Source organism: Salvia hispanica, chromosome 3, assembly GCF_023119035.1.
Source record: "Salvia hispanica cultivar TCC Black 2014 chromosome 3, UniMelb_Shisp_WGS_1.0, whole genome shotgun sequence".
Classification (NCBI taxonomy): domain Eukaryota; kingdom Viridiplantae; phylum Streptophyta; class Magnoliopsida; order Lamiales; family Lamiaceae; genus Salvia; species Salvia hispanica.
Window position 1 is genome coordinate 22,876,426 of NC_062967.1, and position 71,193 is coordinate 22,947,618.

The 71,193-nt window shown below is 34.8% G+C and overlaps 9 protein-coding genes across 10 annotated transcripts; 6 read left to right on the top strand and 3 right to left on the bottom strand.

Annotated features, from left to right (window-relative positions):
* Nucleotides 1-3,183: 3,183 nt before the first annotated feature.
* Nucleotides 3,184-4,859, bottom strand: LOC125215037 (ribosomal L1 domain-containing protein 1-like). The gene has a single exon (XM_048116328.1). The coding sequence runs from the start codon at nt 4,804-4,806 to the stop codon at nt 3,421-3,423; it is 1,386 nt and encodes a 461-aa protein (XP_047972285.1). The 5' UTR covers nt 4,807-4,859; the 3' UTR covers nt 3,184-3,420.
* Nucleotides 4,860-9,973: 5,114 nt separating this feature from the next.
* On the top strand, nt 9,974-11,281 carry LOC125211884 (geranylgeranyl pyrophosphate synthase, chloroplastic-like). Its single transcript, XM_048111844.1, has one exon. It carries the CDS (start codon nt 10,084-10,086, stop codon nt 11,134-11,136), a length of 1,053 nt encoding a protein of 350 aa, XP_047967801.1. The 5' UTR covers nt 9,974-10,083; the 3' UTR covers nt 11,137-11,281.
* A 540-nt stretch (nt 11,282-11,821) lies between these two features.
* Nucleotides 11,822-15,769, bottom strand: LOC125209964 (probable glutathione S-transferase DHAR2, chloroplastic). The gene is made up of 6 exons (XM_048109542.1): nt 15,473-15,769; nt 15,108-15,198; nt 14,861-15,004; nt 13,543-13,660; nt 12,788-12,928; nt 11,822-12,152 (listed from the first exon to the last, which is right to left on the bottom strand). The coding sequence occupies exons 1-6, from the start codon at nt 15,696-15,698 to the stop codon at nt 12,066-12,068; spliced, it is 807 nt and encodes a 268-aa protein (XP_047965499.1). The 5' UTR covers nt 15,699-15,769; the 3' UTR covers nt 11,822-12,065.
* Nucleotides 15,770-19,043: 3,274 nt separating this feature from the next.
* LOC125212457 (probable transcription factor At5g28040) lies at nt 19,044-20,236 on the top strand. The gene has a single exon (XM_048112640.1). The coding sequence runs from the start codon at nt 19,131-19,133 to the stop codon at nt 20,052-20,054; it is 924 nt and encodes a 307-aa protein (XP_047968597.1). The 5' UTR covers nt 19,044-19,130; the 3' UTR covers nt 20,055-20,236.
* A 2,760-nt stretch (nt 20,237-22,996) lies between these two features.
* On the top strand, nt 22,997-25,452 carry LOC125209112 (mitochondrial carnitine/acylcarnitine carrier-like protein). Of its 2 annotated transcripts, XM_048108720.1 has the most exons (5): nt 23,028-23,079; nt 23,168-23,233; nt 23,998-24,119; nt 24,229-24,620; nt 24,838-25,452. In XM_048108720.1, exons 4-5 carry the CDS (start codon nt 24,229-24,231, stop codon nt 25,370-25,372), a joined length of 927 nt encoding a protein of 308 aa, XP_047964677.1. In that variant the 5' UTR covers nt 23,028-23,079; nt 23,168-23,233; nt 23,998-24,119; the 3' UTR covers nt 25,373-25,452. The 2 variants fall into 2 exon arrangements, with proteins under 2 accessions (XP_047964676.1, XP_047964677.1); XM_048108719.1 differs by lacking the exon at nt 23,998-24,119 and having other exon boundaries at nt 22,997-23,079.
* Nucleotides 25,453-27,891: 2,439 nt separating this feature from the next.
* On the top strand, nt 27,892-29,791 carry LOC125212692 (myosin-binding protein 3). The gene is made up of 2 exons (XM_048112922.1): nt 27,892-28,888; nt 28,970-29,791. Exons 1-2 carry the CDS (start codon nt 28,006-28,008, stop codon nt 29,635-29,637), a joined length of 1,551 nt encoding a protein of 516 aa, XP_047968879.1. The 5' UTR covers nt 27,892-28,005; the 3' UTR covers nt 29,638-29,791.
* Nucleotides 29,792-32,485: 2,694 nt separating this feature from the next.
* Nucleotides 32,486-33,635, top strand: LOC125211703 (HMG-Y-related protein A-like). The gene is made up of 2 exons (XM_048111609.1): nt 32,486-32,699; nt 33,049-33,635. The coding sequence occupies exons 1-2, from the start codon at nt 32,649-32,651 to the stop codon at nt 33,469-33,471; spliced, it is 474 nt and encodes a 157-aa protein (XP_047967566.1). The 5' UTR covers nt 32,486-32,648; the 3' UTR covers nt 33,472-33,635.
* A 2,239-nt stretch (nt 33,636-35,874) lies between these two features.
* On the bottom strand, nt 35,875-39,174 carry LOC125210740 (glucan endo-1,3-beta-glucosidase 2-like). The gene is made up of 4 exons (XM_048110320.1): nt 38,795-39,174; nt 36,444-37,697; nt 36,313-36,340; nt 35,875-36,220 (listed from the first exon to the last, which is right to left on the bottom strand). The coding sequence occupies exons 1-4, from the start codon at nt 38,862-38,864 to the stop codon at nt 36,076-36,078; spliced, it is 1,497 nt and encodes a 498-aa protein (XP_047966277.1). The 5' UTR covers nt 38,865-39,174; the 3' UTR covers nt 35,875-36,075.
* A 20,852-nt stretch (nt 39,175-60,026) lies between these two features.
* LOC125211041 (transcription factor MYB20-like) lies at nt 60,027-61,763 on the top strand. Its single transcript, XM_048110720.1, has 3 exons — nt 60,027-60,289; nt 60,426-60,555; nt 60,847-61,763. Exons 1-3 carry the CDS (start codon nt 60,157-60,159, stop codon nt 61,433-61,435), a joined length of 852 nt encoding a protein of 283 aa, XP_047966677.1. The 5' UTR covers nt 60,027-60,156; the 3' UTR covers nt 61,436-61,763.
* Nucleotides 61,764-71,193: the final 9,430 nt, after the last annotated feature.

Genomic DNA, 71,193 nt, shown 5'->3' on the forward strand with positions numbered 1-71,193 from the left:
CCTTAGACCAATGGCTCTATCGCTGCCACATACATGAAATTGTCGACCACCATCTGCATCAATGTGACCTCTGCGTCGATATGGTTCGGGAGGCTCATGTCGATATTCTTTCTGCAATTCCTCGGACCTCAACAATATCCAAAAAAAATGTATATATAAATAACAATGAAAGAACATATATTTATAGAGAACAACTAAAAGTTAACCTTTCAAGTTCCACAATTCATAAAAGACCTTTTAGTTTTCATCATCTTCAACATAATTTTAATATTAAGTATGACACGTTTACTACAATTCACGTAAATTTTTAAAAATCTACACCGTTAAATATGAGACATTTAATGGGGACAAGAGGGAATACTATCTTGATTGATGATTATATTGATGTATCTTTCTTCCCCAATACATTACTACTACTTTTAACTAGAAATATTAATTGCATCAACACGCTTGGGTCATCGAGCGATTCAAAAACAGACCATTCTTGTTCTCTCTTCCGTCCGTTATTATTTATCACTAGTTTCTTTTTGTATTCGTTCGTCAATAATTGTCACACTTTACTTTTTTAATACTATTACTTTTGATAATAGACCTCACACTCCACTAACTTATCTTAGTACAATATACTATAAAACCGATATAAAAAATTAAGACTCGCGTTCAACCAACTTTTACCATCACCCACTTTTATTTACATTTCTTAAAACCTGTGTCGGCTCAACTTGTGACACTTATAGGCGAACGGAGAGAGTCTATAATCTTTTTAGGTTATGTATACTACATTCATCCACAAAAAATAGACAAAATTATAAATGACACGGGTTTTAATGTGCAATTAAAATGAGAGAGAGAGAGAGAGAGAGAGAGAGATTATGGGATCCACATTTAGAATGATGTATAGGGTTAGTATTTGTTTAAAAGTTTCCAAATTTAAAATTGGTCTAATTTGGTGGAAACCCAAAAATGGTAAAATTAGTACTCCCTATGTCCCATTAAAAATGAAACGTTTTCCTTTTTTTATTGTCCCATGAAAAATGAAATATTTCCTAAAATGGAAACAACTTTATTTCTACTCTTTCATCTCTCTTACTTTACTCTCTCTTCATTAACTCATAAAACAACACTACATAAAATCTCGTGCCGATTTCCAAATGTTTCATTTTAAGTGGGACGGAGGGAGTATGTTATTTCAACCATAAGTCTACATTTTTCATAGTTCAGGCTAATCCGTTTGGCAAATGAGCACGGAAAAATACATCTCCGTTCCAAAAAAGTTCGAATATTTGGTTCGGTGCGGATAATAATGTATAATTGGTAAAGTAAGACAAATAGAGAGAAAGGGAGAGATAAAGAGTAGTATAAGCAGTGGCGGATCCAAACCCCGAAAATGGTGGGGGCGAAAATTTAATATTTAAATATTTAATATTTAATTTATTAATATTTTTAATAATTAAATAAATATTATTGTATTAATATTTAAGTAGCACTAGCTTCGTTAATAAAATATAAACATGAATTAGCATGCAAATATAGGCAAATTAGTAAAAGTTTAGATTTCATAAAGTATTTAAAGGTATTATTTTGATGATAAGAAATAAATATGAATAGATTTTATAAAGTATTTATATAAATATGAATAGATTTTATAAAGTATTTAAAGGTATTATTTTGATGATAAGAAAGAAATATGAATTGATAAACTAAAAGAGTAAAAAATGAAAAAAATATGCTCTTGTTGAGGATTGATCCTTAGACCTCTTAGAAAAAAATCAACACACAAACCATTAGACTACTCCATTTTATATGCTATTTATTGAAAACAAAGTATATTTCTACACTCCACGGAGGGGGCGGATATGCTATTTTCGGCTCGATTCAAGGGAAGAAAGTTTAGGCTCTCCGAACGGCCGGGAAGGGGCGACCGCCCCCTCCTAAATCCGCCACTGAGTATAAGTATTGTTAATGCACATACATCACATATGAGTGTTATTTAATTATTTTTACTCGAGTTAAATATGTACTCCATCAATTTACGAAATAATGTCCACAATTTTCATTTTGGTTCGTCCAAAAAATAATGTCCACATTTACTTTTTTCATTTTAGATAAATGGACCACACTTTCGACTAACTCATTACACTTACCTTATACTCTCTTCGTCCCCAAAGAATATGCATTTTTTAATACAAAATTGGTAAAGTAAGAGAGAGGTAGAGAGAAAAAATAATTAAAATATTGTTAGTGGGGAATGAGTCCTACCTCATTAGATAGAAGAGAATTTTCAAAATTGGAAAGTGCAAATTCTTGTGGGACGGACTAAAAAAAATAGTGCATATTTCCACAAACTTTTTCAATCCACTTTCTTTCACATATTTTAACACTCATACCCAGACAAAGTGGGACTTTAAATTGTGGACAGGGGGAGTAACTCATCGGAAGATAAGAAGATGATAGTTTATTTTTTCAAAATAATTAGTAGTACTACCATTTTTAAATTTATATATAAATATTATTTTTATGATAAATGTTAAATATACAATAAATAAAATAATGAGTAAAACTATATTTTTTATTTACATTTAAAAAATTACTACTCCATTATTTAACTAGTTTTGAAGTGTTTTGAAAACAGTAATGAAAATTAAATAGTCCATTAGATAAATATTATCAACTCTAGTCCTAAAAATTATCATGCCATTTGAGCTAATTAGCATGTTTCGGATTTAATTCAGATCCTAATCTTGATAATAAAGGAGACTTGTCGAATTTTGAAATATTAGGTACAAAACGATATCCAAATAATAAAGATAAAAAAATTAGCCTAATTACAGAGTAACTTCCCAATTCATTATTACGCTTATCCTTTTTGAATAATTCACATTTATTAAAGTGCAGCCTTGCATGCAAGCAAGTTGTTTTAGAGGCAGTGTAGTTGGGTTTCACCAAAACGAGGGATGTTTTTTTCAAAAGTTATAATCTAATTCAAAAGTTATAACCTCAATCCTGCGTCAAAAAGATTTGCATTTCTCGAATTTGCTACAAGTCACGAAACAATATCTTATTTGCATATTCACCTAGCAATTAACCTTTAAATTTATCAAATAAAATCATAATTACTTACCACTAATCATTCTACACCAATTTGCACAAAACTCTCATATTACCGTCTAAAAACACATAAAATTCGGAATCAAGAAAACGGTGCAAGCATGTTCATAAGCATCTGCTGATGCACAAATGCAAGCAAAATTCCAAGAAAAGACAACAACAATTCTAAATTTAAAAAAACGATTAACATCTTCAAACGATCAAAGATTATAGTACCACTATTTTAACCAAAACTTTTTGGAAATTCAATCAACACAATCCTCATTCCTCATACCTTAACTTAATAAGGTAGAAACCTCTAGCTGAATTTGATCATTTCCCTGACACCCTTTTCTTCTTCTTCACATCCTTCACCTTGCTATTCGACTTTCTCCCAACCTCGCTCTTCTTCTTCCCCTCCGATTCAGCAGCTGCACCCGACTTCTTTGGTTTCACCCCCTCACTTTTCTTCACCCGCTTCTTCCCACTCGAATCCCCCGCGACACCTTCCTTCTTGCGCCTCCTCTTCCCCACACCCTCATCAGTCCTCATCTCCACATCCTTCACCTTCTTATCCTCATCATCGCTGCTCGCTTCTTCAACTTCAACCCCCTTCTTTCCCACCTTGGTCTCATTCAAATCCTTTAAGACGCCTTGCTTCTTGCGCCTTCTCATCCCCACACCTTCATCAGCCCTCAACTCCGCATCCTTCACCTTCTCATCCTCATCATCACTACCCGATTCTCCAGTCCCCTTCTCCCCTGCCTCGCTCTCATTCATATCAACATCACTATCACTCTTCACATCCTCTCCAACATCCATATATCTAACCTCATGAATCCTCCCCTTCCGCTTCTGCTTCTGCTTCTTCTTCCCACCCTCACCATCACTAACCACCTCACTCACCTCACCTCCCTCTTCCACATCCTTCAACCCCTCAATCTTCAGCCTCACATCCGGCAACGCCTGATAAACCGGCAACGCCACCGAATCAGACAACTTCAAGTGCAAGCTCCTCACACCATCCCACTTCTTCGGCACCCTCTCAATCACTCCCTTGATTGCCTCCACCACATTCTCCACAATCCCACCCTTCTCCATCTCCATCTTCCCAACCTTAAGCACCGAACACGTCCCCTTCCCAATAAACAACAACGCACTCCCTAAAACCCTCTCCACCTGAACCTTCAAATTCTTCTTCCCCAAATCCACCCCCAAAGGCAGCTTCTTTTTCCTGAAAAACTCCTTCCCAATCAACTTAGGCAACAAATGAACAACCCTCTTATCAACCAAGAACATATCATAACTATTGCAAAGCTTCCTCCTCGCCTCGAAGGGCTTGTAGTTCGCCTTCAGCTTCGACAGCTTTATCACTTTCGAAATCGGAATGCTCTGCGATTTGATCAATTTCTTGATCTGATCCGACGGCGGCGTGGTCGTCCCGGGACGGTCGTCGACGATTAAGCATACCTCCGAGGCGGCGGCGTCGAGAATCGGGTGGGGAAGCGGGATTCGGTAGGGATTAGTGCGAGGGTTTGATGGGATTTTTCTGAGGGTGAGATTTAGGTAGAAATAATCATCTTGTGGTAGTAACTGGAGCTTCTCGTTTGCGGATTGAGCGGATTTGTGTTTCAATAGGGCGGTTACGGCCGCCTCTATGGTGGACTGACTCACCCTCGAGGGTGTGGCGGCGGCCCGGGCTTCTGTCGTTGAAGACATTTGCGGTAAGAAAGTAGAAGAAGAATAGGGTTTTAGCAGTAGCCGAAACCCTCCAATTGAAGATTTGAAGAGTGTTCAAATGGCTATTACTTAATTGGGCTTCAGAAAAATGGGTTATAATTTTATAAAGCATAATTATTGATTGGGCTGTTCGTAAATTTGGGCCGAACTACAATACAGCTAATGAAATTCACCATTAAGAAAATGGAGTATAAATTGTTTTATTTCATAACAATTGAACTCAACGACTTTTTCTTTTTTCCGCTCTTTAGTTTTTACTTTTTAGTATTTCCTGCATCTAACCATCCAACCAAACCAATTTCTTACGTTCTACCTAGACTCGAGTCATTTTCTTTAACAACCTTGATACAATTATCTTTTCTTATTTATTCTCTTTTTCAGTTTTTACTTTACTCTCTCTTATAAATTATTTTCTCTCCTCCTAACATTCAAAGATAGATCTTTGATTTTTTAAATAAAATAATACCAAGATATAATCTAGAATTGAGTCGTGAGATTATTTTAGTCATAGGGGTAGCTATGACTAATTATTCCATGATTATCCATCTAGGATTGAGTTGGGAGACTAAATCTCATTAACCAAACACATTACTAATTTAATCTCGGATACAACATTGGAAACCGAACACCCCATTTAATCTCGGGTGCGTCTGGTAGCCCCTAAAATAATTATCATAGGTACTTGGCAAATGGGCTTTCATGAGTTGGTGGAGAGAATTGTAGGTCGTTTGGTTCAGCCCAAACAAAAATTATACTCCCTCCGTCCCGCTTTAGCAGTCACATTGACTTTTCTGCACTCGTTTTATAAAAATGATATAGTAAATAGTTAAAGTGGAGAAATAATAAAGTAAAAAAGAGAATAACTCTTATCTACATTATTCTCTTTTTTACTTTATTATTTCTCCACTTTAACTATTTACTATCATTTTTATAAAACGAGTGCAGAAAAGTCAATGTGACTGCTAAAGCGGGACGGGAGGAGTAGCTCATTTTCTAGAGTTTGGTTGAATTGGAGTATGGCTGAAAACAAATTTTGCAGCCCTAAACTACCCCTCTTCCGCTTCTGATCCACAAATCACTCCTCACTTCCAGATCCTCCGCTATCCGCCGCCGCAGAACGCCAAGAAGTGGAGAGCATAAAGTAATAGAGATAGAATAAGATAGAGATAAAACGATTTCTATTTTTATTAACAAGTCATCTTAGATTGAACAAACTTAAAAAAGAAAATTAATCATTTTCAATGTAACGAAAGGAGTAATAGTGAGGCCTGGCATAAAGCCTGGCAAAAACGGATCATGCAAACTGAACACGTGATTTTTGCAAAATGGCCCTAAAACATGGCAATATCTAAGGGAGAGATAATAGTTCTATTTTTAATCGTTTTGTGTCAATTTAACCAAAAACCTTCAATTAAATTGCTACTCAATTTTCTGGTCTTAATTACTGTGATATTATGTGGAACAATACTCAAGGCCATTGCCCATTTACTTAATCAGGCCCATTAGTGGAGGTTCTCTCATTATGTCATTCACTCATAAATTTGGAATTTATGGAATTTTCCCTTTTAGTCATCCTTTCACGCTCTCTCTTCGCATCTCCTTCTCTGAACACTTTGGGGCCAAAATTATGTAATTTTTTAATTTTGTGCGAGGTATGGTTTTTCGATTGTAAAGTTCAATATAATTTGAGCAATATATTTTATTGTGTTGTCCATTCGAGGGGAGACGCATATTTTTAATTTAAAAAAATCAATAATTCTCATCTATTTATGCGATGACTCAAACTTTATTGGATGTAGGAAAAACATACCAAGTAAGTTGTGTTTTATGGTCCTTAGAGCATATAATTTGAGGAGCAATACTTTACACGTGTTAAGATAGGTGAGAACAAAATTTTTAAAAAATAATGATGCTTTTTTATATAAATAATTAAGTTCTAAAGGAGGTAAATCAATTCCCAAAAAGTCACAAGAGTTTTTTGCAAATGAACTAAAAAAAATTGGACTTCTGAAATTGGCTAAACTTGTATCTAAAAGCTAACTTACATTAGCACTATAATACAACTATGTAACTTCAATTTTGTTACTATATCTTTAGGCGCAGTACAATTTAGTTACATTTATTTTTAACTTTTATCTTTTTTTAAATAATATTAATAATGGCTCTCCATCTATCCTGTGATGACCCGAACCAACAACTTATTAGTTGGAGAGTAAGGGCTAGTTTTGTAGGTGGGTTTGGATATATCCCAACATTATTTACATTAGGATATAGCGAAGCGGATTACATCATCTAGCCACATGTTTTGTAGGCTTTTTGTTGGGCCCACTGTTTTTAGGCATAAAATATTGACCGGCGGTAATTTTTTCACCTTTTTTTATTTCTCCCAGAAAAGCAAAAATATCACAATTGTAGGCGCCATCTTTGGACGCCCCTTTTTTTTGCGAAAAATGTTAAATTTCCTGCTTACAGCTGGGTCATGTGGCTGCGACGCGGATCACAAATTAAAACAAAACTCTGTATAAAAGGTTGATCCCTTTTATGCACTCAACATTAAATTCACTACTGTTTTGTGGAGACACAAGTTGAAGCTCTGTACTCATGGCTGAACCAAGATGCAACAACGCTGCTACACGCTTGAATGGTGGTAGTTGAGGTAAGGCTATTCTTATTCCATAGTTTGATTTTGATATAACATTTGCATTCACTTATTTTTTGGCCGTATTAGTTGGGTGGGGCGGTGTGCCGCGTACTTACCTCAAGCCGGAGTATGAGCAAAATTACCAGATATCGACTCCAGCCGGTGTTTGTATTTTGATGGGTAGGATCCTCAACGTCCGCCGTGGGTGTCTTCTACACCAAGATGAAATATAAATGCCCTAATATTTGGAAAATTGATAGTTGGACTCTCGAGGCACTAGTTAAATATATTTTCTTTTGATCCCACAGTAAATTAAACTATATAAAATTGTATTTCTCCCGGGTCAGCGTAATTAGTTATCAAAGCTACAAAACGATGAGAAAATTGGGATTCACTATCAAAATCACACTTATTCCCATCTACAAAACGTGCCCTAAGCGTCTTACTAACTGAGTTATGTTTCATAGTAAATAAAATTAGGTATATCTACATATGCATGATATGAGTATATGTGTTTTGGTTACATTTAAAAACTGCAAACAAATTATAAATTTATACACCACCAAGTACTAAATTTTGTGATGTGCTTTTATATATTTTTGCGCCAAAGAAGCTGCCTAATCTATCGGTTGTTGAAATGTGATGGGTGCAAGTGCAAACTTATAAAATTTATTTATGCGTTGACCAGCCACCAAATTATGATTACTTAATAGGAAAATATATTACCATGATTTAAGAATATTTAAAAATATAATACGCATAAAAGCATTAGATCCATACATATATAGAGACAAAAGTTGAATGGGTGTGACCTGTAGTTTGTTCATAATAATAAATAAATACTAGAAATATTTTGGATTATTCAAGTGGAATCTATGTGTGTATGATTCTATGCACAGAGTTACTTTGTTTTGCTACTTCTTTTTGATAACCAGCACCTGAGATACCAACCACCATCTCGTGAGTTCTACATTTCAAATTTTATCGAGTTATTTAATTTTAAATTAATAGTATCATAGTACTATGTGCTTTGATATATTTTCAGCCAATTATTATGAAAGTGATATCAGATATGACATTATTAAATTTATTATAGTATACCATGATGCATATTCCTAAAATAAATCCCGGAATTCTCGAGCTTTCTCAATTTAATATTTCTTACCAACATAAATAAAATAGAGGGAACATCTTTTTAGGTCCCTACGAACTTTGACAAAGTATCATTTTAGGTCCGTGAATTTTGAAAATATCATTTTAGGTCCGTCAACTATAAGTTAATATCATTTGAGATATTTTGAATTTTTTTTCTGGACGAAAATGCTCTTAAGGCCTTCAAAGGTAATTTGGACAATTCTTTCGCCACTCATCTTGCGTCAAAGACCTAGAGTCCAACAATTTTTTTTACTACTACTATTTATTCAATTACCATCCAAATTGAATTTAAATATAATTAAAAAATTTCGTAAAAAATATGTGTTAATTTTTCAATTATTAGATGACCAATTATTTAGGAATAATGAATTGGGACTTGATACTTTATTTTATTTTTTCAATCTAAACTGCATTTTAAGAACTTACTATTGGTGATTTGTGAATTATATTTAGTTTACTTGTTTTGAAATTAGATAGCTATTAACTTGGATTGTCATTCGAAATGTTATTTATATGAATTTTAGAATGGAGATCAATTAACATCCAAATTGAATTACTAAAATATAAAAATTTGCCGTTACAAATTGTTAGACTCTAGGTCTCTGACGCAAGATGAGTGGCGAAAGAATTGTCAAATTGACCTTTGAAGGTTTTAACGGTATTTTCGTTCCGAAAAGGTTCAAAATACCTCAAATGATATTAATTTGTAGTTGACGGACCTAAAATGATATTTTCAAAGTTCATGGACCTAAAATGATACTTTGACAAAGTTCGTGGACCTAAAAAAAATGTTTCCTCGATAAAATAAGGAATTGAGTAAATGACTTCGCTAATTATTTTATGCAAATATCTTGTAATGAAAATTTATATACACTAGAAAAATGCCCAAGTCGAATTTATAAATTTATTCTTTAGTTAGAAACCGATTATATTATTCCCTATTTCCTAGGTTGTTATTAATAATGAAATTTGAGTACAAAACGATAATGTCATTCAGTGTAAATGACTATACAAAATTACAAACAATGAATCTAGTTCAAATATCAATCGATTGTTAATTTAATGTGATAACCTTGTAACGGACACTTCTTTCAAAAAACTACTTCTTGAATCAGTATTTGGATTTTCCCTTGTATTCATTGTATAATAATGAGTAGTGCGTTTTACCTATATTGTGATTGAGTATAATAACATTCACTTACATAATATGTAAACTGGAAACTGAAATTAAATACTTTTTTCATTACTATCACTATTAAATTAGGAAGGCATTTCGGCCTAATTAGTTTTTGCCTTTACAGATAGTGAGACATACATACTTATTAAGACTGAACATAAAACAAAACAGCATCTCACCCTCCACCCATGAATTGGCGCACACACACACACACACACAAAATCAATTGAAGGAGTATAAGTTTGACACACTACACCATTTCCACAACACAAAGTTACAAACCATGGCATTGCTAGCAGCCATCCCTATCAATCAACCCTTCTTCCCCAAAAACCACTCCTTCAAACACAAAACCCTCCCTAGAATTATTTCTTGCAAGAAAATCACTCCCACAAATGCTACTAAAACAACATCCTCACCATCACTACAAGAAACCCTAGTTAATTCCCCAAATTTCAAATTCGAAGAATACATGAAAACCAAGGCCAAGAAGGTAAACAAGGCCCTAGACGACGCCGTTCCACTCCAAAACCCGGTAAAGATCCACGAGGCGATGCGCTACTCCCTCCTAGCCGGGGGAAAGCGCGTCCGCCCCGTCCTCTGCCTGGCCTCGTGCGAGCTCGTGGGAGGCGATGAGGCCGCGGCCGTCCCCATGGCCTGCGCCTTAGAGATGATCCACACGATGTCCCTCATCCACGACGACCTCCCCTGCATGGACGACGACGACCTCCGCCGCGGCCGCCCCACCAGCCACAAGGCCTTCGGGGAGGACACCGCCGTCCTAGCCGGGGACGCCCTCCTCTCCCTGGCCTTCGAGCACGTGGCCGCCAACACAACGAACGTGGGCCACGAGAGGGTGCTCCGGGCCATCGCGGAGCTGGGGTCGGCGGTGGGGTCGGAGGGGCTCGTGGCGGGGCAGATCGTGGATTTGACGAGCGAAGGGAAGGAGGTGAGCTTGGATGAGCTGGAGTACATCCACGTGCACAAGACGTCGAAGCTGCTGGAGGCGGCGGTGGTGTGCGGGGCGATTGTGGGGGGCGGAGATGGGGAGGAGGTGGAGGCGCTGAGGAGGTATGCGAGGTGTGTGGGGCTGCTGTTTCAGGTGGTGGATGATATATTGGATGTGACCAAGTCGTCGGCCGAGCTGGGGAAGACGGCGGGGAAGGATTTGGCGACGGATAAGGCTACCTATCCGAGGCTCATGGGGCTCGCTAAGGCTAAGGAATTTGCTGGAGAGCTGGCGGAGAAGGCTGTGCGAGAGCTTGCCTTTTTTGATCCTTTGCGGGCGGCGCCGCTTCATCATTTGGCTCAATATATTGCTTCCCGACAGAATTAATTGGATTCTCAAATTATTGCTACACTGTAACATTTTGATAATCGATGAATCATGTTTAGATTTACAACCATGCTTATTGGTATTATCTTGCTAAATAATTAGGGATATTATATGTGAAGGAAAAATTTTAATACATTTTCATTCATGCTGAATGACCCTGTATATGATCTAATGGTTCAAACCCCACACTCCACTTCTCCTAAATTGAGAAAGGAAATACTCTCTCCGCCTACCACATTTCTTAAAACCCGTGTTAGACATATTAGAAGGTGGAAGAAGTATATTTTAGAAGAAATGAAAACAGTATATTATCCGATTTACTAAGGAAATATTTCACCAATATACAAAAATACTTCTTTAAGTCCTTGGAATAATGATGGAATGGAATAGAGGAATTGAAATGTGATTCATAGTTGTATTTTTTTTTTATTTGCTTGATATGAAGGAGGGGATCGAATGGAAATGCAAAGAAAAATAAAAAACATTGTCATTTCATTCCATTTCTCTCTCATTTTGTTCCATCATACGAAGGCGGCATTGAAAAAATTAGTTGCTCTATATGATAGAATTAAGAGTCCACATTTTCTCCTAATTAGGTGAATCTCGTAATTTCTCTTTTTTCTCAATTCTTCTCCATTAGGAGTAATATGTAGTCAATTATTATCAGTCAGTTGATGCAGACATATACAAGAAAACCCACAACGTTGTACAAACAAGATATGCGCCATCGCAATCATGCTACTCAAACATTCCCTCAAATCCAATTCAATTCACTATCATCATATCAGCAATACACTGTTGGCGATATGTGAATTGTTCCATGAACTGCATTCCTAGATGCCCTTTAACGAAATTATTTTATTTTTTTACATAATATAAACTACTACATCAAAATAATTTCAACATCAACATGACCGGAAGAAGATAAATCAGCCTTCAACTTTTGGTCGCCAACCCTCAATGACATCTTCGACTATAGCTCTGGTTTTAATGAACGACTCCCTCGAGAATATAGTCTGAGTGTCGAAGCCAAACAATTTGAAATCAGCACATACAACATCCACATGTAAGATCAGACTAAATATCATATGATGAAAGCATATATACTACATATGTGTGTATGAAAAAACAGGATAAATTATTGTAAGATTCTAATGTCCATTAAAATCTTGTCCTACAGTACAAGTAGGGCGGAGAAAATACATAAGTTCTCATATCATAATTAACTATTAGTAGTATTGATTTAATATTGTGGTCATCAGTCTAGAGTCAGAGCTACTGATTTTTCCACATATTTTACAGTAAAAAACCAAAGTACCTTTGGATAATTTAAATAAAGATGTACAGAGAGTTCAAAAGGCATTGCTATGCCATATTCAGTTGGAGAGCGTAAGACGTTAAAGTAATCGGATATATGTCAACAAAATAAAATGGAAGAAGAACAGAGAACATGCATCAAAGATTGGTTTTCACCAAGATAACAAGTGTATGCACAGGATCATAAATGCATAGCATGGTTTACCTAGTTCCAGAAAAAATTGGCATCTAGATGACCCATGTTAAAGCAATATTGGCACTATATAAACCTATGACATCACAAATGCAACCCGATGCTGGAAATAAAGAACTATTGATGCATATTTACACATACCTTCATGTATGACTTAACGTACGTGAGTGAGTCTGGAATGGACCACTTCTTATAGTGTCCCAAAGCAATTTCTAGATGATAGAGCTTAGGAGCAAGAGACAAATCCGCAGCAGATATCACTTCCCCATTAATAAATGGGCCCTGAGTGTGGAAGGTTCAAACAAATCAATATTACAAAAATAAGATTTGACAAACATGTCACCGTGAATTAAGATTCCTAGTATGACATTTTTCGCCAATAACATCACTGTGATTGGGTCTTAGCATATGAAAGAGAGTGGTTTATATAGAACTGTTCAGACAGCCAATATCACGAGGCTTATAATTTTAGCACAATCAGCATAACACTTTCATCAATTGCTAGACCAAGCAAGCAAATTGGAATCTGATAATTGTAAAGTCATTCTTTATCTGCCTGAATCATGTATTTGGGACAAGCCAAAAAATTTCTGGAAAGACGGTTAATGATTCAAAATCTACTGCAAATGTTTGGATGCTGTAATTAAAAAGAAAAAGAAAAAAGAAATGTATTCGAAACAAAGGAAGGCTTCTGGCATTCCTAAGAAAGAGACCGAAGCAAGAAATTGGTAAAATTTCCCTGTTCAGTGTTACTCTCAAAGGCCCCTCTTATACTCGAGAATTCGTAACTAGATACATTACCATCAAGACTGTTATCGGTATACACTTAATTTTAAAACCATGTCGTCATGATTCAGTGACAATGTGACATTGAAAAATAAGATCAGAATCCTCACATTTTTTCCAAGGTAACTATTGAAATCAGTCAGCTGATCGAGTAATGCCTGCTCTGTTCCATCACTGGTGTCTTTGCTTTTAAGAAATCCAATAAACGTGGAGAAGATCTTTGAACCACTGCAAAAAAAAAATATTAGCAGGCAGTTTAATACTACAAACAGAACCCATAATATGTTAAACTATAGGGTGGCTCATGGCTGTAAAGCAATCAGCTTATAATATTGGCATGCATGAGAAATATAAGCAAGGAAAAAAAAAGTTTGTTAGCCTGATATACCAAAATATTTTTAACAGTGTCTGTCTTAGAGAAGACGCATATCAAGGAGCATGTCCTTCAGATAGCCATATTCATATACTTCAATACTTTGAAATAGAAAGAGTAAGAAGTAATGTCTTTACACCTCAGGCTCCAGCATCCTTTTAGCATTAGGATACATGAACTTAGTCTGTTTACTCATTTCTTGTAAAGATAAAAAAAAAAACAAGGACAGTTGTGGTGTTCCTTACTAATTTCTAAGCGAGCATGCAATCTTTGGTGCAAAAGGTACAAAATTCAGCCCAAGTAAAAGTGAGAGTAGGTAATTAGCTATACAGAAGGGCTACCAATGTCATAGTAATATCTAAAACAAACAAAAAAATATTTCTAGGTGCCAAAGAACATATCAATCTAACCTTAAGATATGAGAAAGAAAGACAGACTGCTAACTTCCTAAAGTATAATGCGAAGAATGGCAACAAAAGAAACCATTAGATTGTAGAAATGCATCACTATTCAAGCATGTGATAAGTCATCCTGACAGCCACCAATGAACCTGGTAGAACACTCAGAAGAAAAACAAAAAAATTCACTTATTAATAGTCTACAAAGACCAATTTTATTAGGGATAACAGTATTCACACTACAAAAAACTGACTTCCACTCTCCACTATTAATTTCCTCTAAACAGTTGTCCAAAATATCCAATAAATTTGACAAATCAATATGTTACATCTACGACGAGTAAATACAATGAGAAACTACTTCATAATCTCCAGCAAAATAGAAACAAAGATACATTACCTAACAAGTTCGATTTTAATGTAGTTTGAGAAACATGTTTAGATTATACTCAATACAGCCACAGATTTTCCAATGATACTCTGAAACCTCTCCCCAAAGGGCCCTAGGAACGGCTTAGGTTTTAACATCTTTGCTAAAACTAATGAGAACATGAGTCCAGGTAGCAACGTTTGAGCAGATATTCGAATTCACACACTTATCTTTAAAGACGAATATAACAAGGTGCAGTCATAAAGATAGTGCAAATGTGCGCGTACACTGCAGCTTTCTCAGGAGGTGTAGCAAGAGAAGGTTCAGGGAACTTTTCTTCCAATGCCTGCGTTATAACATCCGAATCTGGAATCCATTTCTCTTCAAGCTTTATCAGTGGAACTTTACCTTCTGGACTAACATTTAAGAACCTAAGCAATACCCGAAAAAAGAGTACATATTCAGAAAAAACAGCCCAAATAATCAATATGAGCAGAATAGCAACAAATACAAACAAATCAGTAGGGCCATTACCACTCAGGCTTGTTCCTCAAATCAACCAACTTCAAGTCATAGGGAAGGTTCTTTTCCTCCAATGTAAGCAAAACCCTTTGCGTAAATGGACCTGTGAATAAGTTTAGCATCATTTCATAACTCATACTGCATACCTTAAATGGGCGGAAAGGCACATTTGAAAAGATGGTTTTTGTTGAAAAATTTTTACTACTGAAGCTCAAAACAAATTCAAAAAACTCAATTAGTCATATTAACATACATAATCTCTTATTGACATGACATAGAACACCAAATACGGATTCCGGCTCATCAATTTTCCCTCCGCGGCACAATCAGATAGTAAAAAGAATAGATTTTTTGAGTAGGAGAATCGATTGACTCACAGTCTCCGAGCTTGTTGGGGGTAGTGAGAGATTCCTTGGCGCAGACCTCGAGCGGCTCCGACGCTTTGGAGTAGATTTTTGGAGCGTAATTTCTCGCTCGTCGACCAATTACCAGCGGGGGTAACAGAGTGATAAGAAATGCGCGGCGGGAAGGAGGGGTTAAGGAAATGTGTCTGAAGGTGGCGGAAATTGCCGTAGCCGAGGGTGAGATTCTCGCCGTCGACATGTATCCTCTTTTGTAGGAAACTGATATATCTGGGAAGTGAGAGAGGCGATGAGCCGTGTGTGATGGTCATGGATGTGATGTGTATGTATGTAGCACATTCATAAATTTGCTTCGGGGATTTTGTTTAATTTTTTTTTTTTACAAAAACCCAAGTTTCAAAGACTTAAAAAAATTCGTTAAAATCTAGACTCATTTAGTGAACTACCCTTATAGTCTATGATCTTAGAGCATCCGCAATGGTCGGCTAGCGACCCCACTCGAGTACACACTCTCCATTCGCGTAACCAAACGCGGGCTCAGATGTTACTGGTCTTGAGAGAGTGGAAGAACACCACTTACCCCACGGAGAATAGGTTTCTTTACGAGATGCTCGAGAGCATGCGTGCTGATTTAGAGATCGCGAGGTCACGGCTGGGGGTTCCGACGTGGGCTCGAGATACCACGGGTGGCGGCAGCGGCGGCGGCGCGGCGGCGGCGAGGAGGGCGACGGCGACGGCGATGAGGAGTAGAGAGTGGCGGGGCTCGGGTGTTGAAGCCCTTTTTTTTATAAAAAAAATCATGTACTTTTTTTTTAAATCTTTGTACTTTTTTTTTAATGGAATGGATTATTTTTCCCGTATATGTGTCGTAAATTTAATTCCGTATATCGCAATTGTAATTCCGTAAATGTAGTATATTTTGAATTATTTTTATTGCGGGCTGGCCTATGGCTGGCCTAAATCTGACGTGGCAGGTGGTTTTTTTAGTGTTGCTGACATGGCAGAGGAGAGAATGGCTGGCCTATGGCTGGCCTAAACACCATTGCGGATGCTCTTATCAAAAAATGCATCAATGGTCTTTGAAATAATTTTATAGCATTTTTTGTATGGTAAGTCTAAAGTAACTAGGCACTAAAAATGTGAATTTTTTATGTTTAAGGGCATTTTGGATCTTAAATACTACTACTATTTTTGAATTTTTGGTTAATTAAAATAGTTTATTATCATTATCTGTTTAAAAACAAATACAGCCATAAAATAGCTTAATTATACTTTATTTATTTTTAAAATTAAATATTATTCATTATAAAACTCAGTTTATACAAAAAGTAATAGTAACTTTTTTTAATAAAATTATTAAAGTAAATTATGAGAATTTTTTTTTTTGCACGTGGGATTTATTTTTACTTAAAAAATTTAATTAAATTTTTTAAATTTGAAAAGGAAAAATATCGAACTATAGTAATGTTTAACTTCAAAAATATTCTTTAAATATTTAAATGTTACTATGGTTAAGTGAAAAATAAATATTTCAATTACAATTAAAATATAGTAAAGAGAAAAAATATTTTTAAGTGAATTAGATCTAACGTAAATTAAAGAAAGCTCAATCTATATGTTATTCAAGTAATTATTGAAAAGAAAGTATTTTATGTTATAAAAATATAAAATCAACTAGTGCCAAAAATATAAATTTTTTCTGCCCGAAAAGGTGTTTTTATACATGTCAAAAAAATTGCAACATTGAAAAGGTACCAAAACTGTAATTTCCAAATATCCATGGCATTTAGGGGATTTTTCTAATGCAGAGGGGTATAAAAGACCGAAATGTACCAAAAATGTGATTTTTAGGGACCAAAAAAGCTATAAATTTTTTTTAGGGATCATTAATGCATTTTTTGACAAGATCAAAGACTATTAGGATAGTTCACTCTAAGTATTAACTAATGAGGAGTTTGAGCCTGAAATTAAGTTTGAAAATAATTTTTGAGCCAGAGTTTGCGCTACGTAGTGCTTAGCTCGTCAAGCTCGCGAAAATATTCACAAGTAGTCCAATCGAGAGCTATTCAGAACTAGGCTCAAAACTTTCTCGAGCCATGTGGTGATTGACCCATGAGGCTCGCGAACATGTTCACAAGCAATTCAATTGAGCTTTATCGAACAACAAAAAATTGAAATACATGGTGCAACTAAATGAATCTAGTTGTAACTCTCGAAAGATTCATTCTTTATAAAGTATTGAGTGTTGTAACCGGCTGATTTGAAATTCTAGAAGATGCAATATGACAACATATTCATGAATGAACTACCTGTGTAAGTGAGAAGTGAGGTCGTTTTATGTGTGTGTCACTTATGAAATCCAAAGAGGTGCTTCATGGCAAAAAAATAGACACAAACCTGAGAAATGGAGTTAAGACAATATTGTGTTAATTCTATTGATTAGGCATACTACAAGGAGGAGTACATTTCTACTAGCTCGTCAGTATGTTCAATAATATTGACTATAAAATGTTCAAAATCACAAGTTACCTCTCAAAATATAGTAAAATTTCTTAAGAACTAAGCTAAGAGTATACATTATTCATATGCATTTTCTATGGCCGAGATGTTTGTTTGAACTTGTAGGACTCTAAACCAATGTCGGGATTGTTCTTTAGCTTTTCATATCTTTTAACCTTTATTGGCTTAATGATTTACTTAAATGGTAACGTAATTACATGATGTTTCATATCCCACTTTTATATTGTAAAAGTTAAAGACATAGGAACTCTAGATGAATTTTTTATACCAACAACAAAACATTCTACATTCTCTATCGAGTTGTTTACATTCTGGTATGTATTTTAGGAGCATCTTATTGTTCGACTATCAATTCTACGTTAAGTTTCCTGATGCCTATAATTTTGAGATACTTTTACTGATTAAGAGAAAAGTCGTTTCATTTTTATGAGTGATTAAGAGAAAAGTCGTTTCATTTTTATGAGACGTTATGTCAACTCATAAATACTAAATTGGGGCATGTCTCATCTTACACGGAGAAGAATACATCGACTTAATTTAAAGAAACACTAATTTGGTTTTTTATAATCTTTATTAGTTTATTGTTATTTTACTCACTATATCTCAAGAAAGATAATCCTTTCTTGGATGACATGAGATTTTGTGTAGTAATTTATTTTATGTGTTAGGTGAAAAGAATAGCATAAGAGAGAGAATAAATAAGTTCAAATTTTAGTAATCAGTTCATCTTAATTGAAATAAACTAAAAAAATTTAATATTTCAGTAGGATGGAAGAAGGAAGTACCTTTTTTATTTTATTCTATTATTATACCAATAGCAAGAATTTGTTTGTATACTGCTTTATCATATTTCTAATATCATAAAGAGTTTTCTACAAATTGTTTTACTATTTGTTATTACTACTTTCATACTCGTTGTACTATACAAATTCAACAAGACAAAATCAGTCCATGCAAAATTGATAAATAAAAAAAAGTCCTTTAATAATATATTGGCAGAAGTAACAAACAGCTTATGAAAATAAAAATCAAAATCAATGCGAAAATTTAATCGGCAACAGAAAAGCTAAAAATGAAAGAGAAAGAAATGAGAATAAAATTGCAATTAATCAAGAGAGGAAGAGGTTGAGCCCCAATTCTGCAGTTAATCACGATGGACTCCACCCTAATTCAATCCCCCAACAACAAGACATTCGCTTCCAAGCTCCCCATCAAACGCAAAACCCCCGACCCAATTCCTCCCAACACGCCGCCGTTCAAGTTCCACCGGATATGGACCGAATCCGACGAGATCCGATTTCTCCAGGGCCTCTTGGACTGCTCCTCCCACAATTTAGCCTTCCCGCGCGACTTGGGAATCTTCTACACCCGCTTCTCCCACACCATGTCGCAGCCCTACACCAAATCGCAGCTCTCCGAGAAGCTCCGCCGCCTCCGCAAGAAGTTTCGGGTCATCTCCACCCGCCTCTCCAAGGGCATGGACCCATCGCAGCTGTCCTTGCATGATCGCGCGCTCCACGACCTCTCCAAGCGCCTCTGGCACCCGGAATTCGCCGCGATCTCGCCCTTCAGCGGCGCCAGGAATGTGGGATTGAATCACGGCAGCAATGCCGGTGACGACGGCGACGGGAATTTGAAAAAATCGAGTCTTGTTGGAATCAAGGTCGATTTCTCGCCTACGTTGCCGGTGATGGAGAATTTTGGGAATTCGGAATCAAATTGTGGCAATGAGGGAAGTGATGATCACGATGATGAGGTTAAATTGAGTGAGGTGAATGTGGAGTTTGAAGGGAAAGAGGCAATTGCGGAGGATGAGGAATTAGAGGATGCAGAGGTGGAGGTGGAGGCTAGGCAGAATGTGGATTTCAGAGGTGAGAATGAAATTGGGGAGGTGGCGGCTAAGGTGGTGATGAACGTGTTTGATGAGTGTTTCAAGGAGGTGAGGAGGGTGATCGGTGGTGGAATGGGCTCACAGAGCTTCCATGCTCGGTGGCGGGATCAGCGGATTGCTGAACTCGATGTGTTACGGAGCAGATTGAGGTTGGTCCTCGAGGACTCTCTTTCAAAAAAAAATTGAGGGAACTAGGAAAGTATGGCTACTAATTTCAAGGGGTAGGAAAAGTTGATTATATAAAAGAAAGCCCTCCTTTTTGTGCTTCATTAGTAGGTTCATCTCTCTCAATATTAGTTAACTTGAGATACCTGTAAATTTATCTGGTAGTATAAACAAGTCTTTGCTTATATTCTTGGTCTTTTTTGTGTTTTATAGTACAATTTTGTTATCTGTATATTTTTCATAAAATGATTTGAGAGCAGTTCAAGAAACCATATGGGAAGGATTAGGGATAATAACAATTAAGTGAGTAGGGCCTTGCTTTTCCGGACTTATGTCTGCTATTTTGGTTGGTGTTAAATGCATGTTGCTAATTTGGTAGCTTATCATAATCCAAGCATGCTTGAGTTAATGGGATCAACAGCCTATTAGAGGTGAATCTAGCTTGTGTTGGAGCAGAAAAGTCATTTTTTCTTTGTGCACACGAGTGAACAAACTGTGTCCCAAGCTATTTGTAAGTTTGGGTGCTAGACCTAACTTGAAGTTGGTTGAAAGGTATCTGTGATAACATCACCTCTATCATTTTCTGATTGCCATGTTAAGTTATTAGATGAAATTAGTTTCTCCAATAAAACTATAGTACTATACTAGGGGGTGTTCAAAAGAATCAAAACAATGTAAATTTCATTCTTGTTTCGACCATGAATTTGTTTGATTGATGGAGTGACTGTAGGATAGTTGGAGGTGTAAAGTGAATGAAGCTTTATGTTGGGATTTCCCTCCTCTTTGTGGTCCATTAGTTTTCTGAGCTTTATGAGACGTTAACGATGGAGATGATGAGGTCGAGTTGTGTGTTAGTACGGTGTTGGAGAGGTTGATGGTGAGGTGTGTATGTATATATAACTTCATGGCATACAACATCGTAGATGCTTCTCTGATGTTGAATGCTGATCTTGATTTTCTTAATATGCATTCGGGTTGTCTGGTGGCCAGAATTTGATTGATTACGGTGAAGATGAAGCTTTATTTTGGACTTTTCCCCCTTACTTTTGTTTGTGAGCTCTATGAAAGGACGAAAGTTGATGATGGAGACGATGAGGTCCCATATAACATGCTACTTTTCATATGCATTCGTCTTCTCAGGCAGACTATTACCTGATAAATTATTGATATCTAGGAACTCTAAATTGGTAATCTGATGGTTGGGGCATGATATTGGGAAGGTGGATTCCAACAACACCAACATGATTTCAGCTTATAAAATTTTGCAAAGCTGAAAATTTACTCAATAAAGTTGGTGTAGCATATAGATGTGGGGCGCATTATGCAAGAATGCAAATCCTAGTCAATCTCAACTTTCGTTGGTCGATATTCTGAGTCATTTTATGGTGATATTGCCCAATTAACACGTAGGGGGGAATGCTAAATGCTGTGAATATATTTTCCTTATCACATTTTTACTATTTTAAACTTAATGTGAGAGATTTATGAACACATAATAAGATATAGTACTACTAACTTAAATCATTGAGAGACAATAAAACAATGTACATTCTTAAATTATTGCTCTTTCAAAGTTTTTTCTCAAATATTAATAGTATTATCATTATTATTTGTGGTTGAGGTTTATTACCTTAAAAAAGATTCAATCTACATTGAATATTACTCCTTCCCGTCCGTAAAAAGTACATAGAAAGATAGAAAAAATAATTAAAATATTGTTTATGGAGAATAAATTCCATCTTATCAGAGAGAAAAGAGTTTTTAAAATTAAAATTCATAGGCATAGACTACAAAGAAAATAGTTCATATTTTTCAGGAATGAAGGGAGTATATGAGGGTGTACGAAATTATATTAGGAATTCTAAATATACTATTCAATTTTCAAATTCTCATATAAAAGGGAAAAATAGAATTTTAAATTCTATTCAATTGTTTTTTATTACATAAACATCTGAAACTTCAATTTGTAATTTTTGAACACACTCTAACTTTTTACAAGTTACAAGAAAACTAAAATCTTTTTTTAAGTTCATACTACTAGACTAAATTTGGAAAATAAACTGAGTCTTTTATACTCCATAGTTTATAAGAATGTAGAAAGTTCACATGATAACGTTCAATACTCTAAAGTTGGATTCTGTGGAAATGTTGAATGAAATCTAATTATAGCAAAAAAATTAGTGTTGAGAGTACTAATCAAAGATAGTTGTATTCAAGTTGGGGGTACTATGTGTTACTCCATCCGTCTCTTGCTAAGAGAGATATTTTTTTTCATCACTAAATGTAAGAAAATGGACTTTTGTTTGTTAAATATAAAGATAATAAAGTTACTTTATAAAATAGAATAAAATAGAAAAGAAAAGTAAGAGATAAAATGCCAATAAAAATGACTCACTTAATTTAGAAACGTCCAAAATAGGAATACGAGTATAACTTTCTAAATAATTAATTAATACAAATAAATCCAATTATTTACTTTGGTATGCAATTATGTAGTACTGTATTTCATTTATGAATTTTTAAAAAAATAATAGGAGTACTAGTAAAAAGTAAGTATAAAACATTCAATAAGGAACGTCTCAAACTGAAAAATCATGGGAAACATTTTGTCAGTGTGCTATAAACTTGCTTAGGCATTGCCAGCTTGGATCACCTACAAATAATCCTACAACATCTCCTACTCCACACTCACAAATATAAGTAGTGGACTCCACCGTCATATTTTATGTCCATAACTAAAATTATGATAAATCCCTAACAAAAAACTAGTAGTGAGATTTATAAATTCGATTATTAAGAAATATTGTTGGCAAGTGGCAACAATCTTGTCTTGTCTTGGTTAAAAATCCTTGTGATAGTGGTGTAAGGTTGATATTTGCCCAAAAACGCCGGCCGCATCTGTCTCACCCACTTTTCCCTGGTTTGCATCGTCTCTTAGATTACACTCATGTGGCCTCTCCACCAACCACCACTTGTTTCACTTTATATGCTCACATCGTCAATTTCCTACCCCATGATTCTTGCACCCAACCCCTCTCTATCATTGGTAATAATACTTTCTTTTCCACTCTGAATAAGACTCTTATATTCTCTGTAAAAAAAACTCTTAAATTGCATTTCTTATTTAACTGCAGAAGGGGCGCCGTTTCTTTGGTTCCACAACACTCGTCGGGGATTGAAGGAAGGGAACATATTTAAAGGTGAGATTTTTAGCCTAATCACTTGTATTTCATTCTTTATGTAATTTATGTATTCGAATAGTACTATTTGTCAAGTTGTGTACTGAATTTCATGGGCTGTTCTTAGTTAAAATCAGTTTATCATACTGTTTCCTGTGTGTGCTTGCAGATACTTACTATTTGAATTGATTATGGGTTTAGGTAATGAAATGTGTGTCAGCATTTGTATATTGGTTTTCACTTCTTGATGGCCTTGTGATAAATCTCAACAACTCTAGGAGAGAAACCAAGACTGAAACTTTCAATTCTATATGAGTGTAATGGATAAGTAAGTTGAAATGCAGATTGAAGAAGCAAATATTTATCATATCAGAGTCAGAGTGGGTCTATATTCCATGGACTTTCTGTGTATGGTATCTGTGTGGTAGCACGATCCTTTGTTACGCATGAGAAAATGCAGCCCTTCAGGTCCTTGTAGACATAACAGTGGCAAAAACATCAAATTATCCATAGCTTATATCACTCAAAATTCCTGTATATATTTGAAATCAAAGAATGGAAATATTCTACCTACAGATTCTGTTTAATTCTGTGTTTGTGTAGTTATCATGTACTTTATGATAGAGGAAGTCAATCTTTCCTTTCAAGTATACATCTATTGAAGGAAAGACACTTCCACTCATGTCGATTAGTCAGATTAGTCTGGTAGGGGATTCATACAGTGTGCTAATTTTCATCAGTGATCTTCATTTCAAGAGATTTTGAAGTGTTTTCTGTTTTCAAAGGCAATTAGAGAGTGGAGAAAATTTCTTGGTCGTGATAAACATGTGGGTGTCTAAAACATCTTCACGGAGTATATTATGTTTGAGCATATGTGATCATCTTCATACTCCTTGTCATAGAAAAGGTAACTAAAATCAATAGTTACCTTTGAAGATTATATTTTTCTCACTATCGCGATCCTCTTATGGTTGATATCTACTGGCCAATCATGTATTGAACTACAAACTGTGTAGATGGGTGATGTAGCCAAAGATCTAGGCGCTGGGACTGTGGGAGGGGCAGCACAGTTGATAGTCGGGCATCCCTTTGACACCATTAAGGTCAAGCTCCAAAGTCAACCTGTTCCTCTTCCTGGACAGGCTCCAAAATATTCCGGTGCCATAGATGCTGTGAAGCAAACATTGGCTGCTGAAGGTCCAAGGGGTTTATACAAAGGCATGGGAGCCCCACTTGCTACTGTGGCAGCCTTCAATGCAGTTCTCTTCACTGTCCGTGGCCAAATGGAGGCGCTCTTGCGGTCTTCTCCTGGCACTCCTCTTACTGTCGGCCAGCAGGTTGTGTGCGGAGCTGGAGCTGGCGTGGCTGTTTCCTTCCTGGCTTGCCCCACTGAATTGATCAAGTGCAGGTTAATATCCGAGTCCAAAACTGTATACGCCCATTTGAAATGCTTAATCCGGTGCTCTTATAGATACTAATATTCATACATTTGTACATTCATTCACTCACACACACACGCACGCGCCTCATTATGCGTTTCTGCATCTAAAACTTCATAGGCTTATTACAGTATTGATCGTCTGGCTAATCATTTAATCACTATGATAACAATCGCATGAGTGCAGACTACAAGCGCAGAGTTCACTAGCAACTACTGCACCAGCAGTTCCTGCTGCACCGGGTGGTACTGCTGCTGTTGCTGTTGCTGTCAAATATGGAGGGCCCATGGATGTGGCAAGGCACGTTCTTCGGTCAGAAGGAGGCGCGAGGGGTCTGTTCAAGGGGTTGCTCCCAACCTTTGCCCGTGAAGTTCCTGGAAACGCAGCTATGTTTGGTGCGTATGAAGGACTGAAGCAGTATCTTGCAGGAGGGCAGGACACTTCTAGTTTGGGCAGAGGTTCGCTGATACTAGCCGGAGGGTTAGCTGGAGCTACGTTCTGGGGTTCTGTTTATCCGACCGATGTTGTCAAGAGTGTGCTGCAAGTCGACGACTACAAGAACCCCAAGTATTCGGGCTCTGTCGATGCGTTCAGGAAGATATTGAAGTCGGAAGGAGTGAAGGGTCTGTACAAAGGATTCGGGCCCGCGATGGCCCGTAGTATTCCTGCAAATGCAGCTTGTTTCTTGGCATATGAAGTTACTAGGTCTAGTTTAGGATGATGGTTAGATAATCTTAATTTAAGTTTCTAAATGGAAAAATGTGAATATTTTCAATGCAGAGAAGAACTATTATCTATTTCTATCTTGGCCTTTCTACAATCATGCACAATATCAAATTCTTTCATCCAAGTCGTGTGATAGTATTATACTATGATAGAGAATTAAATTCATTGAATGTTAGCTAGATTTTAAATGAGAAAAATGTCGTTAAAAGAAGCCAAATTTTACTAAATGGATAAAATGTTGGTTACATAAAAACATTATCGTCTAGATAGACTTGGAACAACGTCGCTTCCATCATTATTAATTTTTTCAATTTATTTCATTAACACCTAAATTTTAGTGTTCGCTATTTGGGTTGCATCTTCAATTCACGATTGGGTTGACAACTCATCGCGATGTGGAAGCTGAAATGGGGTCGGCATTTCCCAAATTGCAATTCAGACATTTTCAAATTTGGACACCCGCAATTTTTAAATTATGGTTTAATCGAAGGATTCAGAGTTATGAAATTTAATTAGTAGAATTTGCTCTGACTTGAGTGTCAATATTTTTAATTTAAAATAAAATAATTTGATTGGGAATTGGCCCTCAAACTCCCTATAATAGCATGTTGGGTGGGAAAGGGTGAACACAATCATAGATGGTGATCATTTTCATGCCCCCGTGACCAAATAAGATTTAAATCAACAATAAAAAAATCATTTTGACAAACAATATCAAGAAAAATCTCTTACGAATTTGGAGATAATAATTCAGGAAAGCTTAGGTTAGGACCACCATATACATACTTGAGAGAAAAAGAACTGCAAAAGTGAAAAGAAGCTTTGGTTTGAATATTTAATCCACACCAATGTGTAAAGCCTTGGTTGTACATTATGGAGTATAAAAATAGTGAGTCATCTTTATCACTGCCCTTAATTTGATGTTCACTTTTTTCCATCTCAACTTTTCTCACCAAACATGTTGTCCATTCTTGATAACTACATTTCATTAATTTATCTCAATTTATTGAAAAAAATTATGTATAACTCTTACTCTGCATTTTATTTGATATTGATGTCCTATTCTTGCTCCCCACTCGAAAAAAGAAAAGAAACGGTCGCATGCAAATTCATGTGGTATCTATTTGTGTTGAATTACTTCTTTAATTTTGTAGAATAAATTGAATAACGAAGGTTGACATGGTTAGGGATTTTCTACATTTTTTGTTTCACTAAATATATGCTGTTACTTGTCAAAAAGTTAACTCCAAGATCACTCATTGATCCATTAATCACAACAAATTACCGGATCTAATTGATTGTTATAATTTGCATGTTGCAAAATTGTACTATTAATAGTTCCACAATAATCATGAAATGCCATCGAATAAAAGCTTTAGGTTGTGATAATAATGACAAATTCAGTGATTTTTTTCGTAAAGTGACATATCCTCAATTTCATGATATGTCCTCTAATGCACATGTCACGGGCGGAAATAAAAGACCTAAATTGAAACAATTTCTTATAAAAGAAAAATTTAAGTGCATTAGAGTTCAATGATATTTTATGAAAATAGGATATTGCAAATACAAATCATAACAGCTGGAAAATACATTTTGATTTATTTTTCTCGCTCTCAAAACATTAATCCAAAAATTCAAAATTGAAATATGCACAAATACAAGGATGATTCGGAGCGGATTCTGCTGAAATCTCGACTCCTTTGTTGATAACTGAGTTTGTATTAGTATATAATTAAATACTCAAAAGAAGACATTAATAATACGCTTTACCAGCCTTGCAACTCAATATGCTGATGATGTGGTGGGCTAAATAATATTCCACTTTTCATATCAATACTAAAATATAATTATAAAATACTCAAACTTTATCAACATTATAAAATCTGCATATATTATGGAATAATTGTAGATCTAAAACTAAAATACTCCATAATTTAGGAAATAGTGTAGTACAACTAATGTGAAATGTCCAAGTAAATTTTTGTTTAATCCTTATTTCCGGCACTTTGTTTAATAAACTCAAAACGGATTCTCACTTATGAATTATGATCACGTTGCAATAATTGTATTTTTTTTTTCATTTTTATTATAGTGAGCACTTCTCATGTATTTGTCAAAAGGAAAACCACAAAAAATATCATGTAATCATATCGATCGAAAAAGCAGATTTTGAATTTAAAATCATCGCTACCATCATAGGATTTTGAAATTATGCGTTTTTGATTGAGATTAAGTACATTTCTTACTCAATCCACGCACAAATGAAACCTTTTTTTTCAATTAATATGGCCCTAATCAAATGGAAAAGCACCTTTCCAAATTTTCTAAAAGGTATAATGAATTGGCCCGCTCCTAAAACTTCTATCACGTCCAAAAAAACTTTTTTCACATGGATGACCCAAAATTAAAAAAAAAAAAAAAAACAGTTTAAAATTATTTGCATCTAGAATTTAATATAATTGCTATTTTAATGAAAACCACCCCATATTTCTTTAATGAGATTAACTCAGAAAAAAAGCATCACCACAACTAAATCTCCTCCATTCCGCAAAGTGAACCAAGCCAGCTTCAATTCATACACAAGAGCACCATTCGTGTTTTCCTCTGCATAGCAAAGAAGCATCCATGGCTGCCAACAAGTTTGCAACCATGCTACACAAAAACTGCCCCAAAATCATAGTGATTCTAGTGTATGCATTTCTTGAATGGATCCTAATACTCCTCCTCCTCCTCAACTCCCTCTTCTCACATCTCATTGCAAAGTTTGTCGAATTCGCTGGCCTTAAACCATCCTGCCCATGGTGCTCCACACTAGATCACCATTTTGATCATGTGTGTGAGGCACATGGCACAGAGATAGGCAAGATGACCTTCTGCGCCGCTCACAACAAGTTGGCCACCGACTCCCACAGTTTGTGCATCCGTTGCTCTTCTTCTACTGGAGCCACGAACGATGTTTCATCCACGGTTGCCTTCTTCACATGGAGGAGCGAGAACGCAGGAGGCGAGGAGGCGAGATGTTCGTGCTGTGATGATCAAATCTTGACCACACATCAATCTATTCCCTTCAAGCCTACTTGGGATCTTCTCCTTGAATATGTGCATAAGCATAAGCTAGGGTATGAAGTGAAAAAGGAGACTGAATTTCGAGAAAATGGTGGAGATGATGGTGAGGGATTTGATCAGAAGAAGATTGAAGATGGCAAAAAGGCTGAGGATTTAAATGTTGAGGTTGAAGAATGGGACTCTAGCCACACAGTTGATGAGCCCTTCAGCCAAGGGCGAAACGAGGACGAGGAATCCGAGTACATAGAAGACATGCTTTTGCAGAATGCAGAGTTAATGGATTCAGATAGATTCATCTGCATAGAGCTCATTGATACAGATACTGATGCAGCTGCAGCTCCCACACCCACAAATAGCTCTGAAGATGTTGAAGACAATGACACAAAGATTGATGGAGAAGCACTTGCACATGAAATTGGCCTAATTGAATCGAACAATATAGGTAAAGTCTTGCAATGATTTTCTACTCCATGTCAATTCAATGTGATAAATCTATCTAATACACTACACATATGATCTGCAGAGGAATTGAACAGAAACGAGAGCCACACGATCGAGGCACTATACGCAGAGCTAGAGGAAGAAAGAGAAGCTGCAGCAGAGGCAGCCAGGGAAAGCATGGCTATGATAACGAAGCTCCAAGAAGAGAAGGCGGCAATGCAGATGGAAGCAGTGCAGTACCAGAGGATGATGGAGGAGCAAGCCGAATACGACCAAGAAGCGCTCCAGCTCCTCAACGACCTCATCACTAAACGAGACAAGGAGAATAGGCAGCTCCACGAGGAGCTCCAGATGTACAAGCTCACGCCCACGACATCTCCATACAAAACTAGGATGACTCATTCAGTTGATTCGGAACACGAAATTGGAGATGTATCACTAGCTGAATTCGACGAGGAAAGGGCGTCCATCCTCGAACAAGTCAAGGTTTTGTGTGATGATGGTGATCAACCTATGGCGAAGAAACTACTCCCACTTTTCGATGGAGCAGAAGATGATCAAGAGGAGATGGTTTTGATGGAGGAAGAAGTAGAGCATGTATATGAGAGGCTGCAAGCTCTTGAAGCAGATAGTGATTTTCTGAAACACTGCATCCGGTCGATGAGCAAAGGTAATGAAGGGATGGCTCTGCTCCAAGAGATTATGCAGCATCTTCGTGATCTCAAATCCGTACAGACAAACCTTCTCTAGGATAGAATGTGATGTGTATGTATATATAGTATTACATGATGAATTGAGAGGGAAGTGGTCATCCTGGTAATTTTTGAATTTGTGTTTATTACTCAAGATTTTTGAAGTTTTTATTCATGATATGAAACAAAATCATTATCATAGGTTGCAATTAGACAACTTCTTGCGTGAGGGAAATTGGTTACTTTTAAATTGCAATATTAGTTTATTTTTCCTCCTTCCGCTATTAGGAGTCTCATTTCTAGGCGGCATGAGTTTTAAGAAATGTTAAAAAAAATGTGTAGAAAAAATTTATTAGAATATGAATCTCACTTGTATATAGTATTTGTTTTAAATGAAATGTGAGTTAGATGAGTTAATAGAATGTAGGATCTATTACCATTTATAGTAAAAATAAATCGAGACTCCTATTCATGAACAGATTAAAACGAAAAAAATGGACTCATATTCACAGACGAAGGGAGTAATTTTTCTTATCAAATTTATCACGGAGTCCATGGTGTATATTCAATAAGAAATCAAAAATCTAAAATGTGAGTTTGGAAACTCTTTATAATGTTTAAGAATAATGGGGATTGCTTTGGCAATGTTTAAGAATCTAAAGGGGATTTGCCAAAATTCCACCCCCTTTACATATCATAAAGAGCTTTACGCCATTGTTGAGGGTGGGAAATGGGGGTATCTTAGGAAGGGAGTTTGGGATCGAGCGAGAAAAGCAAAGGGTTTTTTCACAAATTACCCAAAACCGGGCGGCTTTATTCCGCAAATTAATGGGATATAAGTTCTCCATTGAGTATAAGACCGGGGCATCAAATAAGGCAGCGAATGCATTATCGCGTTGAGAATACCCGATACCCCCCGGGGTCCCCCGGGCGGGCGCCCCTTTGCGGGGGTTTGGGGGCCCCCTTCTTTCCCCCGGCCACGGCGGATGTCAAAGATATGGGGTGCTTGTGTGGAATGTCACGACAAAATATTGCCAAAAGGGGGGTTGTTACAACCTTCATTCAATTTTCAGTGTGGGAAGATGTTTCAATGGACTTCGTTACAAGTTTGCCATTGTCTAAGGTATTTACTACGATTATGGTGGTGGTGGACCGCCTATCGAAATATGCTCACTTCGTGGCTTTTTGGCCCTTTTTTGCCCCAAGGGTGGCAAGAGCATTTATTGACAACGTGGTAAAACATCATGGTTTCCCAAAGACTCTAGTTTCGGATCGGGATCCGTTGTTCTTGAGTGATGTGTGACCATGGGGAGAACTTCATTAATTTCTTTTTAAAAACCCGGGTACTCGCCATTCGGGTTTTATGGGCACCCCACAGTCGCCCGGGTCGGCCAGGGATCACTCCATGTCGGTTGGGAGTTAATTGTGCGGCGGGGGGCTCGTGTTGATCTCCTAAGCATTTGGAGAAAACACAACCCCGGGTGCTGGTGCGAATCGCGCGGAGACGTGTCGTTTTAGGTAGGAGACAAAGGGGTTCGCTGCTCGCCCCTCGGTTGCCAAAGCCTCGGTAAGGCCGGGGTTTTTATGGGGTTTGAGATAACGGAGAAGATCGGGCCCGGGGTTCGTACGGGTTGAAACTGGGGGTCACGGACACACGGGGTGCCCCTCGCCTCCTCAAACCTTTAGAAAAGTCCTACAACAATTCATCAACAACCTTACTAGACAATTGAGATTCAATTTTCATTTATTTTGTCTACTAGTTTTTTTATTTCGTATGCTTTTTTTTAGCAACTTTTTTTAAAAAAAAGTTAAGTATGTTTAGGTATTGTTTTTAATTAATGTTATATTTTACAATTTTGTTTTATTTGTTAACATTTCAAAAATTAAAAATAAAATAAAAATAGTGGTGAAAATGAGAATAGGCAGATTTTAAGGGTAAGATTTAGGATATTATTGCACTATTGAGTTTGAAAGATAAAATATTGACGTGATAGTGGGAAAATAAGGATGAGTGAATTTACACGATGAGTTTCTAGGGCATTAGTGTGGATTGCTTGAATGATTTACATCTCTCTTTTGGATGTCCCACCTAAATTGAGTTATTGTTTATTTTTTTTAAAATATAATACATTTATTTTCTTTTATTTTATTATTTTATTTATATATTTTATTTTGTACCCTTACATCATTTTATTAAATCTTCTTTTTAACTTAAACTACGCTTATAGCGAGTGGATTATTGCGATGCCAAAAATATTCATTTTCATAATAAATTTGAAATATAAAATAAATTATAAGACGTAAAAGTAAGTAAAGTACTCCACTATCTCATTAGAAATATAACATTTTTTTTATGTCTCATTAAAAATGAAATGTTTTATAAAATGAAAACAATATTATCTTAATTTTTTTTTAATTTACACTTTACTCTCTCATTATTAATTCATAAAATAATGCTGCATAAATCACGTGCGTCGAAAATCACATGTTTCATCAATATTTATAAGGCAAGAGGAAGTACAAGAGAGAGGAAGTACAGGAGAGAAATAAAATTATTTTAGAAATGAAATTATATTTTAATAAAATAAAACTATTTTTATAGATGAATGGGAATATATTTTATCACCTGAAATATCAAAAGAATACACAACCAAAAATAGGTGGTAAATTTGAAATTATGTCTGGTACCCCTAGTAAAGTTTGCAGTTTGGTGAAATCAATTTAGTTTATTTGTTCTCTCAAGTCCGATCCAAAATAAACAGCAACCGAAGTCCAAGCCACGTCATTAATCCGCACAAGTTAGCATCTCCTCCTGTTTCCACCCGTTAGATCATACGCACCTCAACCGTCCGATTTCATTATTTTTCGAATTTAATACAACTGCCATTGTTTCATGATTCCCATCTATTCCTGTAGTCTATCTACCTTTCTCTCTCTAAAATTAAATCCTTTTTTATTTCTTTTCACTAAGCTGACCTCCTCAGCTCAAGTTTCTGAATTCTCGGGTTTCTCTCTGCCTTTTTTTCTTATTGTCGTTTTCTTTCACAGTGTTTCTCTCTCCCAGCTTCAATGGCTACTGAAGTGCTCAGCAAACCCTCCTTTCTTCCCCCATACCCGCAGGTAGATTTTTTTTTTTTGCATGTTATGTTTTAAATCAACGTTTGCTGCTGTATGTTCATGAATTTTGCTCAAAAGATCCATTTTTGTGTGTAAGTAAACCCTTATTTTTAACATTGTTTGTGAAATTATGCGAATAATCCAGACAATTTATATTATGAATACTTTTTTTTTTTTTCTGGAAATTTTGCATATTTTTCAGTCTTTGGTAGGCTTAATCACAAATATATGCAACAAAGCTTCAATCTTTCGTAATTTTGAAGATGCTAAACACAGAATCAAAATCAATTTAGTAATGTTTCAAGGAAATTTCCCTTTTCCGGTTAATTATTGATTAATTTGTTGCGAGCAGATGATTATGGAAGCAATAGCTGCAGTGAAAGAAGCAGATGGCGCAAACAAGGCAGCAATTTCTGAATACATTGAGGAAAAGTATGGTGAATTGGGCGCACCACATGCTGATTTGCTCAACCATCACCTCACCGCCATGAAAGACAGCAATGAGCTTCTCTTTGTGAAGGACAATTACCTCCTTCCGACCTCTGATGGGCCTGTGAAGCGGGGCCGGGGCCGGCCCCCGAAGGCCAAGGAGGGCCCTCCGCCTGCTGGGGCTAATGTGGCCCCCCCACGCCCCCGTGGCCGCCCGAAGAAGGACCCCAACGCGCCGCCTGCCCCTAAGAAGGCCAAGACCGCGGCTGCGGCTGCTCCGCCTAGTGGGAGGCCGAGGGGGAGGCCGAGGAAGGTGCAGCCATTGCAGAATGGTGTGGAGGCATGAAGTTTGTTGTGACTGTTTTGGAATGTTTTAGGTGCTTGTTATGTTTGTTGATGTTTGTATGAAATTAATGATCAGCTATGTTTGGGATTTAGTGTTCATTTGGATAGCTTTTGGATGTAAATTTGGTAACTAAATTGGCTAATCAAATGCTATTTGCTGGTCAACTACTGTTGCATTGCATGCATTTTCATTGCAGATATTGTTTGTTGTATCTTCCATTTTTTCTACTGGTTTTTTACTTTGTCACTTTCAATTATATTCCATCTGCCATTCAAAGTTCTAACAATGAAAATTATATCATTTTTTATATTTTAATCTCTCTAATTACATTCGATAAAATCATTTGTCAATGAAGAAACATTTGTTTTGAAAGGCAAGGGACTGAGGGAGAATACTATACAGAGGGTAAGTATGTTAGTTTAATCTAATGTTGCTTATTCTTTCAAGAATATCTTGATAGTAGTAGTAATTATGTACTCCTATCAAATAAATGTTCAAATTTGAATAGTAAACTCCACATTTTTGATATGGACATACAGCCCGACTCCACACAATAGGAAGACCAGTTCTTAATTTGTTCCTGTAAATATGTAATCATTGTGTAATACTGTCGTTACAATTTAATTAGATGTCCTTGAAGGGACAATGCTACACAATAGGAAGAAGCATCATATGTAGCCCAACTGCCCAAAGTTGGCCCATCATATAAAACATTTTATGAGTAACTTAACTTCACATCTCAAGATTATAAAGGACAGTTTTTAAATTTTAACCCATCATTACGCCTCCAAAAAATTGTTGAATGTGAATAAGTTTGTAGACTGAGAGTATGAGACCGTCTCCAACAGTACTGCAAAACCAAAAATGCAGTAGAAAAATATCTCCAACGGTACTGCAAAACCAATCATATTATTGGTTTTTGAAGAAAAAATACCTATCTTTAGGTTTGCACTAAAAGTATACTAAAAAGACTTTTCATAGTTTGAGTTATTGCATTCAAGTCCAAATCAGTTCATATTTATCAAAATAGAAGAAGAGAGGGAAGAGAAATTATAATACAGAGATTGAAAAACCTACAGGCGCGGCGTCGGCGTGGGGAAGAAGACTGGTGGTGAAATAATAACCTAATCTAATTTTTTTAATAATGGATTAGTTATTAAATAGTGGGCTGGCCCATATTAATATTATGGAGTAGTATTATTCAACGTAATTGAAAAAAAGAATCTATTATTTTACTAATAAAGAACCGTTATTTTATTTCAATACAGAATCAAATTTTTATTAGATTGATTATAACTTATGGTACGTATAAATAGTATATATAAATCTACGGAATGATTTATTTTATTAGTTAATTAAATACTATATGTATATTAATACTATTCAAACTTAATATGCTATCAAATATAACAAAATATAGTTAAACATTAGTAATTAACAATATGTAATATGGAAATTCCAAAATAAAGAAACCTAAGCCAAATACATAAAATTAAAAATAGAAGAAGAATAATTAAAATTACAAAAACTAATAAAAACTTAATCTAATAATAAAACTTATATTATACTTATTTAATTTAATTTAAAATATTGACAAAGTGTCATGGGTAGTGTATAATTTAGATAAAATATATATGTATGATTGAAAGGTAGAAAAAGTTAGTGGGAGAGGAATATTCTTTTGAGTTTGATTTTAGTGTAAATGGTTGGAGCAAAATCATTATTTAGTGTGACATTTACACTAAAATGAGTTTGAGTTTAGTGTAATGGTTGGAGATGCTCTGCGTGAGTTTCACAACTCGAAAATAATAGTGGTTGTTGTTACTAAATTTTTTTAAGCTATTACTCCCTCCATCCCAAGATAAGTGACCTAAAACTTTTCGGCACGAAATTTAAGATAAATTGGGTTTTGTTAGTAAAGTGGAAAGTGAATAAAGTAAGAGAGTTAATAAAGTAGAGAGAAAAAGTAAAAGAGAGAATGCCAAAAAAGGAATGAGTCACTTATCTTAGGACGTCTCAAAAAGGAATGTGATTCACTTATCTTGGGACGGAGAGAGTATTATGCACAGTTTGAAGTACATTTAATTTTGAATGAGAGCATCTCCAAGGGAGAAAGGTAAATAGAGAAGGTATATTTCTCATTTATCTTTTCAAACAAGTAATTATACCTTCTTAAAAAGTAATGTACTTCAAGGAAAGAATGTAAAATTAAAAAGGCAAAAAAAATAATTAACATTTTACCCTTTCTACCAAGAAGAGTCTGCGAGACTTCTTACTTGTTAGGCTATCATCATTTCAATTTGAAATTGCTCTTAATTAGTAGTACAAGATGAAATACATAGTATGTTTTTAATTACTAAAGTTCCTCTAATTTACTTTTAGTATGATATGAAGAGCTTTAGATAATCGAACACATTAATTAATTGAATCCCCTCGTCTACTTGCAAGAATACAACCATAAATTGGTATCCTGTACAATGCTACTTCTCCAAAAAATTCACATGCATCTAACAGGTAACCTGATCTTCCTAATTCATCCATCAAGAAACCTCGCATGTGTTGTTGTTCGAGGGCGATCCACAACTCAGCCAACGAAGCAGCAGACTACGATACAACTGCAATCCACAGCGCTCCAACCAGAGCATTCGCTATGGAAAAAGCATTCATGTATTCGAACATGGCCGGAGAGCTTGCACTTTTCGTGTCCATAGCTGGAATTGTGCCATTTAAAAGCGAACCATTCCTGTCACTGCACCAACACAAAACACATTGTTCATGTTTTATGCTCCAAAATATTAAAATTCTTGACCACATGTTATGTAGTGCAAATAATGGACATACCTTCCGGGGAATATGCATGAACCGTGACCTGCAACGATTTCATAAGAAACATATATATAGCAATATTAGATTTACAACCAATTTTGAAATGAAAACAGTAAGTTCAATTTGGAGAGGGTGTTGATGTTTACTTGGATTGGTAGTGGTGATAGTTGCCACTCCATTGAAATCACAGCTTCCGGGAGCCCTCCCCATCTGATGGTAATAAGTGTCAAACGCGTATGTTGCATGCGCAGCAACGTTGTCTGGTTCGTAGCACGCTTGCCCCTGCAACAACGGTGCACAGTCCACCTTCCCGGGCCCACAAGCCCAGTCCAACGCAGCCTGCAGCATTTTCGAGTCCACACCTGGCTTTGCAGAACAGTAGGTCTGGTTTGTGGTGTCGTTTGTCAGTACGGATCCTGAGTCAGTCAACCGCAAAATGTATATTGGCTTTCCATCTGAATCGAACAAGCCCCAATTTTTCTCCGAGAGAGGTCCCTCTTTCATGTCTTCGTTGTAGAGCTCATAAATGTAAGTGCTAACAGCAATGCTGGGATGCTTGGGAGTTCCTGTTTTCTTCAGCACATGCCTTATTAAGTTGCTGTTGTAAGTGTTGGCATTCTCCGCATTGGCATCTGGCTCGTTGGAATCACCTTTTGATGGCCATCCAGACTCGGTGACCAGAACAGGAACGTTAGTGACGTTAAGGTCAGCCATTGCGAAATATGCAGCATCAACCATGGCATCAAAAACATTAGTGTAGTGGAGGAGTGTGTTTGAGTCCACGGCTTCTTTGTTAGCCGGGAGAGGCTTGAAGAGCGCATAGTCTAATGGAATGACGCCATTAGACTGTATGTAATCAAAGTAAGGATACACATTGAGCATGAAATATGAGCCTGTGGATTGCAAGAACTTGAGCATAGGAACCAACACCGGATTCCACGTCTGGTTAAAGAAGGCCTTAGACGGTGGGAAAGAGTCTAGGATCATGGTGGAAGAAAGAGGCGTCGACACTTTGATTTGCCTGGCAAGATTGGAGGCCACAAGCGCCGACTGAATATATTTGAGAGCAGTGATCAAGACAGGTGCCGCATTAGGCATGGCAGTCAGAACCTCAGAGCCAACACAGATTGTGGTGATATTGGTGGCGGGGTAATGCGCCACCACATTCTGCGCAACCCAATTAGCAGCAGTTGAGTTGGATTGACCGATGCCTAGAAGTTGATCGTTGGGCACGGTGATGGCAACTCTGATCCCTGTATTGGCAAGTGCAAGAAGCATGCCACGGTCTGCATCGTACAGCCTGACATTACGGAGTTGCTGGGCTTTGAGAAGTGCAACCACCTGAGTTGGATGAGGCATATCTGAGAGCTCCGTTCCAATGTTCACACCGATGAACGCTTCTACAAGAGACAAACCGAATCACTCCGAGTTATTTTAGCACTCCCAGTTGAATATTAGGTTACAAACTTGTAATCACTAACAATGACACTATATCTCAAGCCCAAGTATTACTCAACTTATAAAAGATATTGATGTAGAGAAAAATCAAGTCTTTCTATGTATGAAAAATAGTGATATATCTGACTGCTGAAGGTCCCACCAACATTGAATTTTCTTATATTATTACTTGGATTCAAAAACTCATCTTGTAATCTACAAACACGGCAACTTAGTGAGATCTTCAAACATCAAATCAGGCCTCTAAAACATGCCATTTTGGGACATCCAATAACCTACCAAACATCACATAGTAATGTTTTAAGAAGCTTAGAAGAGTCAGCCTCGGCCAACTTTACAAGGAAGCTTTCATATCTTGAAACCACATCGATGTATCCATCAATTTATCTATTATACCAAATATAAGCACTAAAATAAATAGCAGTAGGCCATAACAATGACACTGGGCCATGTTGGCACTTATTCATACAACTTGAAGTGAATCCCTGCTAGCAAGAACCAGACAAAAATAAATGGCCTAGAAGTATGGGAGTGTAGGCCCTCTTACAGCCATTGTTATTCTTTAAACATTAACGCCGACCGGCTAAATTGCAACAGACAAAACAATAAAGAAAAAGGTGAAAGATACTATTTTGTTGAACACCTTTGGTCTTACATTTCACTCATTAAAAGTTTGAACTTGACCATACCATAAAAACCTGCATTCCTACACTGCTCTTCAATCCTAGTTAACTGTAGCTGGAGTTGAGCCAAATATCAAGAAACTAAACAAATGAAAACTAAAAGACAGATCCCATTTCAAAAATATAAAAAATGCAAATAAAAATCAGTTCTTTAGTTCAACTGAAACACTCGGGTAAAGAAGTCCAGATATACAAACAATCACAACCCACCAAAGTGAAACTTACAACAACTTAAATTAATAAAGAAGCAAACAGAAGAACACACACAGCATTAAAATAAGATTAATTTGACAAAAAAGGAGCTTCGAAAGCAAATTAGGTAGCAAGATTGAATTTTTATCATTTAATTTTGTTACCTTCATCAGCAGAAACAGCTGACAGTGTCAAAACCATAAGTAAAAGCACCAATGCCATTCTCTTCGCCATCTCCAGAACCTAACCTCAACAAAATGTGAGGGCTAAAAAGAAGAGAGAGAGAGAGAAGCAAGTGCGAGGAAGAGTAGAAGCAGTGTGTGTGAAATGGTATTTAATAAGTAGAGAAAATTTGTTGAGCTTGAGCATCAATCACTAAAAGTTCAGGTCATAATTGATCCGACGGCTGAAATATCATCTTTGTTCTGTCCTGTTCTGATTTGTGCCTTCATATCTCTCCTCTCTCTCCTTTTATTTGGTTTTTACTGAAGGTGGGCCTTTTCACAGTCCCATAGTATGTGCCTCGAGCAAAAACATTTTACTTTGTTGGTAGCCGTTAAGCTGATGGATTAGCGTGCTTGTTTTTGTTTTCATTTATTTGCATTGCAGTTTTTAGGATTCCCTCATGGAAGAAAATTTATCAAATTTTGCACTACTTTCAACAAGAATGCCTCGATTACAATCTCATTTGATAATTTCGATCACCTTCTATTATCTCATACATTTTGGAAAGCAAAAATCTTGATTTAACTGAACAATTACATAAGATTTAAATTTGATTTATTGAATAATGGAGGTGGTACATTACATGCCATAATTTCTTATGCAGTTAATATAAGTTTGTTCATGAATTGGTAAGTGTTTTTTACACATTAGAAACTTCTAATGTATTTGAAAAGTAAAATAGAGGTTTAAATAAATGTAACTATACATAAAATCAGCTTTAAAAGCCACGTAATAGAGAATAAAAAGTTGTAAAACCTAAAAAGGATACGAAGGATAAATAAATAAAAGAATTGGATTGGTGAAAATGGGAGGTTTGTTGGAAGGGCCATATGACGCCACATCAGATGATGTCGGAGAATACAGCTGTTTCCAACGGTCAAATAAGTTTCAACCTTTTCTTGGTACTCCATTTCGTAATTATTTTCAAGGAAAATAGATTCTGTTATTAAAAATTCAATCAATAGATTTTACTAATTCACATTTTACATTTAGCACTACACGTGCAACACAAAATTGTTTCATGTCACTCTTTTTACAGGTCGAAAAGAAGGCACATGACTAGTTTATTTAGAAGAATGATTGATTAAGAGCATCCGATGCACTCAAATCGTCACCGTCGGGATACATTTTTATAGTGAGAGAGATGAGAGAGAATAATTGAGGAGATGTGAAATTGGGGTGTTTGAAATGGTAGAGAATTATGGTGTTTAAATAAGAAAAATTTTTTTGAAAAAAATCAAAAAGAAAAAAGAAAATGCGTGTGCATCGTCCGTCGCATCGTCAGTGATGCCACATTGGCGGACGGACGATGCGACGAACGATGCATCGTCCATCGCATTGTGGATGGCCTTAAGTAGTACCGAGTATTTCTCAATGTAATAATAACATGTTCAGTTGAATGCAGGTGATTTATACATAAAAGGGTATAATAGAATAATATGAGAAAGGTTAATTTAAATTTATAATGATTATATTTTGATTGAGTTTCTGTAATGATTTCTTACTAACAAGTGGAGTTTGGAATACAAGAATTAGTAGTCTCGACTCCCGAGGGACTTAAAACAAATGATGATAAATAATGCTTTGTCACAAAGCAGTATGGGGAAATTAAGCCTTGCCGATTTGATTTTGGGCTAGGTTGGGTCGAAGAGTTTAAAAAACGATTGAATTTTAGATCGACCATGGTCGCCAAAAACTATCAATAGCATAATGGGCCAGGCCCAAGATGAAAAATTTGCAATATGGAGTTTCTGGCCTGATCGGGTTTCATCATTTGGCCCAACCCAATTCGGTTAGAGTTTATGAAAAAGCTTGGTGGGCAAACGATCCTTAATCACCTCTATCAACAGTAAAAAATCCCATGTTCATATTTTACCATTTTGGAGTGTTCACAATTAAACGATACATTTACTTTTTTCCACTTATAAAAACATACCTTTTTTTTCCACACTCCACTAGCTCCATTTATAGGTAACAACTAGATTAAGATATCATCGGGTTTAATAAATTACAGTGGATTTTAATGAAGTAATGCAGAGAAAAGAATGCAAGCCCATGGAAGTTTAGAGCATATAAATATATTTATTGATTATAAAGAAATAAGAGAGATAAGTTCAAAAAGTTTAGAGCATATAAATATTCTTTTACTATCAAATAAAATGATATGTAGGTTTAATAGAAGGTTTTCTAACTTTCTTTGTTTGGATTGTATACCCAAAATTATTTCTGCATCGAATTTACAATGCACATAGGTTGTCACACCCAATCCTATCGGACGTAACTAGGGGTGGGTCGATACGATATATCGTACCGAAAATGTTGTATCGTGTTTCGTATTGAAAATATCGATATGAAAGAATTTCATATCGTTATCGTATCGAAAGTTCGATATATCGAATTTCGATATATCGAACTTTCGATATGGATAATATCAATATCATTATCATATCGATATTTCGATACATCGTAAGATCGATATGATATATCGAAATATCGTTATCGTATCGAATACCTGTATATTGAAAAATATAATTTCAAAACTGCAAAATAACACAAAATTTAATATAACTTCAACATAATAAAATAAATAGTGTTCTTATTAGGGTTTCATATATATATATATACCAAAATTTAATATAACTTCAACATAATAAAATAAATAGTGTTCTTATTAGGGTTTCATATATATATATATATAGAGTTGTGATCAATGTCGAACCAATTTTAAAGACCGAACTAGAGACTAAATCTGGGCCATTAGATCTAGTGTTTTTGATGAGATGTGCTGCTGTGTAAATTTTTTCTGCTTCATTACAAGCCCATTTTACTTCATTGTATAGGTATATTACTTCATTCCGTACGTAATACCTTGAAACTACAACATGTTTTTACTTGCTTCCAGTAGGTTTTGAAATGATTCACCATATGCTTCATTCAAATTCATTGACTTGAGTTTTTACTTGATTAACATTTTAAAATGCAATTTATTCAAGTGGGTTTATTACTTCATTCAGAAACATTATTACTTCATTAGATAAGATTTTTACTTCATTCCAGTAGGATTTCAAATGTTCTACACATACTTCATTCCAATACTTTATTACATTATTCTATGTGTTTATTAAACCATATCAGCGCTGTTGAGGTGGTGATAGATATTGTAGAGAGAAGAATGGCACGCGACGACGAAACCGCATTTACGTACTGGAATGAAGTAATAATCCTATTGGAATGAAGTAAAAACCTTCTGGAATGAAGTAACATATTCTGGAATGAAGTTAAATCTTCGTAACATGTTAGTATGACTTTACCTTCGGATGAATTAAAATAGGCTCGTGATGAAGGCGAAAATAATTTATAAATTTGCGTATCTCATCCATAAAAAATTAGATCTAAAAACCCTAATTTGGTATGGTTCGATGGTTCGGTCTTTAAGAGTGGATTTGTGGATAATGCATATATATAGAGTTGTGATCAATGTCGAACCAATTTTAAAAACCGAACTAGAGACCAAATCTTGGCCATTAGATCTAGTTTTTTTGATGAGATGTGCTGCTGTGAAAATTTTTTCGGCTTCATTACAAGCCCATTTTACTTCATTGTATAGGTTTATTACTTCATTCTGTACGTAATACCTTGAAACTACAACATGTTTTTACTTGCTTCCAGTAGGTTTTGAAATGATTCAACATATGCTTCATTCAAATTCATTGACGTGGGTTTTTGCTTGATTAACATTTAAAAATGCAATTTATTCAAGTGAGTTTATTACTTCATTCAGAAACGTTATTACTTCATTGGATAAGATTTTTACTTCATTCCAGTATGACTTCAAATGCTTCTACACATACTTCATTCCAATAATTTATTACATTATTCCATGTGTTTATTAAACCATATTAGCGACATGGCGGTGGTGATAGATATTGTAGAGAGAAAGAACGGCACGCGACGGCGAAACCACATTTACGTACTGGAATGAAGTAAAAACCTACTGTAATGAAGTAAAAACCTACTAGAATGAAGTAAAAATCTACTAGAATGAAGTAATATATTTTGGAACGAAGTTAAATCTTTGTAACATGTTAGTATGACTTATTTACCTTCGGATGAATTAAAATAGGCTCGTGATGAAGGCGAAAATAATTTATAAATTTCTATATCTTATCCATAAAAAACTAGATCTAAAAGCCCTAATTTGGTAGGGTTCGGTGGTTCGGTCTTTAAGAGTGGATTTGTGGATAATGGGACTCTCTCTCTCTCTCTATATATATATATATATTTTTTTTTTCTAAATATATGAATGAATTAAATGGATTTATATATATTTATAATTTTAAATTTCAATATGTATTGAATTTCAATATGTTTCGATGTATTCGATATAAAACGATATATCGCGATATAAGGAAATTCATATCGTTATCGTATCGAAAACTTACGATACGATACCGCATCGTATATCGTATCGAAAATTACGATATACCAAAAATTCAATAATTTTTCGATACTTATCAATACGATACGAGCGATATATCATTTTTTCGATATTTTTCCCCAGCCCTAGACGTAACTACTTATAGTAAATAAATTCAAAATTTAAAATAAATTATCCACTCGTCATGTAAATAAAACACACATATTATATAAGTTCAAAAACCAACATTTATCAAGTACATATTTTCAACATTCTAAACCGTACCACTCTATATACTACACATTTATCTACATGCAAAAAAATGATGAGGAGGAGAAGGTTGCCAAAATGCGTCAGCCACCGAACCTGATGATACGTGTAGTTCCTACGACCCACGTCAACCAAAAACGTCACTGAAATCTTAATCCTGAAAAATATTAGTGGTTTATATGAGCCACAACTCAGTATATATAAACCTTCCCTTTAATTTCACACACAAATATCAAACACATTCTTTCACTAAAATATATCACTAGAAATAATAAATATCATAAATAATTTAATATTCATATGCATATGCCTCTCCGTTCTTTTTATTATTCTGTGACACATCAAGCCTGGTATCTGCCCGGGATTTCCATTGTATACGACCCGAAGGTCCCTTTTCATTATTTGACCTTTCCACGAAGGCCCCTCTTTGCTTTTTGACCTTTCCACGGAGGCCCCTCTTTGCATATTGACCTTTCCACGAAGGCCACTCTTTGATTTGACCTTTCCACGAAGGTCCCTCTTTGCATATATTCTTTGACCGGTAGGTCCATTATCATTGAATATGACCCGTATGTCTATTTTCATTACCATTGATATCAGACCCAGGGCAAGATTGCCACATATCCTCTTTAATTCCATGATTCAAATAATTCCAATATCATACATCAATATATTCATTGCACCAATAACATATCCATATATTCCATCATTTAACTTCAATACTATAGATAAACATATGCATTACACAAATCACATATTGATATCATATTCCACAATCAATATCAAATAACAAATAACCATTTTAGTCTCACATCATATAATTCAAATATTCACTCACTCCAATTTAACACATAGCAATCAATCACCTAAAAAAATGTAAAATCAAAAGTGTAATTTAAACACACCTGATTACGATAAGTATTCTAACTGAACCCCTAACTCCTCTTCCCGTTCAATCTTGATCCTATATAATTATGTACCAAAATTAAAATACCAAATATCATAACTATCTTCTATACTACAAATAAGAAAACAATTTAAGAATAATACTTATTTCCACAACCGTTCTACCTTCGGACTCCAAGTTCTCGCTTCCCTTTTGTTTTCTTTAAATAAAAAAAAAAATACACTTTAAAGCTTATACAAGGTAAGTTAGAGTCGGTTATGGGAATATGATTCTCGCCTATTCATTTTTGCTAATTCTAAAATTCACACACGTATCAAACAAAGATAAACATTATAATTGATATTGTTAAATAAAATTTTAAGTAACTATAATATAAAAAATGCACTTTAATTGATTGGAACTACCCACCTTACGTATACATAAATAGAATGTCTTAGGCATTGCAAAAATACTCCTAGTCCAACACGTAATATACATAAATACCTAATATACATAAACACCTAATATATACTACACTTATTTTAATTTTAAAACTGAATTACAAATTATGTGATATATGATTGCTAGTATCACTAATGTATATTTTTAGATAAAGATAATAATAATAATAATTTACTTAACCTCACATAATTTACTAAATACCATATTATAATAAAATATGTAGTTTACTTAACCCCACTCAAAGCTCTATAATTCTAATAAATATATATCCTATAATTATAATCAAATATGTAATTATGCATTATGATGTATGATTTGGGTTACAGATGTCACATATGTACCAAAAGTAGTTTGTTGGATTATTGATCAGAGATGACAAAGAATGGAGGAAGAAGATGTGTAATTCACGAGAGGAAAATCGTGTGTATTGAAATCAAATTGGGAAAGTCACGATTACAATAAATGAGCACTAATTTCCCTTATTCCCCCTTTTAGCTTGAACAGATAGATCCTACGGCTAGGATTCAAAGAATATCTAATACCCCATCTAATGGCTAGGAATCAACCATTTAACAATCACCTAATTGCACACATAATTGCAGTTAAGCAATTAACTCTAATAAATCTCCACCTTCATTGCTTAGATGAAAAGGTCACTGACTACACATACCAATTAGCTTAAGGCAGAGTTCAAACTTTTCCTTAGCTAATGGTTTGGTCAGCATATCTGCAGGGTTATCTGCAGTATCCACTTTGAAAAGCTTGACTCTCCCTTTCTCAACTTCCTCTCTAACAAAATGTAGCCGCACATCAATGTGCTTACTACGCTCATGGAAGACTTGGTGTTTTGCCAAACTCAACACTCCATTTTTGTCACATCCTATGGCTATTGTCTGTTGCTTTACCCCAAAGTCGGCAGTCATCCCTTTGAGCCAAAAAAACACTCTTTCACAGCTGAGGTTAGAGCAATGTATTCAGCCTCTGTAGTAGATAGAGTCACCACACTTTGCAGACCTGATTTCCAGCTCACAACAACACCATACATAGTGAAATATAGCTGGATTGAGACTTTCTAGTATCAACACTCCCTGCAAAATCACAATCACAGAATCCCATTAGAACATCATCCTTACTATCTGCATCAAACTTGAACATAATTCCTAATTTCCAAGCTCCCTTCATATACCTGAGAACCCATCTCAGAGCTAGCTAGTATTCTCTGCCATGGTTGCTTATGAACCCGCTAGTGGTGCTGATTTCATGTGTCACATCTGGCCTGGTTCCAATCATGACATACATCACACTTCCAACAATGTTTGCATAGGGAATTACCTGCATCTCCAGCTTTTCTTCCATATCCTTTGGTGCTTGCTCCACTGATAATCTGAAGTGCATAGCCATGGGAGTCCCTACTACCTTGGAATCTCCCAGCCTGAACTTAGATATAACTCTGGAAATGTAGTCACTTTGATTTAGCCAAATCTCTTTCCTTTCTCTGTTTCTGACTATATTCATTCCCAAAATCCGCTTGGCTCCACCTAAATCCTTCATATCAAAAGCTGAGCTCAAGTCATCCTTCACCTTTTGAACCTCTTGCTTTGATGCCCATGCCACCAACATATCATCCACGTACAACAGCTAATAGGCAACAACAACCCCCTTCTTCTTCTTTATGTACACACACTCATCATATTTAGATTTTATAAAGCCATTTTTCAACACATGGTCATCAAATTTTCTATGTCATTATGTACTAGCTTGTTTGAAGCCATATAAGCTTTTCTTGAGTAAGCATACCTTGTTCTCCATTCCTGGCTTGACAAAACCTTCAGGTTGAGACATGTATATTGTTTCCTCCAGATCACTATGCAAAAATGCAGTCTTGACATCCAACAGCTCAAGCTCCCAGTCCATCTTTGCTACAACAGCCAACAGGATCCTAATTGATGTGTGTTTCACTACAAGTGAGAATACTTCATGATAGTCAACACCAAGCTCTTGTGTGAACCCTCGGGCTACCAATCTTGCCTTGAATATTATTTGCTCATTGTCAGCAGACTCAATTTTCTTCTTGAAAAGCCACTTGCAACTGACTAATTTTCTGCCCTCCACCTTATCCACAAGGATCCATGTCCCATTCTTGATTAAAAAATCAATTTCATCAATCATTGCCATCAGCCATTTGTCTCTTATTCTGCTATTCATTGCCTCCTTGTATGACCCAGGTTCTAAGAATTCTATCTCCTCAGCCACACAAAGTGCAAAATAAAGCATTTCAGAGTCAGCATACCTATTTGGAGGTCTCACATTCTTCCTTCTGCCTCTGTCCCTGGTTAACTGGTAATTTCTGAGATTTGGTGAGTTCTCAACTTCAGCTTCATGCTCTTCATTTACAGGCTGGGACTCCTCACCTTCATCATCAGTCTGCCTCAAGCTCTCCACCTCAAAATGAATAGTCTTATGAGAATCCTGATCAGACTTCTCTTGCTTCTTAAAAGGCATTTCAGTCTTTGCAAAAGTCACATCTCTACTCATCAATATTTTGTGATTTCTAGGCTCTACACACCAAAGCCTATACCCTTTCACACCCTGCTGATAGCCCAACATGACACACCTCAGAGCCCTTGCATCCAGCTTGGTTTGCTTCACATATGCTGCCATACCATCTAAGGTTTGGAGTGTCCCCATCAATGCTTGAAGAGAGGCACTTATTGATTAGCTTTACTGCAGTAGCTACAGCTTCTGTCCAAAATTTCTTCTCCAAGCCTGAAGCAAGCAACATGCACCTGACTCTCTTCATAATAGTTCTATTACCACTCTCTGCAACCCCATTTTGGTGGGGATTCATTGGGACAGTTCTGTGTCTTTTTATACCCTTTGACAAAACAACTCAAACTCTTTTGACAAGAACTCTAGGCCATTGTCTGTTCTAAGGCACTTCACCACACAACCCTTCTCTTTCTCCACCTCAGAACACAAATCTTTAAATTTAGAGAAGGCTTCAGATTTTTCTTTTATTATATATACCCAAAACTTCCTGGAGTAATCATCTATTATGCTCATATAGTACTTCCCTCCTCCAACAGACAACACAGGGAAAGGTCCCCATAAATCACTATGAATATAGTCAAGAGGGGCCTGGGAAGTATGCTTACCTCTCTGATATGGGAGTTTCTTAGCCTTCCCTAATATGCATTCCTCACATGGCTTGATAGGCTCCTCATCAGCACCTGGGATGACTTCTCTTTTCACTAGTTCTTTTATACTCCATATGGCTGGGTGCCCCAGCATCATATGCATAGCTCGGTTGAATCTGCCTTGACAACATTTGTTTGATCACTGATTTTAACTGCTGATCCACAAAGGTAATACAGACTCCCATTTTTCCTGCCCTTCATGACCACAACTCCATTTCTTTTCACCTCCATGATTCCATCAGATGAGTGAAAGGAGCAGCCCTTTCTTTCCAACATTTTTAGAGATATTAGATTTCTTTTCACCTTGGGGATATATCTCACATCGCTTAGAGTAGCAGAAGTATTATCATCCAATCTGAAACAGATCTTGCCAATCCCTTCTATCTGACACACTTGATTGTTTCCCAAGACCACCGACTCCTCAAATAGATCAAGTGTCAGACACATGTGCAGGCTGCAACCAGAGTCTAAAATCTAAGGTTCTCCACAAGCCCTCTCCATAACATTTAAAGCAAGTGTAATTTCCTGTTCTTCAATGCAATCAGAGCTAGGTTTGGGATAAGGCGTTCAGCAAAAGAATTGCCTTGTCTTCATCATCGATCTTGACGTCAATGTTCTCAAGATCGTCTAAAGCCTTACTGAAATCTTCCAATTGCTCCTGAATGTTCCTCTCCTCTGGAAACCGATAAACATACAATCGCTGCTTCATAAAGAGCCGATTCGCAAGCAATTTTGTCATGTACAGCTCTTCGCATTTCTCAAAGATTCCCAACGCCGTGGTCTCCTTCGACACCTCTCAGAGGACCTTGTCACCGAGACTCAACACCACAACACTGTGTGCTTTAGCAAGAACATCCGCTCACTTAGCATTGGCTTTCTCGTCTAGCACCACCGTCGGATCATCCTTATTCAACGCCTCCGCCAACCCTTGTTGAATCAACATCGCTCGGACCTTCATCCTCCATAGAATGAAATCGTTATTGCCGGTAAATTTTTCGGCCTCGAATCTTGAAGCCATCACTCTCGATCTAAAGCTCAATCAATCTCAATAACAGGTCGCCACCTCCGCCGTTCCCACAGACGGCGCCACTTGTTGGATTATTGATCGGAGATGACAAAGAATGGAGGAAGAAGAAGATGTGTAATTCGCGAGACGAAAATCGTGTGTATTGAAATCAAATTGGGAAAGTCACGATTACAATGAATGAGCCCTAATTTCCCTTATTCCCCCTTTTAGCTAGAACAGATAGATCCTACGGCTAGGATTCAAACAACATCTAATGGCTAGGAATCAATCATTTAACAATCACCTAATTGCACACATAATTTCAGCTAAGCAATTAACTCTAACATAGTTTATTTACATTGTAGAATTCGACCAATTGTGAAACAAGTAAGTTCTCTAGCCGTTGTTTCTATATTCTCAATGAGAAATGTCTACTATGAATAACTAAATACCTAATAGCCGGGTCACTAGCACGCCACACGAGTGGCCATCACCGCCCCCATTGGTTTACTCAGGGAATGATGCGTGAAGGATCACACCCGCCTCCCACACGCATTCTTTATTTATCTCATCTTGTTGGAACGGGTGCCTAGCTTGCATTATGGAAGCTCCGAGAGCAACAATGACAAAGAAAAAGATTAATAAAGATATAAAACTTGTTTAAATAGAATTTGATTTATCGTGGGTGTGAACCACAATTGAAGTCTTGTAGGGGAATGTTGGGCCGGACCGCACAGGACTTGATTCGTCCTCTAATAGGTTATGGGCCTTAATAATATAGCATATTTAAAACTAAATCTGTTCAGTGATTATAGAATTCAATCGAGGCCCATTACCCACAAATTTATAACACAATTACACAAACTGATTTATTTAAATGCATTAGTAAAGATGAAGGCATATATGGCCGTAGACTTATTGATTATTTTCTTATATTCTTATTCGATTCCTAGGCCCTAGCAAATAATAAATGTAAAAATAAATAAATTAACACATATCTATTCAAACGAATTGCAGATGCGTCGACGCAGTTTGCATGCATGCTTGCAATTCACGTATAAGAAGATGTGATTCTTTCATTTTCCAAAAACAGTATATACCTAAAATTTCAGTAAAAAAAAGCCTAATCATGTGCGAGAGTTTAAGTGTCAAATCTCCTTTATTCTTTAATTTGTATTCTTTCCTTTTTGACAATCATGGATATTACTAACGTGGCATCATTCGGCCAACACAAAAAAGCCACGGACAAACTCATGATTAATTTCCAATCTGTCAACCAATAGAAATGGGTGAATTTATGCGGTTATAATAATTAAACAACCTTTTCCTTTTGCAACTTAAAAGTGGCAATGCAAAATATTATTATCCACCAAACACTCCCCTCCAACAACTCCAAAGATATTGCAATACAAAGTACTCAATCCTAACAAAATTTTACCCAAATGCAAAAAGTGATAGAGATATGTTAGAAAATGGTTGAAACAAGTAAGCATATGAGTGCAAAGTGCCCCAAAACAAACTGTCTGCCCCTCTCCCACCCCCACTCAACCCCCACCTTACCATCTAAATGCTACACCTTGCCAAGAATTGGAACATTGTAGAGTTTGTAGTGTGATTGAGAAAGATAAGGTTATAAATTTGAGAGATAATGAAATGTAGTAATAATGTTTGAGGCCATTATTAGTGTAACTACAATGATTAATAATGAAAGTTATACTTACTAAAAGATTAGATAGCTATGTATGAAATGGAAAAGATGCTAGCAAAGAATGAATTAGAGTTTCTCTCTCTTTGGCGGTGGTGGTGTTTTTGTCATTTGTGATGTGGTGGCATTGCAATTGACCTACATTTGGATTCAACTATATTATGGATCAATCCCTTGTTTATTGTCATTTTTGGCACTATATCCAAGTCAAAAAGAGCATATATAAACCGCGTACCCCAATAGGGACAGTATTTATGTGATTTGTGATATAAAGTAATAAAATACAAGAACGATGATTTAAGAAGATTATAAAAATATTATTGATAAAAAGTTGTACGATTTACTAGAATGTTTAAAATAAAAGTGGGTATGTAATATGTTTGTGCTGATCGGAAAAGAATATACATATATTTGACTTGTTCATATGTGTAAAGGTAAGCAATGCATCACACGCATGTATTTATTGTGTCATACCTATAGAATTAAATGATAAGTGACAGCCTATATATATACAAGTGCTGAAAAAACTTCTCTATAAACATATACCCCTTATCATGTAAATTATGTATTATCTACTAGTAAAAGAAATAAAATTCCTATGAAGTACTCCCTTATATTAATCTAAAATAAAAAAGTGAGACTATATATTTCTCCATTCAATTTGAAGACGGAAGCCTATATATTTTTAAGATGGAAGCCTATATATTTTTTACACTACTCACGGAGAAGAAAAACTAATTAGTAATACTCCCTTTACATAGTTTGGTAGAAAACATAAATAACAAAATACGATAAGACTACACATTTTGGATCAATTTTTTGTCATACAATTCTAAACTAAACGAACTATCTACCCTATTAACCTGATATTTAAACTAATTTATTATGTATATGAATTGATCTAGTAATTAAATGATTAGTGTCTGACATCAAAGATTTTAAGATTACCTTCACCTTAAATTATCTTTAAATTTTTATTTATTTATTTATTTATAAAATAAGTTCCGGTGATTAATAAAATACTCCCTCCATCTCATTCAAGATGTAATATTTATTTTCTATATTTGAAAATGAATCTTTCTCTCTCTTTGTTAATATATTCAAATACTTTTTTTTCTCTATTTATTATACCTAACAACTTCTCTTAAAATATAATACGATTCAAGAATGTATACCTCTTGAATGGGACAGAGTGAGCATAGAAGGGGCCGTTATCCACTTGATGGAGCCAATAGGATAATTAGAGACATGGATGCTGTGATTCCGCCACCGCCCCAGTGTCTAAGCATGCTCATCTCCACCATCCTATATAAAGGAACATTTTTATATATGTGTGGTTCAAATATAACACCTTGCTTTCACCATTATTTTAAATATAAATCTTGTACATCAATTCAATACATCTATTTCAATTAAAGCAGTAGAAAGTGCTTTGAGTATTATCAATAAATCTACGCATTCTAGTATATTATTTAGTAGGACTACTACATAATATCACTGCTTTATATAAAATAAACCTTATAATATGTTGAAGTAGCTTTAGTCAAAAACTAATCCGGATGAACTTTTTTCCTTATCATGTGGTTAGCTAGGTTGAGATTAGACAATATCGTTATTATTTATCTGTATTTCCAAAAAAGGAGTATATAAAAAATGGAAAATAGAAAATTAATAAGCCAATTTGCCGTCCTCTACATACCTAATTTTCCTTTTTTAGTGTATGGACCTATGGTATAAATGTAGTATATTTGCCAACCTCAACTATGCGCCTCTTTCACTTTATTATACCTATTCAAATACAATCATTAATAAGCAAATAGGATACATTTTTCTTGGATCCATCACAGAGTTCCACTACATTTTTGCCGTTGTCAAAATCGACTGTGATCTGACGGCCTTTTATCCTAAATATTTTATTGCTGTTCATAATTAGTTTTCTATTCTCGGCCCCAAAGCATTCCAATAGATATAATTTTAAATAAGAGTATAATTTAAATTAAAAAAAGTATGTGTGATTTAAAATTTTCAGTTACTTTAGGAGAGAAAATTTATTTTGTCGGGTTGTGAGGAAATTGATTTGATAACAGCGTGATTTTTGTATGAATGAGATTGAGTAATAAGTTATCATAGTAGTATTAATTAAGGGCCTAAAATGACTCAAATATTTGAATTCTACTCTCTCCCGTCCCACTCAAATATTTGAATTCTACTCTCTCCGTCCCGATTAAGAGTCACATTTTTCAATTTTGATCCGTCCCCAATTAAGAGTCACACTTCATTTTTACCATAAATAGTAAGTAGGTCTCACATTCCACTAACTCAATTCACTCACATTTTATTATAAAACCAATATAAAAAAATGGGTCTCACATTCCACTAATTTTTTCAACCAGTTTTTCTTTACGTTTCTTAAAACTCGTGTCCGGTCAAAGTTTGACTCTTAATCGGGGACGGAGGGAGTATATTACTATTTAATTTTAATTATGTATATAATATTTTTTAAATTAAAAGTGAATTTAAGACAAATTTGTTGAAATCCTTATTGTATTTAGTAATATATTAAATGCTGAAATTAAAAAATAATAGTAATTTTTTGTGAGGAAACATAATAATATTATTGGGAAACATGGTATTATTTGTTATTAAACATGATATTGTTTATTAATAAAATGATAATTTGAAAGCATGAATGATATGGTGATATTTGAAAATGATTTATACATATATATCATTAGATTATCTCTCTTTTTCTATAAAAAATTATATATACATGTGGAATAAATATATAACGAACAAGAAATAATGAGGTTATGACTTAATGTGAATTATATGGAAATCGACTAATATTTTGTTTAATAGTAGTAACTCTAGTGATGGTGCACTCTGCGAAAGATGATATTGTTTGTGGGAAAACATGAGCACTTTTTTTGTGGTGAAAAATGATACTTGTTAGTCGGAAATACGATAGTTTGTGGCCTGAAAAACATTAGACATTTAATAATATACTAGTATATCATTTTCAATTTGATGCAATATCATTATTGATGAACACCAGTACCATGTGAATGCGCCGATTTTTTTATTTTTTATTTTTTGCAACATTCATAAAATTGGACGATTTTATCCTTTTGTTCGGTTTGAAAATTTATATCTCATGATTGAATATGTATTATCTTTAATTTATGAGATTAAATAAATAAATAATTATATAATAATAAATTATGACTATCTCATCTATAACTAAAATAATCCTACTTACGATTTAATTTCAAAGATAATCATATAATAAACAAGTTATCAGAATCAAGATTACCTCAGTGATATTATAATAAATTTGTAACGAATGCCAGTTTTGTTGAACCACAGATTTCCATCTTTATATTCATTGGTTGGAATAAATGCCTTACCTTAAACAACTCTCTCTCAATATATATAAGAAATTCATTGATCATTACTTTATTATATACGTATGTGAAATAAATGTCACTGTTATACATAATCTACGATTCAAAATATTAAAATATATAGATTTGAAACAAGTAATCAGGAACAATTAGCCCTCACTTGATTTATGGTTTCGATCCTTATTTGTTGAAAATGATGATGTTTGAATTAACATTAGTTTTATTCCCGTGACTATTTAATTCTATTCATATTATATTATTCCAACGATAGCAGTGGTACTAATAATAAAAATAACAATGTAGGTTTAAAAGGTCAAATAATGTATGTAGAATTGAAGAAGCTATATACAATTGTAATTTTTCCATCTATATATGTGGTATACGCGGAGATGTTAATGAACATATTAAATTTGTATATCCGATGGTTTACACGGAAATTGGACCTAACTATAATGCTAAAATAACGTTTTATCTGTCGTTCTTAAATTTTGCTTAGTTTAATTAATAATTGCGGCAAAATGAGGTGAAGCCCCTCAATTGATGACATAAACATCTTATCCAACTTGTTTTTATGCCATCAGAATATGTATCACAAACCATATTGGTGTACCAAGCAAGCTAGTCTTTTTTTGTGTGGAAAAATTCTTATTGTAGTTAGTTTGTGCATGGCAAAAAAGTCGTGCAGATTAAGCTATGTTTACATGCAAAACAAATTTCTACTATGATATGACCTGAAGTCTTTAGCTCAACAAGAGGTAAAAAAGTAAACCGACTAGGATTAATTAAAATCACGAAGTTTGATCAAATTCTAGTCCTTTTACCTTTCAAAATTTGAATTGCAAATCATAAGGTTATAAAAATTCTTAATTGTCCCATTTGACCAAATTTATACTAGCTAATTTTAGTTTCTTAAGCTCAACATGACGTCATTCAGTCATCTACGTTGGCACACTAATACATAGATACACCGCTATTCATTTCTAACGCTAAAATTTTACATTTGTGTTTAGAATTGAATTTGCCCCTGAATAAATTATCAAAAGAAGGTTGAGAAAATTTTGAAACTTTGTTATTTGTAATTTCAATTTTAAAAAGTTATGACAAATCATAATTTGATTAAATTTCATTATTTTATAAAAAATTATTTCAATTTACTAAGCTAAATTAAACAACTCAAGCTTTAACTGAATATAGGTGCTCAGCAAGTCAAGTTATCGACTGATATTCAAATCAACCAATAATTAATTTTGAATATACATGTACAAGGTTTATCCAAATACTTCCAAATTTTATTTAGTTCATTTGATGACCCTGGACTGTCATTAAATTTATAAAGGAAAATCTCAATTTGACATTCGTCAATTATGAATTAAGGAATCTATCAGCAGTGCAAACATAGAGTCACATTTTCACACTGAGGGCCACATTTTCTCAAGCCAAGTGGTTTACTTAAATATTATTGGTTCTCAACTCCTTTTTTGACTTTACCGTGTTAACATCAATTTTGTTTATCCCCTGTTTATGATACATAAGAATTAAGAACATGGTCTTATTTCTCACACACAAAAAAACACCGGGTCTTAGTTAATAGGGCCCACATTTATCTTCTCCCTCAATCTTTTGGCAGATTGGTTAGAAATGCAGCTGATTTAAGAGCTACTAGTTTCGTTTCGGAACTGCCGGTTATGGCCATAAGAAAAATATAACAAGCAATTTTTGTTGTTGTTTCCTTTTGATCAAAATCGCCTTTCATCGTTGTTTATGTTTTAAAAAAAAATCTTGAACCAATATGTGGTTACTATTCCATTCGTGAGAGATAATTACGATTTAAAACTAGAACTGTTGATATAATTTAAGATAGAATTGATGGTTAAGGTTTAACAATGCACCAATAACATTGATTTCTCATCTTGAGAGTATTTGAGTCATATTTTGGAGTAAACAATAATGATTATAGAATTACAAAGAAATCGCATAAGAAAGGTAAATCCATCACATTTAAGGTTTTCCTAATTTGATTGCTTTGTGGGCTGCATAAAATGGAGGAGATTCAAGAGTATCATCACTAAGTTCTATGATTGCTTTACAGTTAGAAAGAAACTCAACGACAATGCTGTAAGCTTTATCTGCTAGAGCTACTTTGGGACTTCGTATCATCGACAATCAACTGATTGAGTCACTACTATTCTTACTCTCACCCACGGACCACTAAGATGATGACTTGATTTATTCGGTCTCAAGGAAGTCTCAATTCATAAAAATACAAACAAGGCCCGAGCTAGCTTATAGCTAGCATGGGCAAATGCCGTACCTCAAATTTCATCACACATGTATAAATTATACATAATAAAAATCTGTTTTAATTTCTCACTAATTGTCCCTCTTAAAACTCTTAAATTTTGCCTATGTATATTTTTTACCCTTTCCAAATAAATTTCTGGCTCCATCTCTGAATATAAATGTGATGAGAATTGGGTTCAAAACAGTTATACTCTTATCACTTTTGATTGAGTCCACAATCTACAAAAGTGCATTTCACACATCAAAAGAAGGTTTGATAGGATATTTTCATGAACATGGACGAACAATTGAAGAATCTCGGTTACATGCTAAGTGTATTTAGAGCATCCACAATAGGAGGACATTTTCTCCTGGACACTTTTCTTTTTTTGTCCATAGCCATTTCTGATTTGTCCACGGCCACAAGAAAAAGTTTCCGCAACAATAGTGGGCACTTTTGTTAGCCACATTTCATTTTATTTTTATTCTTTGTATATTTTAATTCAATTAGAATTAAAATTATCGGACTAAAAATTATTAGAAAACGAGATAATAATAAAATTAAAAAAAACGATGAGACCAAATATTCGTTGTATTAATGGATACCGGAAAATTGTCCAACAAACATTTTATAAAAAAAAAATATCACCATCTACTCGGTGGCGGAGTCGGAATCCTCCACAAACAAATAAAATTGGTGGGATATTTATAAAAATAAGCAAAAAAACAATTAAAAATTTGAAATTGGAAAAAAAAAAATTGGAAATCGGCGACCGCCGCAGCGGTTTCGCCGTGCAATAGATAGCCGCCGCGGCCGCCGCGTTTCTCTCTCCTCCGGCTCGTCCTCGGCGCATTCGGGGCGAAAGCCCTTCTGCTCCAACAAAGCCGTCCGCCTCCGGGGATGCCGCTTCCACCACAATAGACAGCCGCGGCTTAGCCGCAGTCGGGGCGGCGCCTATTGTGGATGCTCTTAGATCCTAATTGATGGGTCGATCTTCTTGTTTCACGTGTAGAAGTCTGATGTGCAATCCAATCTACACATTTTTATTTCACATCAATTTAATAATAATAATAATAATAATAATAATAATAATGTATTTTCTATATATTCTAAGTTCTCCTAAAGCGCGCACTTATACGGACATGTATTTGCTAACTGCTTGAAAAGTGCTCGATAAATTGTGGTCGCGCTTATTTATGATGTAAATTTGATGTCAAGTTTGTCAACTAACAATTGTGTTGATTTGGTCTAAAATTCATTAACAATTCATCCACATTATCCCTGTCGGCAACACTCGATACTGCCATTCACACACGTGTCCAGACCTGTATTAACTCCTATAATATTGGATCTATGTACTTGTAATCTGGGAGGTTGAACTTCAAAAATCTTGTTCCAGATTAATTCGTAACTTGGACACGAGATAGAATTTTTATTTAATTATCTAATCTTCTAATTTGAAAGGGAGAGTTTCACTTACTCCTATTAAATTACTTATCGAACAGCTCACAGCCTCACACACCACTTGTGGAAAAATAGTATAGTTAGATCTGTTTTATTTCCAATAATCCCATGTTTCTTATGGCCAATAAACTAATACTATAATTAAATTACGAATGAAGTTATGCGCAATAGTAGTTAATGTATCAAAAGGTTCTCAAAGTAGTATTTGTTTGGAAAAGAGTATCACACAATTTTTATATCAAAATAGTTACCAAACTTTCATTTTCTTTCAAATAAGATATTTATCTCGTTTTCACCCTTGCAAATAAATATCTTTAATATATTTCTTCTGCAATATAATTATCTAATTGATCTCAAACAAATAAAATTATTTTAACTATATACATTCAACAAAATACTATATAATATTGGTTTCCCAAAAAAGGAAAATATATAGAATATTGTACATATCTACTCTGATGAAGTATACTTACTAGTAATATAGTGGGATGATCATATTATATAATACTATGACTTTTGTACTCATTTTTTAATACTCCCTCCGTTACCAAAATAGTTGATTCATTTTATTTTGAGTTATTCTAAGTTAGTTGATCTATTTATTTTTTGAAAATTTTGTCATCTATCATAATTTAACATCTCTCTTACTTTATTTCCCCACTTACTTTACTCTTTTCACTTTAATCTTTAACACATCAATTTTTTAAATCTCGTGTCCAAAAAGAATGTCTAAACTATCATCAAACGGAGGGATATATTAATAGACGAAAATTCAAAAATTAAAAATATTCCTAATATTTTTATAGGAAAACATATTCATAATATTAAAGTGTATATATACAGTAAATAAAAATATTATATTTATTCATTTGAGATGAAAAAGTTAAATTGTAAATGAGAATTAATTTTATGTTAATAGTTAATACAGTTTTTTTTTTGCTTATTATCGTTATTGACAAAGACAATATGTTAATAGCCTCTTAAGAAATTAAACCCAAAAAATATCAGCTATTACTAGATTAATAGTAATCATAATAACACTCATATATGTGCATATAATAATTTTGATATTTAACGACGTCTGCACCTGTGTTTGTACAATGAATAATATTATGATGAGAATTTAGAGGATCAATTGATTTATGTAGATTTGCATGTATATGTGAAGTATACCTAGCTTTGCTATTCACTCAAAGAAATGAAGAAGTAAAGTTGATTTGTTAATTACTTCACTGCAGCTGCATTTTCTTATCTTTTAATCTTCGGTTATGAGTTAATCTTGGACAGATTTTGCTTTGGACATAAGGATGTGGGTCCATTTTAGAGTGCGAGTAAAATAATGTTAGCCTACAAGATAATAATGACAATGATTTTGCTGCTTTGCGTGCCCATATATAAATATTGTATGTGTGTTCGAATATATATAATATTGTAATATGATGTTTAATTAAACTTACACAATATTAAATATTACCCTTTTCCGCCAAGTGCTTTTTCTATGGACATTGAACACACAACTAAGTTAAATTCAGAATTAATTGAATTTCGTCACATTTTTAATATACATATGTATACACGTCGGAGCGAAGGAAACTACATTTCAAATAAAGTTACTTAAAATAAATAAAGCGAAAAATCACACACTTTATGGTGAAAACGTTTTTCATGCTTACACATTAAACTTATGCAGTCAAAATCCAATATGAACTATTTACCTTAGATATCAAGCTAAGTTATTATACAAACATGTCAAATGTTAAGAACTACATAGATTTGAAACATAACAATTAAAAAAAAAATCCCATATAATTTAGGAGTTTAAATTAGTTGAGTATGAGATATCTATTGCTTGAAATTTAAGTAATGGAATGGTATGTTGATGTGGAGCTTTCGGAGGTTGACATGAACACGACAGAGGTTGGGTTATATATGACTTATAATTTCACCATGAATTTTAAACATTACTATTATTTAAAAAAATACAAAACCGTGTCATTTGTTTAGGGGAGTGCTGAAATTTCTTTTCTTTTATTTTTTTTTATAATTAATTTAGGGGTGGACCTTTGCTGTCTGAAGTTTGTGTTATATATATAAGTAGGCAGTGTGGTGGTGATCAATTAGTTTCCAGTCTCATCAATCAATATTAATTCTTCCTGCTGCATTGTAACAAATATTGTGCTTCAAAATCAAGTCATATCAAGCTAGGACTATGGGAAGACAGCCTTGCTGTGACAAAGTTGGTCTGAAGAAAGGGCCGTGGACCGCCGAGGAAGATAGAAAACTCATCAATTTTATCATTACCAATGGCCAATGTTGCTGGAGAGCTGTCCCTAAACTTGCAGGTTCTTTTTTCTTCTATTCGTCATATTTGTTACAACCGATTAATTAATTAATTTATTTTCCATACCAAACTGGCCTCGCCTCGCCTCGCCTCGTCTTAGAAGGGAAGGGTTTTAATTTGTGTGTGTGATGGTGCAGGGCTGCTGAGATGTGGTAAGAGTTGTAGATTGAGATGGACTAATTATCTGAGACCAGATGTGAAAAGAGGGTTACTTTCTGAATATGAAGAGAAGATGGTTATTGATCTTCATGCCCAGCTTGGAAACAGGTCTTTTACTTCATCAATTTTTATTTTTTTCCAATCATAATTTCACCTACTCCAAAGTGTTTAATAGCCAATTAGAAGCAGTTGAATTCTGTCATAAAACATATATTCAACTTCTTAGTCTACTGATGTAATACAATATTATTTACAACAATTCATTACCAAAGTGTGTGGCAGACATTTGATGAATACAAATCCACCATCATTTTGCCACTTTAGTGCTTGACAAAGCCAATTTGCCAGCCAAAATCTCTCCTTCAATTTAAATATTTAATCTGAAAAATAAATGTGCAGATGGTCCAAGATTGCTTCTCATCTCCCGGGGAGAACGGACAACGAGATCAAGAATCACTGGAACACTCACGTTAAAAAGAAGTTGCGGAAAATGGGAATCGACCCCCTCACCCACAAGCCTCTGCCACCACCCGAATCCGAAAAGCCGCCTCCCGAGGAAGCAAACAAAGTTGAAGAAGTGATCAATCCGGCCGAGTCAGCGAGCAACGAGGGAAAAGAAATCGTCGACAATTCCAAATCCGACCCCACGGAAATAGTCAACAACGATTTCTGCATAGACGAAATTCCGGTTATAGAGCCGCATGAGATTTTACTCTCGTGCGACGAGCCCACACCTTCTTCTTCTTCCTCTTCCTCGTCCTCATCCTCATCTTCGTCGTACTCGCCCACAAACGTGCTGGAAGAGCTGCATTTCTTGCCGAGTTTCGACAGCGAGATCATGATGGACAGCATGTGGTCCGATGATTTCAGCGGTTTGGATTTGCTGATTAATGATGGTGATCAGAGAGATTATGCAACCAGTTTTGAACCTTCTTTGCTACAATATCCAGTCATGGTGATGGATGAAGACTACTCATGGAATTTTTGAGCTCTCTTCCGTTCCTCTCTGTAAATTTGCTTACTCAATCCATTTTCTGTAATAAAGAACCATTAATTAAAATATTAAAATCCACTTTTGCTTCAAAATGTTACTTATGTGAAATGTACTTCACTTTTGAAAACGTGAAATAAATCCAATATAGTACTATTAATCTAGCATTCTTGATTTTTACGAGTAGATTTTGATTATATGGTTACATTCCATTTATGTGATCTCGAAATGTCTTTCTATGTTATGAAAAAGCATGTCCCGTTAAAAAATGTATGGATTACTTTGTGGTTACACAATGAATAATTATTGTTATTTTTGACTTCAATTACTGCATTGAGTATGTTCTATTTTAATTCTTTTATTATTTTGGATTCATTGTTAATTAATTAAAATTGAGAAAAATTGTTTAACTAGTTAATCTTGTGTTTTGTCAAAATTGGATAAAGCGTGTGTACATCAAATCCCCAAATGATACACTCATGTTCATTTGAGTAACTAGTTTCGTTTCTCTCTTTCTAGCTTATTTAATTTCTCCTTCTTTGTCCAATGTATCCATGTTTTCATTTTATTATAAGTTGTTCTCTCTCTCTATATATATAATATATATCATCATCCTATGTATCTCATGATTCAGATCCTCCATGTCCCACTCCCATCCACATACATTCATAATTATTTATTTTTAGTAATATTTATTACAAAATGAAAATTATTAATACGAGTATTTATTACTAAAAATATAATATTAAAAATACATATAGAATATTTATGGAATGAATAAATAATCCTATTAATCAATTATAGACTAGTTAAATAAATTCAATAACCCTGTTGGTTTTACTCAGCTATAATTAATGGAGTAGTAACAAAATTAACCTAAAAAACTGAAATTTGCACACAGAAAAGGGGATAAAAGATCATTAGTATATAAGCATTTTACTATTGCCCTCTTATTAATAGTTTTCCTATTTCTCATACATTGATTTAATTAAGATAGTATGAGTGATGCGCATTGATAACAATGAAAAGCAAGATGTAACATGTGTGTTCCCTAGCAAGCGATATTGTGTTTTTAATATTGTGATTTGTTTCTCTCAATTTCTGTACTACATTCATCTAACATCTCTCAAATTTCTAAAATTTCGAACTGAACCAATTCAATAATAACGTGGATAGCATACAATATTGGTTTTAACACTGGATAGCCCCTGTTTTTTTGTCATTTAGATGGCGTTTACTTTGTCTAGTTAATAAATAAAATTAAAAAAATTAGAATAATCAATATTTTCAAAAGTATTTAACGCGCTTTAGAAACCTTTACTAGTATGCATGTATAGATAGCATATTATTGACCATAATATTCATAATATTTCTTGAAACCATGAATTCTGGATTCTCTAACAAAGGATAACGATTTTTATTCATGGATCAGTGAAATTTTAATAAATGCGTTCGTTCAAGACGCCATACATAGGTTTTGTTACAATTAAATAAAATGTCTATTCAAATTTTAGACAGCCGAAATATATGAATTTGACGGATATTTATGAGGTCAATTACTTATTTTGGTCAAACAATTTATAAAGATTAATATTGCATTCAGGTATTGTCGGTTAATAAGGGATTAATATCGTGATTTTGAAACTAAAATTAACTTCAGATTTTGGACGATCACGAGTTCATATATATAAGTCACAACCAAATCAAAGATGATTTTATCTGTCTAACTACACAAAAATAGATTTCAAAGTAAAAATATTCATAACAACCACCATAAAGGTTACATACAGAAACAATAAAATGAGCTTTTCTTCTTAGAGACTTATAACTAATTTGATCTAATTGTCATTTTCGAACTAAACTTGAACAAGTATATATTCAAAGTCTCGTGCTTGTAATTTTCTGTCCGGTCTTCATGAAAATTGACAAGTGATGCATTTACTTTCTTATTTTGTCAAACAAATACTTACTTTCTTATTTTGTAATATTCGAATTAAGCATGTTATTGATGAGATCATCATGGCATGAGCATCATGTCATAAAGTAAAGCCGTTTTATTTTTCTTATTTCTTTGGCTTTCCCCCACCTCTTTTTGGTAGGAAAAATACGCGTCTATCTTCTGATTAAGATACTAAAGGGTCTATTTGATAAATTGGTAATGCCTAGATATAGATACTTATATGACTATTTCCTAGTGTTTAGTATTATAGTTATCCTATCATGTAAGTTCGTGTTATCCTTCTATGGTCTATCCAAGCCCATAGTTTTTTCTCAAAATACCAGAATAAGTATCTCACAAATTTGGTTGGATAGCATTTCTTGTCTACCAAACAATAACGAAAAAAACCCTTATTTGAGCTTATCTTGACACGAAACCCGCATTTTTTTATCTTACTTTGCAAATCTTCTTATTTCCCATCTTTCTTATCAAACGAGCCCTAAATGGATTTGATTAGAATATTAAATATTAATTATTTTAATTTAAATTTTAATTAATTAATTTAAATTACAGAATATAAATTCAATCCATCCTTTAAAAATATAAACGTAAAGGGATATGAAATTTTATGTATGATTGGTAAGATGGAAAGAAAATACTCCGTATAGTAGTGGAAATAGTGTGCTGCACATTATTAGTTTAGTTTTTAGTGAGCTCAAATATATCCTATTTTAGAAAGTTTATAATTTGAAGGAATAGATTGGAAATTGAAATACGGAGTAGTTCATATTTTTAAGGGACTAAGAAAATAATATTTTTCTGTTTTAGAGAAATATTTAAAGAATCCGTCCCACCATAAGCTAGTCACTTTCCTTTTTGGGATGTCCCATCATAAGTGAGAGTCATTTCCTTTTTAAGCAAAATATTATTTCTCTTACTTTATATTATCACCTACTTTATTATTTTCAGTCCTCAACTTTTATTTCGCTTATACTCTTCTTTCTCTAAATTAACTCTTTACCTATCAATTCCTTAATTATGTATCCAAACAGAGTGTCTCACTCATGACAGGAGTTAGAGATTTCCTAGATCTCTCATATTGAAATTTGTACTACTCAATATCAAATTGATATACACGGATGTAACTATAGTAGTGAGATCACAAAACACAACTATTTTAGTTGTTGTGTTTAATTGCACACAGATTATCTATTACCTACTACTCCCTCCGTCCCCGAATACTTGACACGGTTTGACCCGACACGAGTTAATTTTAAGAAATGTAATAGAAAGTGTGTTGAAAAAGTTGGTGGGATGTGTGTCCTACTTTTAAAGTATTAGTTTTATAATAAATATGAGTAGGAATGAGTTAGTGGAATATGGGGTCCACTACCAAAAATGGAAAAAGTGAACTGTGTCAAGTATTCGGGGACGGACCGAAATGACAAATTGTGTCAAGTATTCGGGGACGGAGGGAGTATCATATTTCAATGTACTCCGTATTACATATCGTGACATAAGTTCTGAACTATCCAAACTTAATTTTAATACCGAAGAGTAACTTAGTGTAAAAATGTTTTAAAAATAGTTTCAAACAAGTCCAAATAATTTTACTGCGCCAAACAATATTTTAGTGCAACCAATGTCCCTTATCAAAATGTGCTTAAAAAGTGTATGAGATCATTTAGTCATTTAAGCAAAAAAGCCCCATTAAAAGCCCATCTCCAATAGTCCAGTGACCCATTTCCAACAGTCCATTGCCCTTTTTAATAAAATGTACTGTGGTTGTATAAATTTAATCGATGAGTTTCTTAGACATCTTTTAGCAGTATAAATCTATTCCTCCTATGAAATTAGTTTTATATTTTTTTACTAAAATAGTGATAAACTGAGATGAATTACATTGAGCAATAAGTATAAAATAGGATAGTTGCACATACTGATGATATATTAGAGAACATAAAATGTAATTTTGAATGTGTGCGCAGAATGAACGGATGAGATGAAAGAGTATTATTATTTTCTACTCCCTCCGTCCCACATAATTTGGGACACTTTGACCCATCACGGATTTTAAGAAATCTAATGAAAAGTGTGTTGGAAAAGTTGGTGGGACGTGACTCCTACTTTTAAAGTATTAATTTTATAATAAAATGTGAGTAAAAATGAGTTAGTGGAATATGAGGTCCACTACTAAAAATGGTAAAAGTGAAGTGTGTCAAATATGTGCGATGGCCCAAAATAGAATACTGAGTCAAATTATGTGGGACGGAGGGAGTATATTTGATGGTTGTCATTTTGCCACGCTGGGGGGGGGAGGGGGGGCAGTCGCCCCCTCCGTGCGACTAATTTCTTCTTATTCAGACGTAAACTTACCATGTCCGCCCCCTCCGTATGCCCCGACGTCACCCCGAAAATCGAAAAAAATTGCCATTTTCGCCTAAACCAACCTACTAATATATATTTCGCCCCCTCTGTTTATCAATCCTGGATCCGCCACTGATTCTGCATATAGAAAAATTAGTATATTTGCTTGTTACGGACAATCGGCCACTCTAGTGAGTCGATAATGAGCAAGAAAATACCATCTAGAATTAAGTTATGCAATTATTTTAATTGAAGGATATGACTATGACTAATTATCATATGATTATCCAGCAAAGACTAAGTTGTGAGATTTAGTTTCATAAACTAATCATAACATCGTAGATTCGGATGATTTGGAAGAAATGAGTAAGTAATTAATTATAAGATTAAAATAACATTCAAAGGACTTTCGTGGATAATTTTAATATATTCTTTCAAATAATTTTAAATTAAATTATTTATATATCGTTGATAATTTTAATTTCTTCTTTTATGTAATTTTAAATTAATTTAATAATATCATCAAGCACGGATAGAGTCTGTCAGTAAATTTTTCGACGGCCAATCCATCCATATATTTGACGAGGAACTTGGCGCGTACATGTCACGCTTAAGTCAGTAATAAACTCTCTTCATTCCAAAGTAGTAGTGTCATTTCATTTTCTGCACTCGTTTTAGAAAAATGATAGTAATAAATAGTTAAAGTGAAGAGATTGAAAAGTAAGAGAGAGAATAATGTTTGAGAAGAATCTTATCTACAGAATTATTCTCTTGTTTTACTCATTCGTCACTTTAACTATTTATAATTTTTTTTTTCCAAAATGAGTGCATAAATAAAATGACTCTACTATTATGCAACGAAAAATGTATAATATAATGGATAAATGTCCATTGGCAAACTCTACTTAGATGTTGCTTTGATATTACTAGTGTTTTACGAATTAGATAATCCACAACGTGGCTCGTTGCGAGCTCAGACTAGTTCCGCCAGGACAAACCAGCAACGAGCCAACATTGCATGAATCTTGTCACGCTGACCAACTTGGGGGGGAGCCTGCGCGCCACCCTACCCCCACGTGGCACGCCCAATAATTAAAAGTTCAAAATAAAAGTATCCATTTTTTCTCCGTTTTTTACATTTTTTTTATATATTTTTATTTTTTTATATTCTCCCCATTTTTCATATATCTCTCTTACTTTATTATTTTTTCATATCTTTTACTTTATTCACTATCCACTTAATACATTACTCTTAATCTTTGTGCTGAAAAAAAGTGTCTATATTAACAAGGAACGGAGGGAGTACCATTTTTCTCACACCGAACATTCTCTACGTCTTATTTCTCTCATTTTTCTTTACATCTCATTGTGCAAAAATGTCGGTGAAGAAAGTGAACGAAGCAACAACAATAAGAAGACAACTAGAGATTGAGGAAAGGAACGGGGCGAATCACGTCAACTGAACCCCGCCTTATTAGCCATGTTCTACACGACCATTTGATTCAAGTACATATTCTTTTCACTCTTTGACATGCGGCCTCCAAAATCATATCTGAACTCTTTCTCTCATGCTTTTCATGTCAGCTTAGTCACTTTAGGAAATCTGCAAAATACTTAGTACGCAATTCATTTTTTTGGATCTCACCTTTTAGATGCTACTTTCCTACTCTAGGATTACACCATAGCACCACCTGCTGTTTTAAAGTGGACAAAAGAGGATCCATGCCCGTGCCATAGCTCGATCGGTATCCAGTCTGTGTTATGATTTAAATGTTGTATGTTGTTTCTTGGAGCGCCAGAAGATCTTAGTACTCTCTCCGTCCCACAAAAAATGTTACACTCGTGGGAAGGCACGAGATTTTAGGGGGTTTTGTTTTGTGCGTTGAATGAATTGCCCCCTCCGTGCGACTAATTTCTTCTTATTCAGACGTAAACTTACCATGTCCGCCCCCTCCGTATGCCCCGACGTCACCCCGAAAATCGGAAAAAATTGCCATTTTCGCCTAAACCAACCTACTAATATATATTTCGCCCCCTCTGTTTATCAATCCTGGATCCGCCACTGATTCTGCATATAGAAAAATTAGTATATTTGCTTGTTACGGACAATCGGCCACTCTAGTGAGTCGATAATGAGCAAGAAAATACCATCTAGAATTAAGTTATGCAATTATTTTAATTGAAGGATATGACTATGACTAATTATCATATGATTATCCAGCAAAGACTAAGTTGTGAGATTTAGTTTCATAAACTAATCATAACATCGTAGATTCGGATGATTTGGAAGAAATGAGTAAGTAATTAATTATAAGATTAAAATAACATTCAAAGGACTTTCGTGGATAATTTTAATATATTCTTTCAAATAATTTTAAATTAAATTATTTATATATCGTTGATAATTTTAATTTCTTCTTTTATGTAATTTTAAATTAATTTAATAATATCATCAAGCACGGATAGAGTCTGTCAGTAAATTTTTCGACGGCCAATCCATCCATATATTTGACGAGGAACTTGGCGCGTACATGTCACGCTTAAGTCAGTAATAAACTCTCTTCATTCCAAAGTAGTAGTGTCATTTCATTTTCTGCACTCGTTTTAGAAAAATGATAGTAATAAATAGTTAAAGTGAAGAGATTGAAAAGTAAGAGAGAGAATAATGTTTGAGAAGAATCTTATCTACAGAATTATTCTCTTGTTTTACTCATTCGTCACTTTAACTATTTATAATTTTTTTTTTCCAAAATGAGTGCATAAATAAAATGACTCTACTATTATGCAACGAAAAATGTATAATATAATGGATAAATGTCCATTGGCAAACTCTACTTAGATGTTGCTTTGATATTACTAGTGTTTTACGAATTAGATAATCCACAACGTGGCTCGTTGCGAGCTCAGACTAGTTCCGCCAGGACAAACCAGCAACGAGCCAACATTGCATGAATCTTGTCACGCTGACCAACTTGGGGGGGAGCCTGCGCGCCACCCTACCCCCACGTGGCACGCCCAATAATTAAAAGTTCAAAATAAAAGTATCCATTTTTTCTCCGTTTTTTACATTTTTTTTATATATTTTTATTTTTTTATATTCTCCCCATTTTTCATATATCTCTCTTACTTTATTATTTTTTCATATCTTTTACTTTATTCACTATCCACTTAATACATTACTCTTAATCTTTGTGCTGAAAAAAAGTGTCTATATTAACAAGGAACGGAGGGAGTACCATTTTTCTCACACCGAACATTCTCTACGTCTTATTTCTCTCATTTTTCTTTACATCTCATTGTGCAAAAATGTCGGTGAAGAAAGTGAACGAAGCAACAACAATAAGAAGACAACTAGAGATTGAGGAAAGGAACGGGGCGAATCACGTCAACTGAACCCCGCCTTATTAGCCATGTTCTACACGACCATTTGATTCAAGTACATATTCTTTTCACTCTTTGACATGCGGCCTCCAAAATCATATCTGAACTCTTTCTCTCATGCTTTTCATGTCAGCTTAGTCACTTTAGGAAATCTGCAAAATACTTAGTACGCAATTCATTTTTTTGGATCTCACCTTTTAGATGCTACTTTCCTACTCTAGGATTACACCATAGCACCACCTGCTGTTTTAAAGTGGACAAAAGAGGATCCATGCCCGTGCCATAGCTCGATCGGTATCCAGTCTGTGTTATGATTTAAATGTTGTATGTTGTTTCTTGGAGCGCCAGAAGATCTTAGTACTCTCTCCGTCCCACAAAAAATGTTACACTCGTGGGAAGGCACGAGATTTTAGGGGGTTTTGTTTTGTGCGTTGAATGAATTGCCCCCTCCGTGCGACTAATTTCTTCTTATTCAGACGTAAACTTACCATGTCCGCCCCCTCCGTATGCCCCGACGTCACCCCGAAAATCGGAAAAAATTGCCATTTTCGCCTAAACCAACCTACTAATATATATTTCGCCCCCTCTGTTTATCAATCCTGGATCCGCCACTGATTCTGCATATAGAAAAATTAGTATATTTGCTTGTTACGGACAATCGGCCACTCTAGTGAGTCGATAATGAGCAAGAAAATACCATCTAGAATTAAGTTATGCAATTATTTTAATTGAAGGATATGACTATGACTAATTATCATATGATTATCCAGCAAAGACTAAGTTGTGAGATTTAGTTTCATAAACTAATCATAACATCGTAGATTCGGATGATTTGGAAGAAATGAGTAAGTAATTAATTATAAGATTAAAATAACATTCAAAGGACTTTCGTGGATAATTTTAATATATTCTTTCAAATAATTTTAAATTAAATTATTTATATATCGTTGATAATTTTAATTTCTTCTTTTATGTAATTTTAAATTAATTTAATAATATCATCAAGCACGGATAGAGTCTGTCAGTAAATTTTTCGACGGCCAATCCATCCATATATTTGACGAGGAACTTGGCGCGTACATGTCACGCTTAAGTCAGTAATAAACTCTCTTCATTCCAAAGTAGTAGTGTCATTTCATTTTCTGCACTCGTTTTAGAAAAATGATAGTAATAAATAGTTAAAGTGAAGAGATTGAAAAGTAAGAGAGAGAATAATGTTTGAGAAGAATCTTATCTACAGAATTATTCTCTTGTTTTACTCATTCGTCACTTTAACTATTTATAATTTTTTTTTTCCAAAATGAGTGCATAAATAAAATGACTCTACTATTATGCAACGAAAAATGTATAATATAATGGATAAATGTCCATTGGCAAACTCTACTTAGATGTTGCTTTGATATTACTAGTGTTTTACGAATTAGATAATCCACAACGTGGCTCGTTGCGAGCTCAGACTAGTTCCGCCAGGACAAACCAGCAACGAGCCAACATTGCATGAATCTTGTCACGCTGACCAACTTGGGGGGGAGCCTGCGCGCCACCCTACCCCCACGTGGCACGCCCAATAATTAAAAGTTCAAAATAAAAGTATCCATTTTTTCTCCGTTTTTTACATTTTTTTTATATATTTTTATTTTTTTATATTCTCCCCATTTTTCATATATCTCTCTTACTTTATTATTTTTTCATATCTTTTACTTTATTCACTATCCACTTAATACATTACTCTTAATCTTTGTGCTGAAAAAAAGTGTCTATATTAACAAGGAACGGAGGGAGTACCATTTTTCTCACACCGAACATTCTCTACGTCTTATTTCTCTCATTTTTCTTTACATCTCATTGTGCAAAAATGTCGGTGAAGAAAGTGAACGAAGCAACAACAATAAGAAGACAACTAGAGATTGAGGAAAGGAACGAGGCGAATCACGTCAACTGAACCCCGCCTTATTAGCCATGTTCTACACGACCATTTGATTCAAGTACATATTCTTTTCACTCTTTGACATGCGGCCTCCAAAATCATATCTGAACTCTTTCTCTCATGCTTTTCATGTCAGCTTAG

What these genes read in the sequence shown, in the direction of transcription:
- LOC125210740 (XM_048110320.1), bottom strand. Translation starts at nt 38,864, where the DNA reads ATGGCGAAGAGAATGGCATTGGTGCTTTTACTTATGGTTTTGACACTG. An exon ending in AGCTGTTTCTGCTGATGAAG is followed by an intron (nt 37,698 to 38,794) that starts GTAACAAAATTA and finishes TGTCTCTTGTAG; the next exon opens with AAGCGTTCATCGGTGTGAAC. An exon ending in TATCACCACTACCAATCCAA is followed by an intron (nt 36,341 to 36,443) that starts GTAAACATCAAC and finishes AAATCGTTGCAG; the next exon opens with GTCACGGTTCATGCATATTC.
- LOC125215037 (XM_048116328.1), bottom strand. Translation starts at nt 4,806, where the DNA reads ATGTCTTCAACGACAGAAGCCCGGGCCGCCGCCACACCCTCGAGGGTG.
- LOC125212692 (XM_048112922.1), top strand. Translation starts at nt 28,006, where the DNA reads ATGGCTGCCAACAAGTTTGCAACCATGCTACACAAAAACTGCCCCAAA. An exon ending in AATTGAATCGAACAATATAG is followed by an intron (nt 28,889 to 28,969) that starts GTAAAGTCTTGC and finishes TATGATCTGCAG; the next exon opens with AGGAATTGAACAGAAACGAG.
- LOC125209964 (XM_048109542.1), bottom strand. Translation starts at nt 15,698, where the DNA reads ATGTCGACGGCGAGAATCTCACCCTCGGCTACGGCAATTTCCGCCACC. An exon ending in TTGAGGAACAAGCCTGAGTG is followed by an intron (nt 15,005 to 15,107) that starts GTAATGGCCCTA and finishes GGTATTGCTTAG; the next exon opens with GTTCTTAAATGTTAGTCCAG. An exon ending in ACGTTAAGTCATACATGAAG is followed by an intron (nt 12,153 to 12,787) that starts GTATGTGTAAAT and finishes TTCGACACTCAG; the next exon opens with ACTATATTCTCGAGGGAGTC.
- LOC125211703 (XM_048111609.1), top strand. Translation starts at nt 32,649, where the DNA reads ATGGCTACTGAAGTGCTCAGCAAACCCTCCTTTCTTCCCCCATACCCG. An exon ending in TTCTTCCCCCATACCCGCAG is followed by an intron (nt 32,700 to 33,048) that starts GTAGATTTTTTT and finishes TGTTGCGAGCAG; the next exon opens with ATGATTATGGAAGCAATAGC.
- LOC125212457 (XM_048112640.1), top strand. Translation starts at nt 19,131, where the DNA reads ATGGACTCCACCCTAATTCAATCCCCCAACAACAAGACATTCGCTTCC.
- LOC125211041 (XM_048110720.1), top strand. Translation starts at nt 60,157, where the DNA reads ATGGGAAGACAGCCTTGCTGTGACAAAGTTGGTCTGAAGAAAGGGCCG. An exon ending in AGCTGTCCCTAAACTTGCAG is followed by an intron (nt 60,290 to 60,425) that starts GTTCTTTTTTCT and finishes GTGATGGTGCAG; the next exon opens with GGCTGCTGAGATGTGGTAAG. An exon ending in CATGCCCAGCTTGGAAACAG is followed by an intron (nt 60,556 to 60,846) that starts GTCTTTTACTTC and finishes ATAAATGTGCAG; the next exon opens with ATGGTCCAAGATTGCTTCTC.
- LOC125211884 (XM_048111844.1), top strand. Translation starts at nt 10,084, where the DNA reads ATGGCATTGCTAGCAGCCATCCCTATCAATCAACCCTTCTTCCCCAAA.
- LOC125209112 (XM_048108719.1), top strand. Translation starts at nt 24,229, where the DNA reads ATGGGTGATGTAGCCAAAGATCTAGGCGCTGGGACTGTGGGAGGGGCA. An exon ending in ACTGAATTGATCAAGTGCAG is followed by an intron (nt 24,621 to 24,837) that starts GTTAATATCCGA and finishes GCATGAGTGCAG; the next exon opens with ACTACAAGCGCAGAGTTCAC.